Source organism: Mustela putorius, unplaced genomic scaffold (genome assembly GCF_011764305.1).
Source record: "Mustela putorius furo isolate JIRA1106 unplaced genomic scaffold, ASM1176430v1.1 tig00000238_pilon_pilon_pilon, whole genome shotgun sequence".
Taxonomy (NCBI): domain Eukaryota; kingdom Metazoa; phylum Chordata; class Mammalia; order Carnivora; family Mustelidae; genus Mustela; species Mustela putorius.
Window position 1 is genome coordinate 695,932 of NW_025421324.1, and position 70,113 is coordinate 766,044.

General features: G+C 46.9%; 5 protein-coding genes across 19 annotated transcripts in view; 4 read left to right on the forward strand and 1 right to left on the reverse strand.

The window, feature by feature from the left end:
• Positions 1-3,464: 3,464 nt before the first annotated feature.
• LOC101687149 (olfactory receptor 52W1) lies at positions 3,465-4,430 on the forward strand. The gene has a single exon (XM_045078248.1). The coding sequence runs from the start codon at positions 3,468-3,470 to the stop codon at positions 4,428-4,430; it is 963 nt and encodes a 320-aa protein (XP_044934183.1). The 5' UTR covers positions 3,465-3,467.
• Positions 4,431-9,253: 4,823 nt separating this feature from the next.
• Positions 9,254-14,179, forward strand: CUNH11orf42 (chromosome unknown C11orf42 homolog). 2 transcript variants are annotated; one of them, XM_004781186.3, is made up of 3 exons: positions 9,254-9,405; positions 12,747-13,545; positions 13,917-14,179. In XM_004781186.3, exons 1-3 carry the CDS (start codon positions 9,334-9,336, stop codon positions 14,102-14,104), a joined length of 1,059 nt encoding a protein of 352 aa, XP_004781243.1. In that variant the 5' UTR covers positions 9,254-9,333; the 3' UTR covers positions 14,105-14,179. The 2 variants fall into 2 exon arrangements, with proteins under 2 accessions (XP_004781243.1, XP_004781244.1); XM_004781187.3 differs by having other exon boundaries at positions 13,819-14,068.
• A 90-nt stretch (positions 14,180-14,269) lies between these two features.
• Positions 14,270-38,021, reverse strand: FHIP1B (FHF complex subunit HOOK interacting protein 1B). 13 transcript variants are annotated; one of them, XM_045078242.1, is made up of 12 exons: positions 37,897-38,020; positions 27,406-27,733; positions 26,638-27,297; positions 26,097-26,255; positions 25,821-25,907; positions 25,437-25,637; positions 21,857-21,936; positions 21,501-21,664; positions 20,285-21,064; positions 17,545-17,723; positions 17,225-17,387; positions 14,270-14,792 (listed from the first exon to the last, which is right to left on the reverse strand). In XM_045078242.1, the coding sequence occupies exons 2-12, from the start codon at positions 27,541-27,543 to the stop codon at positions 14,431-14,433; spliced, it is 2,973 nt and encodes a 990-aa protein (XP_044934177.1). In that variant the 5' UTR covers positions 27,544-27,733; positions 37,897-38,020; the 3' UTR covers positions 14,270-14,430. The 13 variants fall into 13 exon arrangements, with proteins under 13 accessions (XP_044934177.1, XP_044934182.1, XP_044934172.1 ...); XM_045078247.1 differs by having other exon boundaries at positions 20,867-21,064; positions 21,459-21,664; XM_045078237.1 differs by having other exon boundaries at positions 21,459-21,664.
• A 4,723-nt stretch (positions 38,022-42,744) lies between these two features.
• Positions 42,745-47,584, forward strand: CNGA4 (cyclic nucleotide gated channel subunit alpha 4). The gene is made up of 6 exons (XM_004781185.1): positions 42,745-42,806; positions 42,950-43,051; positions 43,249-43,355; positions 43,668-44,313; positions 45,066-45,415; positions 47,136-47,584. The coding sequence occupies exons 1-6, from the start codon at positions 42,745-42,747 to the stop codon at positions 47,582-47,584; spliced, it is 1,716 nt and encodes a 571-aa protein (XP_004781242.1).
• Positions 47,585-61,067: 13,483 nt separating this feature from the next.
• The window catches only part of CCKBR (cholecystokinin B receptor), an 11,530-nt gene continuing 2,484 nt past the window's right edge, over positions 61,068-70,113 (forward strand). Inside the window, exon 1 of one of the 2 annotated variants that reach the window (XM_004781184.3) lies at positions 61,068-61,715. In XM_004781184.3, coding sequence (XP_004781241.2) covers positions 61,565-61,715 — 151 coding nt within the window. In that variant the 5' untranslated portion in view covers positions 61,068-61,564. The remainder of the gene's footprint in view (positions 61,716-70,113) is intronic. The other variant, XM_004781182.3, reaches the window with a different exon arrangement.

A 70,113-nucleotide genomic window follows, 5' to 3' on the forward strand; every position in this document is an offset into this window, starting at 1 on the left:
TATATATAAACAGTGAATCTTGGAACACTGAAAAAAATTTAATTTAATTTAAAAAAAAAGAAAGAAAGAAAAGTAGCTCAGCATTTCCTCAAAGGAACATAAAGTTTAACATACGACCCAGCAGTTCTACTCCCAAGTACATACTCACAAGAACTGAAAACGAATGTCCACATAAAACCTTCTACACGAATGTTTAGCAATAGTGTTTATAATGGTCAAAAGAATGAAAACCATCCAAATGTCTATCAAATGATGAATGGATAAATCAAAGGTGGTATACCCATAAAGTGGGAGGGTATCCCATAGTAAAAAGTAATGAAGTACTGAGACATACCACATCATGGATGAACCTGAAAACACTATGCTAAATGAAAGAGACACAAAAGGTTATATATTGCATTATTCCATTTATATGAAGTGTATAAATGTAAATTTATACATAGAGGTAAATTTATAGAGAGAGAAAGTAGCTTAGTATCTTCCAGGGGCTGGGAGAAAGGGAGTGACTGCTGATAAATACAGGGCTTTATTTTGGACAGAGGGAGAGAGGGTTGAAGTAATGGAAATGTTCTAAAATTAGGACATGGTGATGGTTGTTCAGCTCTACGGATATGCTAAAAACGCCGATTTGTATACATTGCCCAGGTGAAATTTGTGGTGTGTGAATTACATCTCAATAAATATGTTATAAATAAAAAATACATAAATAAATTCAATTTAATTAAGATAATAAAAATAAATAAATAAAAACTATTGCTAGGGACGCCTGGGTGCCTAAGTCAGTTATGCATCTGACTCTTGATTTGGGCTCAGGTCATGATCTCGGGGTCACAAGATCGAGCCCCCATGTCCAGCTCCGCATCCAGCAGGGAGTCTGCTTGAGATTCTCTCCCTCTCCCCCCAATCCCTCCCCTAGCTCAAGCCGTCTCTCTCTAAAATAAATCAATCAATCTTTGAAAATCTGATTGCTAATGCTAACCATCACCTGAGCTTTCAGTGAGTTGTAATCACTGATCACAGAGCAACATAACAAATATAATAAAAATGAGAAGGTTTTAATTATGGCGAGATTTATCGAAATGGGACACAGACACGAGGTGAACAAGTGCTGTTGGGGAAATGGCAGCAATGGGCTTGCTAGAAGCAGGGTTGCCACAAATGTTCAATTTATAAAAAACGCATAATCTGTGAAACACAATCAAAAGAGGTATGCCCATACTGTGTCTTCCTATACAGACATGCCTATGATAAAGTGTAATATATTAATTGGGCATAGCAAGAGTCTAACCGTAACTCGTAATAAGAATAATTGTAACAATATGCTGTAATAGAAGTTATGTGAACACGGTCTCTCTCTCAAAATACCTTACCGCATTGTACTCACCCTGCTTCTTGGGACGATAGGAGAGCATAAAATGCCTACGTGAGGACGCAGAGGGGAATGATGCAGCATTGTGATGTAGCATTAGGCTACGATTGACCTTCTGACGATTTGTCAGAAAGAGGATCATCTGCTTCCCCACAGTAGTTGAGGGCAGCGGGCGATTGGAACTGTAGAAGGGAAACTGCAGATAAGAGGGGACAGCCGTGGTCTCCCCTTCTATCGCTTTTCAATTATTCACCAGCTGCCTTTAACACTCCACAAGGGAAAACGCCAAGTCTTTTTCAAGGTAACGTGTCATATTTATTGGTATTTATGCACTATCTGACCAGTTAACGTATAAAACAGTGCCACCATTTTTATTGGGGTGCTATCCTTTTTTTTAAGTGTGTCACTGATGAAGTTTTTGAATGTCCCCTACTGCCACCTTTCCCACAAGCCGCATTTTTTTTTACATTATCTTGCATGCTGTGGTGATTTTTAGGGTATGTGTCATTAGAGCAGAATCGTACCCAGTGGACCTGTGGTTGATGGTGAGTAACTTTCTTTCTCATCTCCATAGATACCTAAGGATCCTAAAACTGTTGGAGCCTCTGTTAGTCAGCAAATGCTATCTGGCCAGCAGTACTGTCACACAATTAAAAGTAATAAGTAGTTACTCATAGACAAATACATGCCCGGCACTGTGATGAGCAGTGGAGATACTGGCTAATGAGAAGCATCTGCTAGAGGTTGGGGGAGAGAGAGACAGAGAAAGAGAAGAGAGAGAAGTAATTACAATAGAGGGAACCGATGCTATTCAAGAGTATAGCAAGGTCTTCTCTCCAGACTTCAGGGGGTCTTTGCTGACTCCCTGTTCCTCTTTCCCAGGGATCTCTTCACTCCCATCCGACTCTCCTTGTCCCCCTCTCTGCCTCCTTACTCTGCTTCCTGAGTTACCAAGCTATCACACTGGGCAAGGAGGCGGCACAGGCAAGAGTTAATGTGGCACAGGTGGGGGGTGTATGGGCCCTGAGGGAACCAGGTAGAACAGCCTCATAAAGGGCCCCACAGGCATTCATCAAAGTGAAGAAAAGCTGCCAACACACAGCGCTCGGGATCTTTCTTCAGTCAAGTCTTCTGCTGGTGCTTTCCTCATTCATTTATTCATTTAATGTTTATTTCTCTTCTGCTGTAAGCGAGATTCTGGGTAGAATCGGTTCTACTCACCCTACCTCCTCCAACATCAGAGATGTTTCTTCCACGTATGACTGGTACTCTGGGTTGCATACCCTTTCCTCCCCTTATGGCACCCCAGTATTAAGACTTTGGTGGGACTCCTTTCTGGATCATGAAGAAGGAAGGGAGACAGAGAAGTTCCCTTTTTTTGCTGCCATCTCTCTTTTTCTGTTCCTTCCCAGGCCCAACTTCAACTCTCCACCCGGTGTTCGAAACCCAGCAAGTTTTCTCCTGTCACATCAGGCTTCCAGCTTCACTGCAGGTCCAATCTTCCTCTTCCTGTTTCTCTTTTTCTCTCTACTCATCTTCTCTGAGGGTTGATGCCCGGAATGTTAAAGCTGGACAACACTATAATCACGTGTCCACCTCCACTGTGGAGCTGAGGAAGCTGAGGCCCAGGAGCTCTGCCTAAGGATACACATTCGAGGACAGTGCAGCCTGGGGCCTGATGCCCAACAGGCTCTGGCTTTCCCCCACCTTACAGAGACTGAGACGGACTCTACTTTGGATCCTGAGAAAGAAGAACTTGCATCTCAGCCCCGGCTCTCAGGTGACCTCCAGCTATAGCAGCCCCTGCAACAGGGAGGCTCTCCTTTCTCAATACCAGTGTCTCCCCATTTCTCCCCCTACAACACTCATGGGCTTTCAGGCATGAAGGATTCTCCCATTCAAGCTGGGGTAGTGACCTTGATTATCCATCCAAAGACCTTAACCTAAGGTTATAACCCTGTGATCCCGCAATGCTGCACTATCCCTACACGTACCCCATGGATGGGTCTGTGCCACTGTGACTCCCTCCAAAATCTCCCCATCTCTTCCCTATCAGGAGTCATGCCCCCATGAGCCCTAAAGCCTTGCCCCCCACAGGATGGCAGAAGGTCCACATCCCAACTCCACCTTCCCACGCCCAACCTTCTTCATACTGACTGGCATTCCAGGACTAGGGGGTGCCCAGGCCTGGTTGACACTGGTCTTTGGGCCCATGTATTTGCTGGCCCTGCTGGGCAATGGAACACTGCTGGCATTGGTGCAGATGGATTCCACACTGCAGCAGCCCATGTTTCTACTCCTGGCCACACTGGCAGCTACAGACCTGGGCTTAGCTACATCTATAGCCCCAGGCTTGCTTGCTGTGCTGTGGCTTGGGCCCCGGCCTGTGCCATACGGTGCCTGCCTGGCCCAGATGTTCTTTGTCCACGCATTGACTGCTGTGGAATCTGGTGTGCTGTTGGCCATGGCCTATGATCGTGCTGTGGCAGTAGGGCGTCCACTGCATTATCCTCTCCTAGTCACCAAAACCCGTGTAGGCTATGCAGCACTGGCACTGGCACTGAAAGCTGTGGCTATTGTTGTGCCTTTCCCTCTGCTTGTGGCACGATTTGAGCACTTCCGAGCTAAGACCATTGGCCATGCGTACTGTGCACACATGGCAGTGGTAGAGCTGGTGGTGGGCAACACGCGGGCCAACAATTTGTATGGGCTGGCACTTTCACTGGCCGTGTCAGGTATAGATATCCTGGGCATCACTGCCTCTTACGGGCTCATTGCCCACGCTGTACTGCGGCTGCCTACCCGGGAGGCCCGGGCCAAGGCCTTTGGCACATGTAGTTCCCACATCTGTGTCATTCTGGCCTTCTATGTACCTGGTCTCTTCTCTTACCTCACACATCGCTTTGGTCGTCACACTGTCCCAAAGCCTGTGCACATTCTTCTCTCTAACATCTATTTGCTGCTGCCACCTGCCCTCAACCCACTCATCTATGGGGTCCGCACCAAGCAAATCAGAGACCAGCTCCTGGAAATCTTCACCATCAGAAAAAGCCAGTTGTAAGAGAAAACAGTGGAGTCTTCTGGTGGAGAGGGGATATACAGAAGAGAGTCTAGGGCCTGGAGGTGTGAATTATGTCAGCTTTGTCCCACAGTCTACATAGGACGGTGATAACCAGTGAACACATATTTGCCTTGAAGTCTCTACTATGCATAACCACTAGCATATGCAGGCTTTGGCCTATCCATATATCTTGCTTGGGAGGCAGGAGGCAGGGGGCTACATGTTACTATGCAGGAAAATAAGATCAGGAATTACCATGGTTCATAGTACACAAGATTTAACTTAATGAAAACTCTCCTCTCTGCTGTCATCATTTTTACCTAAGTCTCCCCATGTTTCCACACAAAATCTCCTCTACAGAGGCTAGACCTAGGTGTCTGGGAAGAGTGATGCTGCCTCAGGAGGCAAGTGTTTGGGTCCTTGCCTGGGATCACAGCCCTCTCCACTTCTGGATCCAGATTCTATTTTCAGCCTCTCCTTAGGGAAAGTTACAGGTTCATTCCCCACATTCTGAGAATCTGGATAATGTGCCCAGATTGGGGGGGGGGGTCCCAAATTTGGCCAGCATATTGATCTTTACCATTGCCAGTCCAGAGAGTCCTCTTGGTCTCGCGTAATTACTATCCCCCCACTCTCCTGTCAATATCTCAAAACTTCTCTTCCTGGGCCTACAGTCATAGGGGTCAGAGATCCAACTGAAAGAAATTTTGATATCCTAGGAAATAAGCACTTCACCTGATTGTCTGAAGTCCAGTTACTGTGGTCTCTTACCAGTTTGCTCTTCTCTGCATCCTCAGTCAAGAACACTGAATTCCTAAATAAAATCTACATTAGCACCCCCATTTGGCCTGGTCAGCATCACTAGATGTACATGATGTTGGTGCAACATGATTAAATAGGAGTATTTTGTACCACTGTGGCTAGCAGAGAACAGAGGTATTACACAGGAAGTGTCATGGTATTGCCCAACAGGTGACTGACTTTCAGTTAAGATCTGCACTGGAAGGGACACTGCGCAAAAGATCTTTTACACCAGCCAAGAATGAATATAATCGCAGGCAAAAGGCAGGGATTCACCATTTTAAGGTTGGAGAAAGCTACAGGCTGCACAGGCAGACCCAAGCTCTCCGGGAAAACTATCATAACCACAGGTACTGGAGTCAGCCATGAAGACCTAAAGTCAAGTGCAGGGCTAACCGTTCAGCAGATAGCTGCACCAAACATCATGGAATACCACACAGCAGAGGAGGCTGCAGATCTGAAAAAGCAGGTGATATCCTCTCCAGGGCCACGTGATGTCTTACCAGGTCCTCATTAACAAGGAGCTGAAGAGATAGTGCAGAAGTTCTGCATGATTTTCAGAGGTATTGCCACACTGAGGAGATGTACAGTTGTCCTTGAGTGTGGGCTCACTCATTCTCAAGAATAATCTTTTTCATGAGGTTGATTTAAAAAAAACTCCTCAGGCAACAATTTTGTGGATAATTGTGACAAAATCCCAATCCTAATTGGTCATGAGTCTTTAAGATATCCATATTCTCTTAGATATTCCTCTTTAATAAATCTATCCTAACAAAATAATTAGAGATATAAACAAAGATGTATGCAGTAAGATATTTATTACAACATTATTATAAAGAAATGTATATGTGATGTCCTGTGTCACACATACACACACACACATTTTTTGCCTTTCCCCTCTAGTACATGAAAAGGGAAATCCTATGCAGTCAATGTTCATAAGCAATGAATTCTGTCACCTTCCCACCACAGGAAACCTCTTGTCTAAGGCACCTTCATTCCCTGGTTGTGCACAGCTCCCCGAGGCAGCTGAATTCCAAAGTTGTGCATTGCCCACTGCAAGAACCTTCTTTCTTCAAGCCAAATTCCACCCTCTTGGACATTAGTTATTTTGTTTTAGATTGAGATCACACACCTACCATGTGATGTGTTTAGAAGACTACCAGCGCTCCCTTACTCCTCACAACAACCTGAGAGTAATCCTATAATCCCTTATCCACAGTTCCAAAATAAAAAAATCTCTGAAGAAACAATATTTTTTGTTATAACTTTGGTCCAAAACCTAACCTGAAACATCACAATGGTATTTACAGTATTTATTTATCTCACTTGGTGTGAATATTCATACATTTAGGTTCAGAAATATTGATGTGTTCGATTATAGGGCACTGCCCTAAACCTCTCTGGGGTACTCCTTTATATAGGATAAAGGCACTATTTCCCTTCCTAAAATTCTGACATCCAAAACACATCTATCCCTAAAGGTTTCAAATAAGAGATTAGGGCCTTGTACAGTTATCCCTGTAGCCTAAGAGAAGTAAAGAGACTTGTTAGGGCTCTTTATCCCTCTAAAAGTTCTATCAACACTATTCTGTAGTACCCTGGAGGTTCTTGCAGAGAACCCCATGTTCCCTAAATAACAGCCCCTGCCTGTTTTATTCCTCTCATGTTCTTTAGTCCAGTCACCACTCAGATATGTTGCAGATGATCTGTCCACGGAAACCCCAGAATGTGCCACACTGGAGATAACCCAGTGAGCAGGCTATGGCCCAAACAGTCCAGCCCTTGGGCTCATCAACTCCATCCAGAACTCAGTTGTCATCTGTTTTCCTTCAGCAACTTTCAATCCTCAGACTCTATGAGCCAAAGGGAAAGACAGTCTCTTAATGTCAGGGTAGGGCAATGTGGAATGCAGGGAGCTTAAAGAATCATGATCGTCACCAAAAGAGATGATGATATGGGCTTCCGCCTGAGAAGTTCATCTATACCCAATTTGCCTCTCTTAGCCTCCTCTATGAAAATCTGAAAAAGAGATCCTCTTCACATTTCACAAATAGCCCATCATCCCCGTCCCCACCCCATCCCATCCACCCTCTTCTCATTCTGGAATCCCCTTAGCATATGGATGTACATCATCCCCTGCCCATGTTTATCAGTAACTTTCATATCTGTACCTCTGCATTTCTGCCTCCTTGCACTGTCTGTTTTGCCCCATGTCTGTGTCCCTTGTCCTGGTGTCTGTCTCTCTGCTGTCTACCTCATTTAGGATTCCTTTCTGGAAGGAACAGAAGTGCCAACCATACTATATCAGATGACCTCTCCTGGTGTAGGGCTAGGAGGGCACTAGAGGAAGAAATTTGGGTTTGCCTGCCCTGACAAGAAGCTTGGGGTTTCTGGTTTGGCTATTGCAGCTCTCTTATGCTACCTGCTTCCTTTTCACTAAATGACTTTGCACATCCACCGAGCAGGCGCCCTCCCACCACACACTCAGGAGAACAGAAGGGATACAGTAATTTCTTCCTTTACCAAAAAGAACTACCATTCAAATTCTAGTTTAAAAAAGCTGGAATCAGGCCAACTTGGATTTGAATCCCAGACTGCCATTAACTCACTATATCCCTTGCACTAATCTACTTAACCTCTCTGAGCGTGTTAATTCACTTATAAAATGAGGAAATAATAGTATCTACTTCAAGAAGTTACTAAAAGGATTAACTAGGATAATGGATTCAAAGTGTTTGGCACAGCCCCTAGCACATAGGACTTCAACAAATATCTGATTTCAGTTCCTTTCCTGGAGCAATCCCACAGCCACTGTCAAATCTTTGCTTAAACACCCAGCACCCATACCATTAGCTCTGTCTAGAGAGACTTACCCTCCCCTGAGGCCAGTTACATCATGTAGGACCATTCCTTGTGCCTCATACTCATACCACCTCAGCCAGATCAGACGATGGCCAACTTCATGGGACAGCCCTACATGCTGGGCCAGGATAGGAAAGGATGCTCCCCATACAGAAGTGGGTCTTCCTAGGAACACAGGCGACTCTCCAGAGGACTCAAGAGAAGACTCTTTAGACAGATAAGAGGCAGAATGGAAGCTACTAGAAAGGCTCCACAGAGTGGCTCTTCCCCAAGGATAAACCACTGTTCTCCAGCAAACACCAGGTTGAAATCTCTGAACAGAGACACAAAGGGAAATCACACATAGTTTAGGGCTGCAGCAGGAGAGAGCCAGCTACACGCAGATCAGCCTAGGTCAGGGAATGATACATGAAAAAAAAATTCCTCAAATTTACCTGGGTAATTCTGGCTTCCTAAAAGTCCTCTCCAGTTACTAAGGCAACATTACCCGATTAGATTCTTATCCTCCACACTGCCACCACTCATATGGCACCCTCCTACACACACACCTGGTTTTCATTGCAATTGTAACCCACTCATTAATAATGTGTTTCAAGTTAGGCTGCACATCAGAACTGCCTGAGGAGCTTTTAGAAATCCTGATGCCTAGGCATACTCCAGACCAATTAAATCAGAATCCCTGGAGGTAGGATCCAGGTATCTATAGTTTTAAAAGCTCCCAGGTAATTCCAAAGTATGGCCAATGTTGAGAATTACTGTTTGTTTCTCAGTCTAAGTCCTGTTTTATACTTCTCCCATATCCTTCAGGACCCTTACCTAACCTCACAAAGAAGTCATCAGCAGCTGATAATACAGCACAGCAAATTGCTTCAGGAGGCTGCTGAAGGGGGAAGCCTGATTCTGTTTCCTTAAAGAACTCAGAGCAAGAAATATAAGCATACACACACACATGCACTCACACAAGCACACACGTATACAAATCCACCAAACACACCTGCGTTCTTCTCCCTTAAGGAAGAGAATGGGTAAGTCACTCAAGAGCCTGGACTCGGGCTGTGGGCATAGTGAGGCTAGTAGAGTGACTGTCCTCTCCCTACCCAAGTCCCCATTATCTACAGGACCTCTATGACCTCATGTTGTAGTAGGTCAAAGCCTAAGGCCTGGGGCCTCACCTCCCTGGGCAGCTTGGGGTTCCTGCAGCAGCCACTGCCCTGCCTAACCCCTCTCACACCCCACCATGTTGGTTGGTACCCCCCACCTGCTGACACTGGATGAAGCTGATGCCACCTGGACCCTCATCAAGGATAAAGTAAGAGGGCTAAAAAGAAAGTAAAAAAGTGTGACCTAGATGGGTCTGAGCAATTTATGAGTAGGAAGACAATTCCTTGAAAGGCAATAGGAATCGATGAGAACAGTAACAAGTGCTAAGTCAGGGCAGGACTTAGGAGATCAGGAAGGCCTCCTGGAGAAAGTGACATTCTAGCTAGGCAAGTAGATATTATTCTCATGTAGAGGGAAAAGGAATGCCTGACTCATAAATGGTGCTTAATAAATACCTAAATGAGTTAATGAGCAGGTGGGTGGGTGGGTATGTGAACAGTGTCCTAATTAAAGGTACAGCATATGCAAAAGCCAAGAGGAAAAAGAAAAATGCATATTTGCAAACTGCAAATAGTCCTTTAGAGCAGAATTCAAATGAGTAGTAGTGAAAATGAGGTCAAAGACGTCCAAGGGCCGATCACGAAGGGCCCTTTAAACTTTCTAAAGGAACTTCAATCTCTTCACAGATACCTCCTACACCTTTAGCTTCTACAGAATGGGAAATTTGGGTTTTGAGCAAAATATGTAGATTTTCAGGAGCAGGCAGAGATCAGCTGTATCTAGCTGCAGGTACTCAACAAATCTCATCAAATCCAGATGGCTACAATTGCTGAATTTGGAGAATTTGGGGATCAGGTTCCAGTTAGATGATCTGGAGGACAGTGAATTTCAAGCACCCATAGAAGGCAGCCCACCAATTTTAAAACAACCATCTTAAAGTAGTGCCTGCCAGACTCAAAGCAGCCTTAATAGCATGGGGTTCCCATCTGAAATGGAGCAGGAGCTCACCACAAAGGTCAGCCTCCAGGGAAGTAGAAATAGGAGAGTCGAGGCCTTCTGAACTATATAGCTTCAGCAATGTAAAAGGTTGGTCTGGACAAGATCAGGCAGTTTATTAGAATGAAAGTAAATATGATCATCAACTAGAGTAAAGCTACACTATCTCTCAGCATCAGAAAATTTCCCTATTCAAATGGAAAATTGTCAGGAAAGGCAAGGTAATGATTCAGGATAAATCACCGGTGGTACGTGGAAAATTCAAGGAGCAGGACACCTCTGAGTGACCTGGTTTCCTCTCTCCAGAACTGCTGAGAGTTTATTGAGTACTTTGTAATACACAGAGATAACCAAAACATGGCTCAAAAGCTCCTCATTCAGCTCAAACCAGCCAAGGTAAATCCAGGAAGAGTCTTCCACCCTCACTTTCCCAAGCTGCCCCTGGGAGATCTAAATTTGCAGTGGTCTATATTCCACAGAACTTTTACCCCAAAACAAAGCTGCAATGGAAACAACAGGTAGTGGTCTCAAATGGTGACTCTACCAAGAATAGTCACCCTAGCATGGAAATTTTATTTTCCCTAACTACTGGGGGCCTGAAGGATAAGAAAGAGGGCCTGATAACCCACCCACCCCAAGGCAAATTCATGTCTATATTCTGGGAAAAAGTCTCCAGGTACATTAGTGAGTCACCTCTTAGCAGACACGTGGACCATAAGAACCAGGTATTTGTCAAAATCCCATTAGAGAGTTATCTCCTGGGGACACTCCTATTTGCCTTATTTGTATAGGAACCTAGGGAACAAAGGAGCAACGAGGGTAGGATTCTGAAGTTATACTTGGTTACTATGCTTTTTTCATCAGGGGACAGAGCATTCTATACAAAATGTCAACCCACCAGTGCTCTGCTGTCACCCCTGGGAAATCCAAAGGGACCTTCTTAGAGCCCTGTTCTTCAGCATGATTCCCCCACCAGAAGGAAAGTATTCCATGTCTCAATGAAGCACAGGAGAGGAAGATGGGAAATTCTTCCATGCACATTAAGAAAGAGCGCCATTTACTTCCTTGGCTAGGTGACAAGAGACAGTAGTCTTCAAGCTACTTCAGCTTGTTTTAAGTGCAGACACAACTCCATCAGTTAACGACCCCCCTCTTATGCTCTGCAGTCACACTTCTAAAACAGCTCTATGTAGCAAAAAAACCAGACTGGGCTTAAGGGATCACTGATGAATTCAACCAGGCCAGCAAGCTGGGCAATGCCAGCAACAGGGAGACAGATGTGTGGGAATTGAGGGCTGAGGAAGAGAAGTAGAACAAACAGGAAAGGGACCCAAAAAGGGAATTTTACATACTCCCTAGCAGAACACAGAGCCAGAAGTCTCAGCCAGCAATATCTTTGATGAGTCGAGATCATTCCTACATACAGTTATTAGAGAGGATTTTACAAGGTTTCCCAGGTAGTCATGAAGTTAAACTTCCCAGAACTGGATTGCCAAACCAAAAAAGGCAAGACAAGAAGAACAAAACCAAGAGGAATTAGAATCCCTAAAAGCATATTGGGGCCTGCATTACAAAGATGAGGCCTCAAATCCCTAAAAGAAGTACTCCCTGTAGCCAGGGCAGAAGATGTTGAAGAATAGTCATTCCAAACCTATCTCTGGTGTGCCCATTGTAGTGAATGACATCAACTACCTAACCAATCATCTAAGACTAATCCCACACGACTCCTTTTCCCACACTCCTTAACTAAGTTCTACTAATTCTATAACCTAAAGATCTTCCCCCATTATTTTAGTTCCATTTATTTAGTTTAGAAAGCCTCACCATGTTTTGCCTGCAGTAATACAATACTCTTAACTGATATTTCTCTCTCCTTATTTTGTCTTGCTGTTCAAAATTAACTTTCTAAAGCACCTCTCTGATCCTGTCCCTCTCACCCAGAGCCCTTCAAATGGCTTTCCATTGCCCTCAGGATCAAATTTCTGTTACTTAGCACACTCAAGATCTTTCATAGTCTAGTTCCTGTGTGTCTGTCCCTCTTCAGACCTTATGTTTAAGTAGTGTGAAATACTGTGTTCCTGAATGTGCCCTTCTTAGTTTCTAAGTTCCAGTTTTTTAAATGGCTGTATCCTTTCCCTGGATTGACCATCCTCCTACCTAGCTAATTCCTTCAAAATTCAAGTATTACCACCTAGAAACTAGAAATCCTCTGATCCCTTTCTATCAAAGACAAAAGCTATTAAGTCACTTCTGGTCTCTTCCACACCTGGCTCTTTATTATTTTACTTAGCTGACTACCGTCTACATCTTCGTCTCCTCCATTAGACTCAGCTATGATAAGATGAGGTCGAAGTTTTATGCTTTTATGTATTCCCAGTACCCAGCAGGGTCTGGCAAATAGTAGACAGAACTAGACAGAACTAAGAAATAAGGAGGAAGCACGTCGTGGAGATGTAATTGCACAGTGAACAATGGGAGGGTCAATCTAGAGTAGGCTACCAGGTAACTCCTGACCCTAACTCAGTCACTGACCTGTAAACTGGCCATCTGCAGGTCATCGAGGAGCGCTTTGGGCCCAATGTAGTGGCAGTACCTTTCCTGTCGGATGCAGCCTGCTATGACCTACTGGGTGTGCTAGTGAAGCAGTCCCGCCCAGCCCACACCCGCCTGGCTTTACCAGGTCGGCAGGGTAGGCGGGCACTACAACCAGTGGGGCCACTACCAAACCTCCTGGAGCAGGCAGGGTCCGAGGGTGCCTTTGCCCACTGCACTCGGGAATACTCACCAAATGGCCGAGCAGAGATAGCCTATGAAGAAATGCGACTTTTGGAAGGGCACCCCTGCCGGATCCGCCTGCACATGGGTGGACTGCGCAAGAAGGTGGCCTTCCTGCTGCTGCCACCAGGGCAGGTGAGCCTACAGCAAAATCTTCCCTGGCTCCGAAGCACCCACAGCATCTATGTCATCTACCAGGTCTTCTCCTGTTCCTGGCTGCAGCTGGGGCTGTTACCTACAGCCCGTGAGCCCCAGCTGCTCCGGTTACAACGGTCACTGCCTGTTGCCTTCTCCTGCCTCAAGTTTTCACTGCAGCCCAAAGGAGTGCTGGGACCACAGAAGCCTCTGACCAAAGATCCACTGCCCCATGGTGCCAACTGGGTCAGACCCAACCTCGGCATCATGCCACCTCTGGCCCTCACATCAGTCGCTGCCAATACCCCTGAAGCTGCTGATGTGCCCCCACCTGTCCCAGGCCCACCTACACCACCTCCTCAGGAAGGGCCGGAGGGCAGACCCACCAGATTCTCCTACAAGGGCCGAAACCCCTTCCGCAGGGGGCCCCAGATGTTGTCAGGTACTGCAAGGTGTTATGAAGCTGAAAAGGATGGGATTGGGTAAAGGGGGGAGGGCATGGGGAATATAGGAGTGTGTGCCCAGCAATGTGTGGGGAACCCCGAACTCCACACTGGATCCCAGTGACAGGGGATGGAGTGAGGGAGCCAGGGGCAATGAGGTGGAAGCATAGTCCTGGTGAGGGGGTGGGCACAGCATAGAGGGCCAGGGAGGGACCAGGGAGGCAGAAAAACCAGGGCATGAGTCAAGCTGTGACTATCCCCAACCCTGGCAGAGAACTGGCTCTTCAGCCCCCGCAGCCCCCCACCAGGAGTCCAGGGTGGGGGCCCCGGGGACCCCGACCGGCACTCCATGTCCCTGCCCCTGCTGCAGGGTCTGTCCTCAGAGTTCGACAGCGACGAATGAAGCTGAAGCGAGAAACACAGGGGGCAAGGCCCCCAAGATCTGGCATAGGGATACTGGCCCCCAATAAACATCAGCTGCTGCTGCCCAAAACCATCCTGGGCCCATGCTGCTTCTTCCTTCGGGGGTCGGAGGAGAGTCCCTACTTTTTCCCCTAGGCTCCATGACCCCCTCACCCATTAAGGGCAGCATAAGAAGCACCCTGAAACCTTGGCACCAATGTCCTCACAAGAGACAAAGTACCCCTGACCTCCCCATTTATGTACAACCTTCCTGGGGCCACAGCCCAGAAAAAAGGGTGGGAAAGAAGAATGAGCACAGAATAGAGATTTCCCTTTTATACATATTGCAACAAGTTCTCCATAAAACATTCATTGGAAATAAATTAAAAAGTCCTCTTGCCACTGCCTCCAAACATAAAAAGGAGCCTATAACCCGGCCCCAGCCCAGGCCATGTGAGGCCCTGATTGTCCATGGAAGAAAGTTAAGGATTGAGGGGCCCGAAGCCTGAGACAGGAGGGCCAGATCCCTCCTCTGAAGTATCCAACAAGAAAGGCGAGGTGACAGCATGGGCTTGGGAGATGGCAGCCAATTCCTTGAGAAACTCAGGGAAAATGACTGCACAGTAGACCGCATTCTTGACTCGCAGAGCCTCACCTTGGCGCTCAGGGGCCCCACCCCGAGGGGGCAAGACCGGAGTTGAAGCCCCAGGGGAGCCCCCACCTAGGCCAAGTCCTGCGCCGTCTCTCCCAGGCTGAAGAACCAACTGTGCCGCCTGCCGGGCCCTGGTTGGACTGTGTGCATGCCGCAGGAGCAACTCCCCCAAGGACGGCCTCCGGCTCTTCACTGGGAATAAATGGGTATTGGGGATTGTGAAGGTACTGGGGTCAGGCACACTCTCTCAGTCTGAGAGAGATGCCCCCCTCCCTGGGTTCACAAACATCTCAACTATGACTCTAAAACCAAAATGCTGCCTGCCCAGCCTTCTTCCCTCTATCCAGCCTCCCCACCCAGTCAACCATCACCCTCAGTCTTCTCAGTTAGTCAACACTTCAGCTACTTCATTCTCATCCAAGACCTTCTCCATGCCCTCTCACCCTGAGGGACTCTCTTACTCCTCCTCCCTTTCCAACTGTTATTCTACTACCACTAAGCTGTCTCCGCAGTCCTTAACATACCCTTACATTATGCTCCTACACTGGAGCCAACCACTTCCACCTTCCCTCTGCCTGTCTATAACACATGCCCACATCCCCTGCTCCTTCCACACCCACAGGGCCATATATGCAACAATTATTCATGGGCTTTACCACATGTCCCATACCCTACTACCCTTCCAAAATCTGTTCTCCCGTGCCACCACTCCACCTACCACCAGTCCCTCTCTTATATCCACCAAAGCCATCCTTTTACCTCACATCAGCTTAGACAACTTCACATGGCCAAATTTACCTCAGCTTAGACTCAAATGAACCATTTAAAATAGTGCCCCCTCTCTTCTAATTTTCTTCCTCGATTACTGGTTCTGGATCTTTGCACAATATTTAGGGCCTAGACTCTAGGGATCTAGAGTCTATATCATGTTATGGTTCTCATTCTCTATTTCAAACACTGGCTACAGAAATATGCTACACAGATTTACTAAATATGGCATTCAGAACCCTTCACAACCAGGCTCACATGCCCCTTCCAACCCTTTCTCCAAACTTTTTACACCCTCTCCTGCTTTTGTATCCACAACTATCTATTCTTCCTAAAAACTTCAACCCTCTTTTCATGCTTCTGTAGCCCTCTATGCCTTAATTTTACTCTCCCCACTGTTTTCATTAGCCCCTTGGCCTAATCTCATTATCCCCACCCCCTGAGAAACCACCTCTGATTTGCCCCCCACTGACTTCCCATTTCACCACCTTTATCACACTGTATTGTAATAATACTTGTGTTCATTGTCTTCCATCTCATAGAGAAATCTATGAGCTCAAGTGCTTAATCCCTTATTTACCTCCACAGTGAACACAGGACCACAACTATGGAAATAAGACACAGTCACAGTGCTGTACCATGAGGAAATCATGCTAAGGAACATCAACTGTAAAATAACCATTACGGTACTGTATTCCCAACTCCTATCTCTCAAGATCTTCCATCTCACCCTGCTCTCTTGCTTTTAGCACATTATTTTGTCTCCTACTTTGATTAGCAAATAAAGGACTTCAATTCCTGACCTTCCCCTCTACACCTCACAACTCCATGGATACGATCACTTCCTCCTAACTCTAAGATACATATCATTTGCCTTCGGAGGGCAGGGAACCTTTTCCCATCCAAAGTTAATTCTGACCTGGTACACTACATTCACCACCTTTGGGACTTTGCTTTTTCAGTAATGACACTTCTCTATTCACTCTCCAGACTGACTGTCAGCTCTTAGAAAGTAGTGGTCTCTTCTTATAACTCCCTGAGTCTCCTGTACCAAAGACAATGGCCAACACACAGAGCAAGTACACAGACACTTACTAATGGAAGCTCTAATTTAAAGCTGCATGGTCATATTTAACTCTACCTTCTTCCCGTGCACCCCACAACCATTCACCAAAGTCTGCCAATACTTCCTTCCCATTTCTACCTTATCCAATTCCTCCTTTCGTTTTCCACTATTCTAATTCAAGCCTTGCTTGGCATAGCTATACTCCATTTGCTCCTGGCTCCAATTCACCTAGCACATGAACTAACATGCTTATCTCTCCGCTCTCATATCTAAGTACACCCAATGGGTTCTCAATGCCTGAAAGATCACAACTTCTACCCAGCCCAACTTCTCATCTGACCACCACCTACGGCTCTGGCCAAATCTTTCCAGCCTTATTAACAAACAATTTCACCACCTTCTAAATCCCCTGCTCCAACTTAATAGTTCGTGTGGTCCCCTAGACAAAAGAATAAAGCCATCCCACTCCTTGGCCTACGCAAGGACCACATCAAATATCTCTCAAGGACTATGTCAAATACCATGTCCTTTCCCAATACCTCAACCTAGAGACTACTCTGTCCCCTTGCCTATCCTCAACTCCTAGTTTTTGCTGGTGCTGCTGATTTGGCTCTGAGTGGACGTAACTGTATTTTATCCTCTGACTAGAGCCAGACAACAAACATCAAGACTCAATTTTCTGCAACTTCATGGCACAAGACTCCACCCTTAATAAGAGCTCAATTAACCTGGACTAATTAGCTATCTAGGGAAGACAGGGAAAGGGGTGGAGTGGTGGGGTAGTCCTCACCTAAGGGATCAGAGCGGCGGGGGGCAGGTCCTGCTGCAGGGCCTTCAGCCCAGTCCAACTTGCCACGGGCAATGAGGTACTTCTTGGCTTTGGATAGCAGTGCTGGGAAGTCCTCCTGGGAGGCCGCAAAGCTCTCAATTTTATTCTTCACAGAACCCAGCACCTATGAAGCACAACTTCATGACATTTCTGTGTGGCTCTAGACTGAGAGTCCTTCCTAGTCCCACTGGGCCTGTTCCCAGCCCCCCCAGGGCCACTCCAGCTGCGGGCCTGGCCCACCACGGAGCCTGGACGCACCCATGCATGCATGCATCGCACACCTGCAGCAGGGACTTGACACTGGGCTGGAAGACCATGTTGGTGTTGAGCAGGAAAGAGCGGAGCAGGGGCTGGGGGTGACAGGCCAGCTGGGCCACCAGCCCCGTCAGCAGGAAGTTGACATAGACGGAGTTCTGCAGCATGTTCTCGAGTTTGGCAAAGAGCACAGCCATGAAGGGGCCTGGGAGGGGTGGGTACAAGGATACAAGGCCTGAACACAATGCACATCGCACTCATTCCTCCCAAAACCAAGAGACACACCCCCCACCATGCCACTAGGTGAAAATTATTTGTATGTCAGTCTCCGGGTGTATGTGTAAGCATCCTGTGATCACCTACTCTGGAAGAGATGAAATGGCAGACACCAGATGGACCCACAGGAGTCCAGATGCCAGCTTTACACACACTCAAGATGAAGAGCCAGATCATAGGTTCTGGAGTCAGACTGACCTGGTTTTAAATTCCAGCTTTATCTTTTACTAGTTAAGTATTGGATCAACCAAAATTCTCCAAGCATAGTTATCTACTTGGCAAAATAAAATATACCCACCTCATAGGATTATTAAAAGGATCAAAAAGATACTATTAGAAAGCAGTCAGTCAAAGATCAAACAAATTATAAGTATTCAGTAATAACTATAAGCTACATAACATCTCTTGGTTTTTTAAAAAGCTTCATCCATGAGACACAAAAGAACAAGAAGCAAGAAGGTGATTGGGACCAAAAGAAGAATCAGGTTACACACAAAACAGAGGATAACACTACACCTGGGTCAGAAGAAACCAAGAATGAACTGTAGCAAAGACAAAGGTGCCTACACAGGCCAACTTCAAGATAGGAGAGAAATCTCTGGAAGCCAAAACAAAGAAGAAATCAGTTCTGTTCAGGAACCAGGAACCAAGAAGGCAGAAGAGAATTTACAGAAAAAAGAGATTAGTTCAGAGCCAGAGAAAATTGATTGAGGGCAGACTCTTTGCTGGATGAGAGGATAACAGAAAGGATGAAAACGATCTACCAGGAGAACTGGTCTCAACTGAGCCAGATCACCAAGCATGAGGCCTCTAGAACCACCACAGTCTATCTGACCAGGGGTCTGTGAGGGAAAGGGATTATACCTAAGAACTGCACTATGAACTAAGGAGAACAACGAAAGCAAAGAGGCAGTGAATTCTGAAAAACATTCTTTACTCCAGATGCACATGAGTAGCCTTAGCTCCATAAACCCTAGTTTAACAGGGTCCCTAAGATACCACATAACTTTGTCCTACTGTTTCTCTTATTTCCTGAGACTCTCTTGCAAGAGAAAATTCAAAAATCTCAGATGAGTTTACAGAGAAGAAAAGGGATACAGCTTCAATTAATGCTTCAAGAATGTGGTAAAACCTGCATACCACCTTCTAGTAGTATTGAGCAAGAAGGAGCAAAGCCTAAACAAATGGAAAGCCATTTTCTATAGTCTGCAAGTGGGAGCGATCAGGACTGTAGAGCAGAAGCCTTGGTGCTGTGCAAGCAGCATATCCCAGGCCAGTAAGGACATGGACTGATCAAGGCACGATAACCTGACTGCGAACACCCAAAAGATGGGCAGATACCTTGGTCAACTTTTATCTGCCATGCACCCAAGAGATGATGATCCTAGTAAAAAAGCTACAATGTGCTGAGTTCTCCCAATGCAGCAGCATCACAGTAAGTGGTTTAAATTCATCAGTGACATGAACAGACACTATTTCAAGGTGTGTCCAGTCCAAAGCACTACGCTGCTTCTCAGAGGTGGTTTTTTGCTCCTTAGAGGAAGGGAAGTAAGGATAAGAACCAGGATTGGCTTTGGTGAGTGCTGTGGGGTGTGTGGACCTGGCGATTCACGGACCTGTATTCCTGGGGATAAAAATATATGTTTATAAAAAATAAAAAATTAAAAAAAAAAAAAAAAAAGAACCAGGATTGGCAGAGCTGGCTCTCAAACAAAAACCAAAGAGGACTTAACTGGTCAGGTCAGGTCTAGCTCCAGGGTCTTTGGAAAGACCAAAGAACTCAACTGGAGCACTCAGTTCCACACTTTTGTCATTTGTCCTCCAAGACATATTTCACGCTATCTGTTTTAGTCCTTAGTACTAACCGTAAGACTTAAAGAAAGTCTTACTGGGTAGTCATAGCAACCAACAAGGCCCAAGAAGAGAGAACAAGAAAATCCTGAAATTGAGTCCTTCTCTGAGGAGACTGGGAGAAGAAAGAAGGCCATGGTAGAGTAAGGGAAGAACACAAGAAGGGCTGATCCTGGGCTACAGAAAAGTTGACAGGAGACCCAACACCCAGACAAATATACAGGTGGGAACAGCATGGCTTACAGGTGCCTCACATAGAGGATAGCAGGTATGCCCTCCATATATATTGTTCAGATATATTGCTGTGATTCACCAGGAAACACCAAACACAGAACACCCTGATCACAATCCCAGGAAAAGGCCAGACTAGGGAAAAGGAGGAACATGCACATAGGACAGACATACAAGGCTCAGACATAAATCAATACTCAAGTCAGCACAAGCATGGAAGATATATAGACAGACACAGAGACATTAAGTACAATATGATATGTGTCTGGAAGGGACCCAAGCAAAATGGAGGAGGAGCTGGGCAAGTACACAGAAATGACATGGCCAAGAAATCTCAGATATTAGCACAAACATGTCAAGTACATGCAAAGTGTACAAAAAGGAGAAGGCCTAGGCTAAGTAGCTTACCAGTGAAGGGCTGGCTTGGCAGCTGGTTGAGAGTCCGCAAAGGGCTGCTGAGGAAGGGGCCAGGGGGCTCAGGGGGACAGGTGAAGCTCTCATAGGCCTCCTCCTCCTCAAGAGGTAGTGGAGGCTCTAGCAGGGGTTCTGAGCCAGCCCCCCCATTGCTCAATGCCACTTCCAGTTCCCGGAGCTCCTGCCCAAAGCCCTCTAGTCCTACCATGCCCTCGGAGGTGCTCTCTGGCAGTTCCCCAGCTCCCTCCTCAGGTACCCGACGAACCTTCTTGGCCCCCTCAGGCCATGGTCCTGGCACCCCATTGAGCTGGGGAGCGGGCAGGAGGCCAGGGCCCTCCCCTGAACCCCCAGCAAGCCCCCCACTCCCCAACTCTTCTTCCTCCCCTTCCCCCACAGTGTCCCTGTCCTCCTCAGGCAGTAGGCTGCGTTTCTTAGTCCGGGAGCCAACAGGACTAGGCTCAGGAGGGGGCCGCTCGCCATCATATGGGGCAGACCAGGTACGGCAGGCTCGGACACACCGGTCCACACCACGGCGTGCCTCACGCAGATACTCCAGGTAATTGTCTTCCAGCTCACCAGGCTCCTCCACAGGGCTGGGCCTTCGGCCAGGGCTGGAGGCTGGGGATGCAGCAAGCCCTGGTGAGCGAGGGGCTGGAACTGGGGATTCCGAGCCACCCAGACTCTGCTGTCGCAGGAACAGGGCCAGACGAGATGGTGTGGAGGGCCGGGGCACTGTCACCACAGAAGAGGAGTCAACACTCGGGCTTCCAGGGCCTACAGAGGGAAAAAACATAGGAGGGATCAAAGAGACGGGGCTAAGAGGAAGGATAAGACATCTATGGAGACTGATAGAGAAGACAAGCAACAAAGACATGTGATCTATTCAGACAGCTGATTCTCCACCCTCCTAATTAAGCTTTTCAGCATCCACCACCTTCTCTCACCACCCATAACACCAAAGAAACAATGGAAAATAGAAACAATACAGGATTGGGATGAAGAAGAACAACTTTGCTCAGAAGCTACATTTCTTTGGTGGAGTTAAGAATCCACCCTGCAAGACCCCTCATCATCGACCACCGCAAAGATGGAATGCCACTCATGGCCACCCTTCTCCGCACACCCTAGCCCCACCTTCTTGCTAGGCTTTCCAGAACCCAGGCCATACCCGTGGTGTCCTCCCTTCTCCCTGCCTCTCTGCTAGGCCCACCTCGTGCCCATGAGGCATGCTCTGGACGGGGTGGGCTAGGGGCATGATGCCGACAACAGCGGGGGATTAGGGAGAGAAACTTGTCTGCCGCTCGTCCATATAGGTCCACATCACGTACAGCTGGCTTCTGGCTCAGCATCACATGGTTACATGGGACAAGATACCTGGGAAAGACAGCAGAAAAAGGACACAGGATAGATCAGAAAGGACAGGACCTGGGAGAACATCAGGCCAATGAAACTATACGACTAAGCCAGGAAACACATGAGCAACCCCAATACAACCCATTGCCCAGCAGTGCACAAGGCCTGGAGGGTTCAGGATCAGCCATCCCTCAGCCCTGTCCCCACAGGTACCTGAGAACCAGCTGCAGCAGGACATCCTCACAACTGAGGTTCAGTAGGGTCCTGAAGAGACTCAGAGAGACCATGCAGAGCTGGGGAGTGGGGGAGGAGGGAGGGAGTCACCATAAGAGCTCTCTACCCTCCAAGATGTTTACCAAATGGGAACCCCCCCAAGCCCCAGGCCCAACCAACCACTCCTAGAGTAACAATGTGCACAGGGCCTGGCATATAATAATCATTCAATTATTAAATAAATGCTCATATGATCTTTATAGGCAAGACTTCACTGTTCACAGATAGTAATGAAACGTATGTCAGATTCTGTATTTCTACAGACCACACACATGTCAGCAGATTCTCTGGCTGTGGAATGAGTACCTATGAAGAGAGACCCCAAGAAATACTGGGACTGAGTGAATGACTACCAGGAGCCAACAGCAATATGATAACTGAGTAAATGCCTGTCAGTAGAGACCACAGCCGAGGCCAAGCAGAAGCCAGAGGGAACCTGGAAGAATCCCAGCCGCGAAGTAGGTGGGGCTGTGAACAAGGAATCTGAGTCACCTCTCCAATACTGGTGTATCTCTCAGAAGGTAGAAGAGAAACTCAAGCACAGGTGACAGGAAAAGGAAAAAATAGGTGGGTCCAGAATAGAGGGGACCATTTGTTTTAGAAAATAAGAAGGTGGTTCTCTGGCTAGGTGAAGAGAGGGGAAGAGTATAGATGTGTGTAAGCACTCCCTCGAAATCCTCCTCCAAATCCCCACAGCACTTTCTCTCTACTTCCCTCATGGCAAGTATACCTGGAGCTCCCTGAAGACCAACTACTGGGTCTTGGGCCAGGACACCGCTGCACAGTCTAGGAGCTCATCGGTTACTAAATGACTGTGGGAGCATTAAAAGTCAACTGCAGCAGGAAAGAGATGAGAGAGCAGTTCCCATTTTGGACAGCAAAAACGTTCAGATTTACCCTGACCATTTTAACTAGCAAAGGAAACATTCACACTCGTGGTAGGTAGAAAAACGGAAGATGCCTAGGTCCTAATCTCCAGAATCCGTATTTTTACCTTACATGACAAAAGGTACTTTGTAGATATGATTATGGTTAAGGAATCTGAGATGGGAACAGTAGCCTGGTTTATCCAAGTGGGCCCAATCAAATCACATGAGTCCTTAAAAACGGAGAACCTTTTCCAGCTGGGTCAGAAAGAAGGGAAAGAAATCTGAAGCACGAGAGAAACCTGATTCACCACTGATGGCTTTTGAGGATAGAAGGGGGCCATGAAACAAGGAATTTGGTTGGCCTCAGAATCTGGGAATGGTCCTCTGCTGACAGCTGACAAGAAAACAGGAATCTCAGTCCTAAAACTCCAAGGAAACAAATTTTACTAACAAGTAAACAGCAAGTAAACAGATCTACGCCTAGAGCCTCCAGAAAGGAACACAAGCCCAACAAACATTTTGATTAGCCTGATGAGATCCGTGTCATAGTATGATGTACAGAATCACAAGATAATAAATCCATGTTGTTTTAAGCCACTACGTTTGTGGTAATTTGTTATGACAGTAATAGGAAACTAAAACAGATAGCCAGGTACACAGACTGATAAGCTAGCATGATTCACTTTAAGCCACAAAAGACAAGCTTAAAGAAGTTCAAAGTCAGGGCAACTGATTCACGCCTTAAAAGGCCAAGCAACAGAAAGGAAAGCAATTACACAGTTAACACAGGCAAACTGAAATCAGAAGCATTTGGTTCCTCCAAGAAGCAGGAACCAGGAAGAAATAGCCCAAGAACCTGAAGGCCCTTGAGACCAGAGGACCAAACGCAAGACTAATAGAAACAAATGCTAGAGACGAAAGAAAATGAGAGAGAATCAAAGAAGTGAGGATAATACTAAGATGAAAGGAAGACAGATAGAGCCTAGCACAGGGGGAAAAAAAAAATCAACCTCAAGAAGAAAATTAATGGTCCCAAAACACGAACAGGACATCCCATTAGATTAAAGATTAAGACCATGGTTTAACTTTAGCATAACGAGAAATAAACCTTTTTTGGTATCTTTATAAAATTAAAGTTTTGACTCCTATCCTTTATTGATTTTTACCTTTTACTTAATCCATGCATGTATCATAATTACTTGATTCATATGCTCTGTGTATTATAATTCAAGAGAGCTAAGGCAGAGCCTAGAATATGTTATTGTTGTTGCCATTTTCAAATTCTGAAGTGTTCACCCGGTTCAGAAACACTGGTCTCATCTGAGTCAGTGTGAAATATCTTATCCATACCCTTAATTATTCAGATACCCTTCAGACACCCTTAGTTATTCTATACCCTTCAGTTATTCATAGCTCTTCCGAAACCTCACCTACCACAAGGCTGACTACAGATATCTCAAGGTATCTCAATTATCTTGAACAGTTTTCCATAACCTTTAGTAATCCAAGAACTTCTTTTTCAAACATATGGACCTAGGGAACTTCAGTTATTTATAATAAGAAGGAAACAAAAATGGTTGCGTAGCCAAATAAATGCCATAAAATCCATGACTAAACAAACAGCTTTCTTCCCCTAGAAAGACTTTGGGTCTTTACTACATAGAAACTACTTACTCCTATTTCATATATTGGTTAAAATCCAAACTTCTTACTATGGTCTACAAGGCCATGCATGATCTGAATCTTACCTACCTCTCAACTTTCATCTAATTTCCTTCTCCCTCTTGCTCACATCACCTCCATTCATACTGGTCTTTCACTTCCTCAAATACATTCAGCTCACCCCCATCTCATATCCTTTGCATGTTGCTCCCTCCGCCCAGACTCTCCTTCCACTTGTTCTTCAATAGGCAAACTCCCTCATGACATTTAGGTCTCAGCTCAATGTCACCTCCTCAGCGAGGTTTCTGAACACCCTAATAAGCACCCAGCTCGTGCTTATTTCCTAAGCACGCTGCTTAGTTTTTTTCATAACAATGACCACAATTTTCAGCTATTCTATTAATGGGTTTGTGGGTCTATAAAGGAAGCTCCATGAAGTCAGCAACCATGTCTATCCTGTTTACCATTTATCCTTAGTACGAGAAAACAGCAAGGCATGTAGCGAACATTCAGTATAAATGTTCAGAAAAAAGGAATGTTTAAGTCGGTAGGTGGACCAGAATGGGTGCTCTGACTTATAGCAGTTCAAATGAAGCAAATCCAAAGGGGAGAAAAGCTAAGTATACCAGTAGCAGCAGGATCACCTATCAAAGCAGATACAAAACATGAAGAAGTGATCTCAAGTTACCCACAGCAGGCCACAGAACAACACACAGCTAAAGAGAAGCTCACGCCAAAGCTACAAGTATAGCACAATGGCAAAACCTCTAGTCATGATGAGCAGCCAGTTATCCAGAAAAAGTAACCGTGTTCTAGATTCATGTATCACAAAACCAAGGCAGCAGATTAAAATCTACACCCAATATGGTAAAAAGTTTAATACTGGAAAGTAAATGCCACCTAACTTTGAAGTCATTGCTGGAGACAAAGGCCAAAAAAGGGCAGGCACACCCTCCCAGAACAAAGGTCAGAGAGAGAAGATGGCTCACCCAGGTAAGCCAGGACAGAGGTAGGGGCCATACCCGGGAGTTGCTGCCAATACGGGCAACGAGGGTGTCAAGGATGGTGTGGGTGTCATGCCGGTGTAACAGCAGGAACCGCAGGAAGGTACGGAGCAAAGCAGGCTCTGAGATACTCCGCAGGAAAAGTTCCAGATACGCGGTACTGGCAATCATCTCCTCCACAGAGGTCTGGACAAAGGGAAGGGAAAATTTGGAAATTTAGTGCTTTCCCTGAGTTCTACGGAGGAAGCAGGAACAAACGTGGATAAAGAGAGGAGTACCCTGCCCACTGCCTCCCCTATTAGTTCTGGCATTTAGGTCACCACCCCTCAGCCTAATACCCTGATTTGCCTTGCCACCCATAACTCTCACCTTGTGCAAGGCAGGGCCCATGACAGGCACCAGAAACCCATTATGGATATAATCAACTAACTGCTTCTGCACCAAAGGGTGAGCCACCTGTAGGGGTGTAAGAGAGAGAGGGAGGAGGAATGTGAGGTGGCCACTGTATGGAAGGGAATAGAATGGTACAAATAGGCATACCACCCCCAAGATGGCAGAATAGCAGAATTCTAGGGAATATGCCCACTTCCCCCTTATCTCCCCAGAATGACCAAAGACCAGACCTCCTGGGAACCCCAGTCCCACCTGAATGACTGCATTGCAGAATTCTAGGGAACTCATGAACAGCGCAAGGGCTGGCACGCCCAGCCAGTCTTCCCGTCGCAGGCAGTGCCAATCATCCCCCGGAACCTCAATCTTTCGGGGCAGTGAGGAGTACAGGGCACTCAGCCCTGTGGCCAGCACCTGGGGGCCATCCCCAAGGACAGGTTACCAAAAGTTCAGACAATATTGCTCAAACAAGCTCAGCAGGGGAGTAAGTAACCCAGAGTTTTGACAGGAACAGGGGAAAGAGCTATTCCCAAATCAGATATTTAGTTACCAAAAGTGCCAGGACATCACCTGGGAACACCTGGGAACACTGGCCCATGAAGAGCCTTAGTACTGGTGCTATCCACCTAAGCCTATGTTTCATTCCCACCCCAACTCCAGGTACTTCTTTCAAACCTAGGGGCTACTACCTAAAGGAGAAGGACCCCATACATAGCCCCTCCACATCTTCTGGATAGCAAGATGCTATCCAACGTCTACAAACCATACCCCACCCCCCATTCCAGGAGGTGCTGACCGGGCAAAAATAAGAGTGATCTGCAATGTAGCGGCCCACAGTGGGACTCCCAGCCGACAGAGCCATCAGCAGGAGTAGGGCATCACGAGCCTGTTGGCCCAGTGTGCCCTCTCGATGGACGAAAGGAACGAGGCGAGAAAAGAGGAGAAGACGGGGGGCAGCTCCAGGCTCAGGAGGTGGCTGTAGGAAAAACTCGAGCAATGAAGGCTCCCGGGCCAGACACACACACAGCTGGCTGAGAAGTAGCACCAGGCCTTCATCCAGTGCTGGGCTACTGGGCACAGGACGGCCACAGGCATCCAGCAAGGTCAGCAGAGCCTCACGAACTGGACCATGTCGCAACAGTGGCTGGCGAGCTTCACTCACTAGCATCTCAAACAGCTTCAGTTGTTCAGCTCGCCGTTCCTCAACCCCATCCCCAAGCTCATCCCACTGAAGCTGCCACGCCAACACACGGGTTAGCAGGTCCTCACGCAGAGCAAACTCTAGCAAGGGCCCAGGGGCCGTAGGGGCTGAGGGGACGGCACGATCTTCTACCAGCAGTGTCAACATCTGGTAAGTGTGGTTGCGCACAGCACTGAGATCATCCGCACCCCCAGGAGCTGCCCGAGGGCCTTGCCGCTCCAGGATACGCACCACCTGAAGAAACAGGAAAGAAGACTGCAGGAATCTTAGATGAAATAATGACTAATGATGGTGAGAGTACACAGTAGGGTGGAAGAACTCAGGCAGCCAGTAAATCAGGCCACTTGGCATAGAATCTCCTACCTGGGACCAGTGATTCTTAAAGACCATGAGGCAGGTCTCAGGATCAGCCACGACAGGAGTCTGCATACTGGCCCCCTGAGGTACACGGTGCCCAGGGCCCCGGGAGGCCAGTCTGCTCAGCCAGTTCATCCTCTCCATGAGGCAGGCTGGGCAGGGCCAGTGGCCAGAAGGCCACTCTCCAAGAATCTGCCAGTTGGAGGTTTTCTCCACTTGTGTCTCTAGTCTGCTTCATCCGGTCTGCAGGAGCCAGTAGCTGGCCATGGAGCCAAAGATACACCAGGCTGGAGTAGTGAGTTCAGAGATCAATGCCTAGTCCCGACTGGTAAATCTAATTCAAAGATAGAGAAGGAAGAGATCAACTGGAGTTTGCCTCTCCCCATTCCCCAAAAGAACCCAGAGCCACCAATCCACTGAAAATTCCATGCACACACACTCACCATAGCTTCTTAAATGTAATGTGTTTAAAAGAGAACTCATTTCTACCATTAAATCTGTTCCTCCTCCAGCCTTCTCCCTCTCAAGAAATGATAACAACATTCACCTACATGCTCAGACCAAAAACTTGGGCATCATCCTTATTTATTTTCATTAATTCCAATATCCAATTCATCAGCACACCTTATCACCTCTACCCTCAAACGTGTCTACTATTGTAATAATTTCCAATCTGGTCTCCATGCTTCCAGTCTTGCCTCCCGCCCTCCTCCCCTGACAGGTATTTCATTTTATTTTATTTTATTTTATTTTAGTTAGTTAGTAGGCTCCATGCCCAGTGTGGAGCCCAATGTGGGGCTTGAACTCACAATCCTGAGATCAAGACCTGAGGGGAGATCAAGAGTCAATCCTTAACTGACTGAGCTGAGTCACAGAGTATTTGTAAAATCCTAATTATGTTACATCTCTCCTCTGCTGAATACCTTTCAAAGATTTCCCATCACACTAGCAATAATCCAAATCATTTGATTTACTCGTACAGGTCTTCCTGAATAATCTCTATTCCCTCTGCCTGGAGTATTCTTCCCCTGATCTTCACTTTCTTCCCATCACTCCATTCTTTTTGAATGCCATCTCCTCAGAGAAACCTTACTTAATTATATCTTAAAAGCACATTTCCCACCTTCACTCTCTAGCTTCCTATTCTTACCTTCTTCTTAACAGGTTTTAGCACCTAAAGCTATTTATTTGCTTATTTATTTGTCTAGCTTTCCCACCAGAATGCAACCTCACTGAGGGCTAGGTTTATCTATTTTATTTACTGCTATATCCCTAGTACCAGAGCATTACCTAGGAATTCAGTAAATATCTGCTGAATGTATGAATGCTTACGTGAATGAATGAATGAACAAATGAATGAATGAACAAACAAACAAATGAACGATCAGTCTTGAGGTGCCTGGGTGGCTCAGTCAGTGAAGCATCTGCCTTTGGCTCTGGTCATGATTGGGGTCCTAAGACTGAGCCCCACATTGGGTTCCCTAATCATCGGGGAGTCTACTTCTCCCTCTCCTTTTACTCCCTTCCTCTCCCTCTGCACCTTTCTCTCAGTGTGCTCTCTTGCGCTCAAATAAATAAATAAAATCTTTAAAGAAAGAAAGAAAAGAAACCCAGTCTTGGGGTGCCTGACTGGCTCAGTCAGTAGAGCATGGAACTCTTCTGTCCACACTGGGAGATCCACATTGGGAGGTTCACACTGGGTGTAGAGATCACTTTAAAAAAATAAAATCTTAGAAAAAAAAGAAAAGAAGGAAAGAAAAGAAACCAGGTCTTGATCGGACTCCAGACACCTGGGACTACTGAGGAAGAATTTTTTTTTCTACCAATCACTGGCCCTCCCTAGAAGCCCACCCAATAGAAAATAATCCAACAGACCCTTAACTATCTGAATATACACATAAGAGGTGGAAATTCAGAGCAAACCAAAAGAGCAGAACAATTTTCATTCCAGCAAAGAACACAGAGACACATTCCCATATACATATACCCCCATCCTGCCAGATTTTTACAACACTTACTCCTGGGGACATGACATGACACCCTTAGTAAAGAAAGGGGAAAAGTACTAAAACAGCTGTTGTTCTAGACCATAGCTCACAGCTCCTTCTCTATCATACCCCTTAACCCTCAGCAGTATTATCTCTGACAAGTAAAAAAAATTTCAGAGGAAAGGTGTGGTTCAGTTGTCCTTCCTCTTTAAGTTCAACAAAGGCTAAAGGAACCCAGAGACCTGGCACCAGCCCCACGCTTTGCCCTCGAGTTACATTAACATCTTTCCCTTCCACCCAGATACTCTCTCTCACCATTACCAACTCACAACTAAAGGTAGGTAGCAACTAGGCTTAAGGAAACCCACAGAACAGAAGAGACAGTCTTATGATAAAGGGCATGGCCAATACTGAATATCAGGCTGGGCTCACTCACTGATTAACTCAAGTACATCCATATTGATAAAGTACTCTGCTAAGTAATCAATGGAAATATGAAGACAGAAAAAAACATTTGGGTGGGGAGCATAAATAAAAACTCCAATGAATATTATAAACAGAGGTACTTACAAAAGAGTTACAGAGACACGAAAGAAAGCAACTAATTCTGCCTGAGAGATTATAACAGGATTCCAGAAAAGAGGTGATGTCTGACTTAAGTCTTTAGCAATGAGATACTAGCTACAAAGAGAGTAGAGGGAAAGGCCTTCGCATTAAAAACAGTATGTACAAAAATATGGCACTGTGAAAAAACATGACAAATTTGAAAATCAGTTCCAAGTTTGGGGTGGCCTAATCACAGACTACTTAGAGAAGAAAGAAACATTATTGAGTTGGAGGGTAAATATGGGTGAAGAGTATCATTATCATTGAGTATCATGCTAACAAGTTTAGGTTTTGTCTATTGACACCCTGAAAACAAAGGAGGTTTTTAGACAAGAAAATGACAAGATCAAATTTGCTTTTAAAAAAGATGTCAGATAAATTATCATATGATGTCTCTGATATGAGGAATTTGGAGGGGTTGGGAAGGAAAAAATGAAACAAGATGGGATCAGGAGGGAGACAAACCATAAGAGACTCTTAAACTCACAAAACAAACTGAGGGTTGTTGCTGGGGGTTGGGGGGGTTGGGATAGGATGGTTGAGTTATGGACATTGGGGAGGGTATGTGCTGTGGTGAGTGCTGTGAAATGTGTAAGCCTGATGAGTCACAGATCTGTATCCCTGGGGCAAATAATACATTATATGTTAATTTGAAAAAAAAAAAAAAAGAGAGAGATGTCAGATAGCAGTGTAAGGTGGAGCAGAGAAAGGCAGACGATAGACAAAGTAAGGTGGTAAGAGCAAAATTAGAAAAGATAAATCTGAAATTCACCTACATCTTAGCATGTCCCAGGTGATAATGAAATTATTTACACCTGTAATATCTCTGCCAATAATAGCAAGCTATTTCAAAAGGGACCATATCATTCATTCTTCTTTGCAATTATAGTGCCAACACAGTGCCTGGCTTTCAAAAATGCTTGTGGAACTGAATGCTAAATTTAAAATAATTATAGCTAACATATATTAAGCACTTACTACATGCCAGGCTCTACTCTAAGCACTATATGCAGTAGCTCATTCAAACCTCATAAAAACCCTAGATGTACTAGTATCTCCATTTTACACATGAGAAAATAAAAACCTACAAAGGCTAAATATACTGTCAAAGTTAACCAGCTGGTAAGTAGCAAGACTGGGATGCAAATGCAGATAATCTGCATCCACTTAACTTGAAGTAACAAGACCTGACAAATGGATGGAGGATAATAGAAGACTCTACCATGGACAGGAGATTCAGTAAAAGATAATGCCACTAATAGGTGAGAAACGCATAACAAAGGTGTTTTAGAAAAGAGGATGAATAAACTTTGTTGAGCTTTGAGATATGTTAATCTTTGAGACATCTATAGGATATCAGAAAGCAAACAGAAACATAATACTTGAGCTCAAGAGTGAAATCAAGACTATAGAGATATATATCCAGGAATCAACAATTTATAGGTGGTAGATGAAGCTATGGAGATGGATGAAATCTCCAAAGAGAACAGCAGATCTTGAAAGGAGCTGAGAGTGACATCCTGAGGAAAACCAGAAATTAGGAAAGCAAGGAAGTATCTTTGAGGACTGTGAAGGGAGCCAGAAATGGAAGGAAAAAACAAGCAATAATGATAATCTAGAAATCAAGGAAAGGAAGTTTCAAGAAAGTGGAGATCGCCAAAATATACAGTTTACAGACAGACTAAGTAGAATGAATGTTAAAAATGATCAGTTGGTTTTAGCAATCAAGTTTGAGATAAACTTAGGGAAGTAAATAGTTAAAGAATAACTAAGAGCCAAAGAAGTGTAAGATGCAATACAGGAAAGTCAGTGACAAAGGGAAGGATGAAAATAGGGCAACAGCTTAAAGAAGCTAGGAGGGGTGGGAGGTGAGGAGTCAAGAGAAAGAGTTTTTATCCTTTGGTGTTGTTTTATTTTAGGACGGAGAGCCACAAGTATGTCTGTCAAGTGAGGAAAAGTTATGAAGAAAGTAACAGGTTGTGGACAAAAAAGATGGGGATAACTGACAGGCAAATCAGATACAGGACCACTCTGAGAAACTGAGGTATTCCACTTGCTCTGAGAAAGGAGGAAAACAGTAACAAAGGATGGGTGCCAGTTCAGGTAAATCTGAAATCTGAGGGGCACCTGGGTGGCTCAGTGGGTTAAAGCCTCTGCCTTTGGCTCAGGTCATGATCCCAGTTCTTGGGATTGAGCCCTGCATCCGGTTCTCTGCTCAGTGGGGAGCCTGCTTCCTCCTCCTCCTCCTCCTCTCCTCCTCCTCCTCCTCTCTCTCTCTCTCTCTCTCTCTGCCTACTTGTAATCTGTCAAATAAATAAATAATAATGAAAAAATCTTTAAGAAAAAAAATCTGAAATCTGAAATGGGGAAGCTGGTATCCATCACCACCCACCAACCACCTAATCCTCCCACATTCACTCGCCCAAGAGAATGGGGGTGGTGAAGAAGAGAATAAGTGAGAGGGGGTAGAGCCACAGAACGGATGCTCAGTCTTTCACACAAGGTTTCCTATAAACCATCAAATAGTCCTATACCCTAGTAGCTACCAGCAGCAGGGACACACTGAAAAAGGTACTTATCTGTCTGCCCAAGTCCTTAAGCATGGGCTGTGGAAAGCAAAGCCAACAGTAGAGAATACTGGTTACTAGCTCTCTCACTGCTAGAAGCCCTGGCAGACTCCATCCCTCTTGTTTGTTTCCTTAAACTCTGCCCATGCCTTTGTAAATATAATCCCTTTATTAGATTCTTCCCAAACTAAATGTGTGCAATCTGCCTTCTGTAAGGACCCTAACTGGTACAAGAGCATTACTGGTTACAGAATCCTTTCTCAATCATATCTCATTTGAGGACTGAAAATAAATAGAGGCCATAACGTCAAGAGTAACACAAAGTAGTAGGTAAAACAGGAGCTCTGGTTTGAATCTCAATCCACCATTTTCCAGCTGTGTGACCTTAAATAAATCACTTCATACGTGGGAGCCTCAGTGTCCTTATCTATAAATTCCTGATGAAGTAAGTATTGTTACTGTTATAAAAATTAAATAAAATAATCTGCATAGCATGCCAGGCATACAAAGCAGTCTCTCCGTAAATGACATTTTCTTTTCTCCCTTCCTTCTTCTGATCTTACCTGACCAAGATATCCTTACCTCTGAGAAGAGATCTAACCTGCTCTGACACATCCATCCCTACCACTTCACACTCATAATCTAGAGAGCTGAGGAAGGGCAAAGCAACCGGACTCAGCAAAGTAAAATCTTACTTAACACGTCCAAAACTGAACTCCCTTCAGCTCTTAGAACTCAATTTCAAAGATTAATAACCAACTCCTACCTTGACTGCAACTGGGGTGCCCACTTCTGCTTCCCTACTTGACCAACAAAGGGCACTTCTCACAGACCCAAGGAGGATAGCCTCCAGGACCTTTCTTCAACCCCTCATCTTCAACTCTTCTCAAAGACCTCAAAGAGAAGAACCACACTGAAATCAGGGTCTCAGAACACAAAACCTAACACTTAACCTGGGCCCCCTTCACATGCGGCAAAAACAAAAGAAGACCATAGCTTGGTGTTCCTGTCATCTATTTAAGACTCTCTCATTCCCTCTTAACTGAGCAAAGTTCAAAACAAGACAAAGAGAATGGAATCGCCACCTTATTACTGCGCCCTTTCCTCTCACTGCAAAGTCTAGAAAAAAGAGTAGACCTCTCTTCCTAGATGTAACTTCAGGCTCAGCCACAGGGGAAAAGAGGAAAGGAAGAACTGATCTTTCAGACCCACAAACAGCCAAGGTCAGTCACTCACCTTATAGCACAAAATATAGCCTTATAATAAGGCACATTCAGCAAGGGTGTCCACCAACCTCAGAATAGCAGGCACAGGGCAGGAAGTGGCTCAGCCTCCCTTATGAACCTTTGCCCTGGGAGAGGCAAGACAGGGAGGGAGCTGAGAGCAGGGATACACCTACAATATCCACAGCAGACAGGGAGAGACCAAAATGACCTTTCAAGAACAGGTCAGAAAAGGCCTAAGGTTTCTCTTCCTACAATGGCTCTTCCTAGGCAAGATGACTGATTACTCACATAGAAGGCATGAATGAGCCATTACCCTAAATACTGAAAGTAGAAAGATCTGATTAAAACCTCACAGCAGTACAAAAGGCAGGCGCGGTGGGGGGATCACAGGAGCCTACTAAACTAGAGCTCAGCTTACACATATCCTCCCTGCTTGTCCATCCCTCAGCCTACATGTATAAGACAAATGGGCTATCAATGCATGATTCCAACTCACTCCCTCCCCTCTCCCCCAAGAACTTCTGCTTTTGCAGGGAAGCTCGCCTGACTTTAGCACAGCCTTTACATAACTTCTATCACAGTGATTCCCCTTTAGAGCAGTGAATCTCCATGTCACACACAGTTCTTTCTCCACCCTTCTTGGGTGATGATGACAAAGAAGATGTCAAAAAGAAGAGGAGAGAATGAACTATCCTAAAGCACAAGGGAAGTTCACTGGGCAGAGAAGAAGAAGTATTCTTAGCAAGGGAGACAGCTATTACAAAGATCTCAAGGCTCAAAAAAGTAACATGTTTGTTAGGGAACTGTGAACAATTTATTCAAGCTAGAACACAAAGTAAGGAGTGGCAGGCGATGAGGCTGGAGAGGTGAGTTGAGGCCAAATGATGCCATATTAAGGAATTTGGATGTTGTCCTACAGAACACAAAGAGCCAAAAGTTTTTAAGCAGAGAGGAGCTCCATGATTACATTTGTATTTTTAGAAAGATCATTCTAGGGACAGACTAGAAAAGAGCAAGTCTGAAGGCAGGAGACTATTGGGGGGTGGGGGGATCCAGATAAGAGATTAGAAGTAAACTAAAACTTTAACAGTTAAGAAGTAGCCATGGAGATGGAGAGGAAAATACTTTAGAGAGAAATATATGAAGATTTTAGTGAGTGATTAAATGCAGGGGATGAAGAAGCAGAAAGAATGAAAAGGACACTGAAGTCCTTGCCGGAACTGAGACAGGGCATGTGATACAACAGCATGCTCTCAGAGCAAAGACACTGAGTGCTGTTTTGGATATATAAATCTGTAATACCTGTGCATATATGGTAGACCACAGAACATGTATGACACAGGGAGAGACTATATCGCCATGATATGTGTTTGTATTTCACACTCTCTCTCTAAACTAAAATTATCTTTTCATGTATCTACCTCTCCCAACCTGACTGAGAATTCCTTGAGACCTCAGAGGACCAAGTCCTGTTTACTTTGCTATCTCATGAAATGTAAGCCTCAGAAGGACAGACTACATACTGAAAAAGCATGAGCTGAATGAATAAATGAATTAATACATGAATGAATGAACCACCTCTCCCAGCACTGAGCAGAATGCCTGGTGCATAGCAGATGCAGAATAAACAGTTACATACAGCACTCCAAACATGTTTCTACCTCTACATCACCACCCTCGTTTAGGTTACTTCTTCTCAGATCTACCACTGGGCTGTATGTCTAAGTCAAAATCCATTTTACTCACTGAACTACTATTTCAACAGAGTTCAATATAGCTTACCAAACCCAGTGCTTTCTCCAGAACACCTGAGAATCTGGACAGTCCCTAAGAACACTCTGACGACTTGACTCATCCTACCACTAACACAATGTGATCCAGGTATTATGTATACCTGTTCCCATGTCATTGCCACAATATCATCCTCAAAGTTCCTTTAATCTCTTTTGGAACCACACTAATTGCAAATCATAAAAAATGCTTTTTGCCAGTATAATGTCCTCTGAATCATCACAACTTTTCCCATACCTAACGTGCCTTTTAGTCAACATGGCTTTCACTCTGCTACAAACCTTCTTCCTCCAAGTCACCCACTCTCAGGAAACCAGATTGGATTCAGCTTTGCCACTTTACCACTATGTGACCTCTGGTTCATAAGTTTGAATCATCTTCTATAACATAAGAATTCCTGCCTGTGCCTACTTCACAAAGTATGTAAACCCATGGAAAAGTGAGATTGAATGAATACTGTTCAAATTTCAGAAATTATCTAGAATTAGGCCTTCTCAACCATAATAACAACCACCACCCATCATCACTCTAAATTTCTCCATTTCAGGAACCAGTAAAAATAATTTCTACAGAATTTTTAAAATAGGCTTGTTACTTATTTTGGCAAATCAGACCATTTCTTTAAAACCCACCATCTACTGTCATTATTTCATCAGTCAGCACTTTAACACTAAAAGAGTAATCTAAGAATGAACTTATCTTTATGAAAAATTCATGTTTCATATGTTCTCTTTCTCGCCCTCCTCCTTGGACAGATGAAATCTTTATCATGGACTGGCACTATCCTTGGCCCAGTGTTTAGGAATCACTGCTCTAAACCCTGTTATGATGCGTGTCAGTTATACAGGGTTCGGCCCATCAAGGTAGGTGGTCAAGGGTTCCATCAGCATGAAAATGTATGGCCTCCAGAGAGAAGCAATGAAAACGTGCCATTGGTCAGAACAGTTGGTCCCAAGGCTGAGACTCTAGAACAGAATGGTAACCTGCACTTGGACTGCCCCTAATTCGCAAGAAAACAGTCTGGATAGGAAAGGCTTAAATATCCCTGAGGCTTGGAAAGGTATCTGGGCCCTGTGATCGACAGTCACTAGAGAGGAAAATTTAGTGGTGGGAAAGTGAAGTGTCCACCACTAGACCAGCTGTCTAGAACTTTTAAAATGTTCATGTAGTATGGGTTGGCAGGGAGAAAGGGATCTGTAAAATACTAATAAAGTGAACACAAAAATGTGTCATGGACGGAGGAATGAGTGCAAAGGGATAGGAGTGCAAAGGGGGCAGTAGAATGTTCAGTATCTTGAAAGTGGTGATGGCTTCACAGATGTAAACATATGGCAACACTCATGCACATTTTAAATATGAGCAGTTTATTGTATATAAACTTACCTCAAAAAGGTAGGATTTTTTTTTTAACTGAAAGAAACTGAGACCAAAGCCATTCTGTTTGAGCCTAAATATAGTGTTGCACGTAACAAACCACGTGACTTTCATGAAAGTAGAATTAGCAACTGAAAATGGTTAGTCCAATTTAGATGACAACCATCAGAGCCCCACAGCTAAACAAAGTGAGGAGCCGCACGGGAGTCAGGTTGCCCGGAAGCAGGTGGAGAGATAACAAAAAACCCTCCGTGAGAAAGGCCATCTCCAAGTTTGGAGCCCCAAAGAGGAACTTGAGAAACCGCAGTTTCAGTGATTACTCTGGTTAAAAACTAAGCCTCAAAAATGATTTTCGTTTATCATAGTTATTACTGCCCATGACGCCTTCGTTTTTCTGGTCTCCTAAAGCCAAGTGCACAACACTTTCACCCAAGCTGTCCTACTCGGTCCGAGACTAGGCAGGACACTGGGCAGGACAGTCCATCGAAGTGGGCTCCAGAACCAACCTCAACCTTATCCCAGCTTCACAATCCTCATTCCTTCCCTCATGCCCTAGCTTCAACTCCATCACCCATTTCCCACCAGCCTGCAAGATCCCACCTTTGCCCCTTACTCTCCCCTCCTCGCAAAGGCCGTACCCCCTCACTCTGGTCTCAGGGTTGCCCTCACCCCTGCCCACAGGTGCCTCAGCCCCTCGCTAAACCATGTTCACAAGTCCCTTTCCTTTGGCCCCTCGAAAAGCATCCCTAGCCCTTCTTGACCAGCTCCTCACTTGCCCGTTCACCCTTAGGCTCTTACGCCGCTCCCCTACCTTAGCCACTCACACTCGGCCCCTCACCACATGCCGGCCCCTCACGCTGTCCCCTCTCAACCAGCAGAGTCACCAAATCCGGTGCCGTTATTTCCCAGCCCCTCACACGCCTCTCCGGGCCCTGCGACTCATACTTGCCGTTCACTCACAGAACCCCGACCCTGACCAGGCCCGATCTCCGCAGCCGTGCTAGGTGAGCTCAGGCCGCCGCCATCGCTCCTCAGGCGCACCAGTCGCGCCCCGCCCCGCGCCACACGCAACCCGCGCCCCCGCGCACCCCACGTAGCCGCCCAGCGACGCACCGCTGGGCAGTGGCGTGCCAGCTCATTGGCTGGACCCGGCCAGAGCCGGAGCGTCGTTCATGTTTCCTGGCAACGACCGAGCGCCGGGGCGGGGTCGCGGGCAGCATTTTGAGCGAGGAGTACCGCCTCTTCTCCGGGTCCCGCCTCTTCGCCCTGTAAACCCCGCCCCTCTCAAGGACTCCAGCGTGTCATAGGGAAAGACTTCTGGGGAGGCGGAGGACCGTAGGGCGGGGGCGGAGCCTGAAGAGGAAAGGTCGAACCAGAGGGCAGAAAGCGGGACCTAAGGAGGAACGCGACTTTAAGAGGCAGGGAAAGGCCAGGAGCGGGGCTTCGGAGAGAGACCCGAGGGCTGGGAGACTAGCGTGGGGGGGCGGGGCCGATGGTCCCACGCGGTGGTTAGGGTAGGAGAGTGACCTGGACGAGGCGGAGCTAGCACGAAGGGTAGGTCTGAGGGGAGGAGTCAGTAGGTACGAGGGGCCTGTGGAGAAGCTGAGCCTCAGAGAAGAATGAGTGCAAATAGACTAGGTCATTTTGCCCCATCTGCGCGCATGGCTTGGACTGTACCCGGCCGATGACCGCCCCTTCCTAGCTACCCCACCACCTGCTGCCCCGTATTCCTCCTTGGACACGTCTTGTTCAGTCACTCAAGGAACATAGAACAAGCACCTCCACACGGGGCAGGATTCCAGCCAAATCAATTAGAACCCGTATCTGCCCTGCAAGACCTCAGCTCTTAAGCCAGACAATCGCAATATAATGTAATCATTGCCATCGAGGAGGAGCACTTAGCATGGCTGGTGAGATGAACGGAAAGAAGGGCAAAGGGGCTTAGGGAAGTCTTCAGGAGTAAATGATGTCTGAGCAGAGAAACAAGCAAGAGTATAGTAAACTAAGAGAAATGCAAGTTTCAGATCAGGTCTGTGGCTTAGTTCAAAGTATTGTACCAATGTTAATTCCCGATGTTAATCATCGTACTCTGGTTATGTAAGATGATAACAAGGGAACATGGCTAAGAAGTTTCCGGGAGATTTCTGTACACTTTCCGCAACTTTCTGTAAGCCTGAAATTCATTTAAAATAAAAAGTATTTAAAAAAGAAAAAGAAATTGGGGCACCTGGGTGGCTCAGTCCTTAAGCATCTGTCTTCAGCTCAAGTCGTGATCCCAAAGTTCTGGGATGAAGCCCAGCCTCAGGCTCCCTGCTCAGCCGGAAGCCTGACTCTTCCTCTCCCACTCCCCCTGTTTGTGTTCCCTCTCTTGCTGTCTCTCTCTCTCTCTCTCCCAAATAAATAAATCTTTAAAAAAGAAAAAGAAATGGAAATTTCAGCCTGAAGGATCAGCCCATACCAAGGTAAGGAAGAATGAACAACAGGTGGGGAGGAGCCTTGGGAACTACAATCAGTACAGCACGTCTGGGACCCAGGCAACATGCAGAAGAAACACTGAGCAATGAGGCTGAAGACATGAACAGAGGTCAGGAACTGGAGATTCGTATGCCATGTGAAGGAGTTTAGATTTTATCCTTGGGATAACAGAGAACTATGAAGAATTTTATACATGGTCAAATTAGTAAGGCCCAAACTGAAGTAGTAAAGCTACAGAGAAATGGGCATGTGGACATGAAGGTAGGGCACCAGGACTTGATGACAAGATGCATACGGAAGGAAAACAAAAGTATTAAAAACTGATGCTTAGTTTATATAAGTTCATTCACAGGCAAAATTCAACTATGGTATTGGAAGTCAGGCTGGTGATTACACCTGGAAAAGCAATGACTGGAAGGGGGAAGAGTACGGTTCATGTGAGTGCTGGTTACATGGATGTGTTCACTTTATGAAATTCATCAAGCTGTATACTTAGGAAATGTGTATATATATATATATATATATATATATATATATGTTTGTTCTGGGTACTATGCTGCATAACACATCAGCCCAAACTTAGTAGTGTAAAAAAATGACCATTTCTTTATGCTCACAGATTCTGGAAATTCAACCAAGACACAGCAGGAATGGTGTATCTCTAGTCCACGATGCCTGGGGCCTCCTATAAGACACCTGAATGCCTGGGGGTGACTTGAGGGTGGTGGCTAGCATCACTTGAGGCTTCTTCACTCTTCTTCATATGTCTGATGCCTGGGCTGGTGTAACTCAAAGGCTAAGCTCAGCTGGGACTGTCAAACACAGTACAGGGACATGACTATTCTTTGTGGCTTGGATTTCTCACAATGTGGCCGCTCGGTTCCAAGCAAGAGTATCCTGATGGGGGGCTACCAGACAATGAGCATGCCCAAAAGAACCAGAAGGAAGCTGCATGGCCTTTTCTGATTCAGCCACAAAAGTCTCTCTGCTGTATTCTGTTGGTTGAAACAGTCACAAGGAAGGAGTGTCAAAGAATTTGTGACCATTTTTAAAAACTGCCACAATGTCATACAATAGTAATAATAATAATAATAAATACTGATGCTAGATATCTGGGATGAAAGACCAGAAAGAGGGATTACAAGAGAAGAGAAGAAGGGAGATAATGAGCTCAATTATAGACCCAATGGGCTAAAGGTGACTGGGATATCCAGGTAAGGACATCCAGAGAGCAGTTAGTGGGATAGAGAAGTCTACAGCTCAGAGTTCCTGGGAGTCAGTAGATGGGAAAGGAGATCCTGTGGGCGGCCAAGATCAGCTGGAAGGAGAGGAAGGCCTAGGTCAGAGTCTTAAAAAACACCAACACAGAAAGGATGGACAGACGAGTTTATGAAAAGACTAAGAAAAAATAAACAGAAGACCAAGAAATTATGGTGTCATGGAAGCCATGGGAAAAGAGGATTTCAAAAAAAAAAATAAAATGTTGAGGACTACAGACATTTCCATGAAACTTTTCCAAAACCCTTATCTGATCATAGCACTTAACTACACAAAACACTTTGCAGGTTCTCCACTGCTTTAAAATAAAACCCAGCTGGGCACCTGGGTGACTCAGTTGGTTAAGCAACTGCTTTCAGCTCAGGTCATGATCCTAGCATCCTGGGATTGAGTCCCGCATCGGGCTCCCTGCTCAGTGGGGAGCCTTCTTCTCCCTCCGCTGCTCCCCCTGCTTATATTCCCCCTGTCAAATAAATAAATAAAATCTTTAAAAAAAAATAAAGCCCAGCTTTATAAAATGACTGAGAAAGCTGTCCCTGGGCTGTCCTCTGTCCTCCATTCAGCTTCATCTTGCACCCCTAGCCCCTCACATTCTCTACAGAATCCAGTCAATGTCTCCCAGTCACTATGTTTTTTAGTCTCTATGCCTTTGCACACTCTATCTACTTTGCCTCTACTGCTCTTCATTCTCCCATCTCTAGAACTAACTCCTATCCATCCTACAGAGCCCAGGCTCAGTTGGGACCCTTCTTATAATGTATCAGCCCTATATCACCTAACAGAGTACCATCAAACTGATATGTAACTGCCTATCTACCCAACCATTTCCCCTACCAAAATGAGTTTCATGAGGGCAGGAAATGTGTTTCATTCATCTTTTATCCCCAATATTGAGCATAATATTGACTTGGCTCATTGCAGGTCTTCTGATTATGATCTGTTGACAGAGAAAAGATGATAGGAGTGAAAAGGACTTCAGATTGAGGGAGAATTTTCAGGGGTTTGTTTGTTTGTTTGTTTGTTTGTTTGTTTTGATATGGGAGAGACTTAAGCATGCTCATAGAAAGGGAAAACTGAAGGAGGTTGGGGATCTAGATAACACATGGAGTAGCTGATGGGATTGAGTACTAGAGGTAACAGGAAAGAATGGGGCAAAACTCCCAGATAATGTCCCCCATCACACTCATCACTCAAGAATGGGTAAGGTTGGGGTGCCTGGGTGACCCAGTCTGTTAAGCAGTCTGACTCTTGATTTCAGCTAAGGTCATGATCTCAGGGTTATGAGATCAAGCCCCCATCCAGCTTCATGCTCAGAGAAGAGTATGCTTGGGATTCTCTCTCCTGCCCATGATGGAGCACACGCACACACAACCACACACACACACACACACACACACACACACTCCCTCTCCCTCTCTCCCTCTCTTTCGAATAAATTTTTTAAAAAATGAGGTAAAGTGGGCATAAATGTAGATAAGGGTGCAGATAATGAAAACGGAGCTCACTTTTAATGTGACAAGCATTGTTTGTCCCTAGAGACTAATTCAGCACCTGACACAAATGAGCCATTCAGTAAATAGTTGTGAAATGAATAAATGATGAGGCCCAAGCAGAGACCTTGCACAAAGTAAAAGAGAATGTCTATCTGAGCCTACACTGACACCCCCATCTCCTGACTTAAAGGACCCCTAAGTTGTTCAGCTTGGCAGGGTGGGGGAAGAAACAAGGCCCAGCCTTACCTCTGAGGTATGCACCCCCACCTTCTCCGGGGATCTCATTAGAGATGTTTAGTTGGGCAGGTGTAAGCCCAAGCCCTGGGAGACAGGGCGGGGTGCTGGAGCCACACTGCCTCTGCCCCTTCAGTAGGGGCTGGCCCTGGTTGTGTTGCTAAGAGCTTCAGAAGTCAGAGGCAGAGGAGTTGCAGCTGGAGGCCAAGGGCAGCCTCTTCCAGACAGGGAGGCAGGCAGACACTAGCCCCCACCTCCTGAAGCCGCTATAGGCAGAGGCCCTGAATATCCCACATCCAGGCATCACGGAAGCATGAGCCAGGACAGCAAAGTGAAGACAACGGAGTCCAGCCCCTCTGCCCCATCCAAGGCCAGGTGAGAGATCCTGGTCCCCTGTGTCCAATCTGTCCATCTAACTGGATGGAGCCTGATTCTTCTTGATGCCCCCAGTGACAAATTCAACAACGAATGTCTGGTGAAAAAAAAATGGAACACTGCTTCTTCTCTTGCTTCCACAGGACATCACTGCCTGTCCTAGACCCATCTGGGGATTACTACTACTGGTGGCTGAACACGATGGTCTTCCCAGTCATGTATAACCTCATCATCATCGTGTGCAGGTTTGGCAAGGGCTTTAAGCAGAGATAAGGGCTCAGGAGTCAGGCAACAGAAAGGGGCAGGGCCTCGGGCAGGGCTGGAAGGAGGGGCAGCACAGAAGAGAGGGTGCAGGGAAGAGTGCTGAGTGCTGAGTGTCTTGGGAAGATTTCCTTACACAGAGGGTGATCTTGAGCCAATCTGTGCTGTCCCCACCACACAGAGCCTGCTTTCCTGACTTGCAACACGGTTATCTGGTGGCCTGGTTGGTGCTGGACTACACAAGTGACCTGCTATACCTACTGGACATCGTGGTGCGCTTCCACACAGGTCCGTGAGCCCAAGGCTGAGCCTTTGTTCAGGTTACCTTCCTAAAGAGGACCTCTGAGTCACAAGGAAGTGAGCCCCTCCCTGAGAGCACATCCACATGCCTCCAGGCTTCACAACATCCCTGTGCCCATCCCAGAAACCCTGGAGCAAGGTTGTGCCCACCCCACCCTGTCCCCATGTCTTTCTCCCTGTCCTACCCTGGCCTGCCCACTCTCACCCTGATTCCTGGAGCAGGCAGGTGCCCTGACTCCGCCCCATACCTGAGCCCATCTCCTGGCTGACCCCAGCCTGCCTCCGCCTCCCAATCCCCAGGATTCCTGGACCAGGGCATCCTGGTGGTGGACAAGGGCAGGATTTCAAGCCGCTACATTCGCACCTGGAGCTTCTTCTTGGACCTGGTTTCCCTGATGCCCACAGATGTGGCCTACGTGCGGCTGGGCCCACACACCCCCATGCTGAGGCTGAACCGCTTTCTGCGTGTGCCCCGCCTCTTTGAGGCCTTTGACCGCACAGAGACCCGCACAGCTTACCCGAACGCCTTTCGCATCACCAAGCTGATGCTCTACATTTTTGTTGTTATCCACTGGAACAGCTGTCTATACTTTGCCCTGTCCCGGTACCTGGGCTTCGGGCGTGACGCCTGGGTATACCCGGACCCTGCGCAGCCTGGCTTTGAGCGTCTGCGGCGCCAGTACCTCTATAGCTTCTATTTCTCCACGCTGATCCTGACCACTGTGGGCGACACGCCGCTGCCTGCTCGGGAGGAGGAGTACCTCTTCATGGTGGGCGACTTCCTGCTGGCTGTTATGGGGTTTGCCACCATCATGGGGAGCATGAGCTCGGTCATCTACAACATGAACACTGCAGATGCTACTTTCTACCCAGACCACGCACTGGTGAAAAAGTACATGAAGCAGCAGCATGTGAACCGCCGGCTGGAGCGGCGGGTTATTGACTGGTGAGTGATGATGTCCCAGACCTGGACACATAGAGGTGCTCTGGATAAAGCTCGAGGGAAGTGTTTGGGTCCTTATTGCCTGGTGGGCCAGGCAGGGCACCTGAGTCATGGGGAGAGGGGTCCACTGGATGGGGCTTAGAATAGAATGGCTTCTACTAGTTGCATCTGGCCTTAGGGGGCTGGGTCAGATGAGAGATTGATAGGGAGAGGAACTCATACACATGGAAGGATAACCTGGAATAAAAATGCCATTATCTGGTAGGGCTCAGAAGGCCCTGGAAGGGGTGAAGGGAGAAGAGCAGTATGTCCCAGGAGATGGCCAACAAGATGGCTGACTATGTTATAGTCGTCCCTACCGTGGGGTGAACAAAAGGAGATGTCAGCAAGTCTGGGTGCTAAAGCAGAGGGCCGCTAGATACAGGGCTCAGTGACTGAAGTAGGTATCTGTGGGATGGTACCAGGCATCGCTAAATGGTAGGTGGAGTAAAGCGTCACAGTAGGTAAAGGGCGTCTTATTCATTGTTGACTGGTGGAGGCTTTCAGGCCCTGGGTGAGGCAGAAGCGGTCAAAACATATCTGTGAAGTGATCCTGGAGTGAAGATATTCATCAGCCAATTGTCCAGTATTCCCATGACCCCTGTGAGATCTCAGTGTGAGTGGGTCCTTGGCCAAAGCTTAGCTGAATCCTGATGGAAAAAATAGAGGCAGGTGTGTGGGGCGCTGGGGAGGAATGTTGCTGCCCTTGCCCCCAGGTACCAGCACCTGCAGATCAACAAGAAGATGACCAACGAGATAGCCATCTTACAGCACTTGCCTGAGCGGTTGCGGGCGGAAGTGGCCGTGTCCGTACACCTGTCTACTCTGAGCCGGGTGCAGATCTTCCAGAACTGTGAGGCCAGCCTGCTGGAGGAGCTGGTGCTGAAGTTGCAGCCCCAGACCTATTCACCAGGCGAATACGTCTGCCGCAAGGGGGACATTGGCCGGGAGATGTACATCATCCGTGAGGGGCAGTTGGCCGTGGTGGCAGATGATGGCGTCACACAATATGCCGTGCTTGGTGCGGGGCTCTACTTTGGGGAGATCAGCATCATCAACATCAAAGGTGGGCCCCTCAGGTTCCGTTCCGGGACAGGGCTCGGGGAGGCGGTGGGGACAGCAGAACCCTCTACTGAGACTAAATGGTACTTCAGGGCCTACGGATTAAGGAAACCTGGCCTTAACCTGAGTCACTAAAGGGTTCACAAGAGCAGCAGGACACGGAGGGCCCATCCCTTGAGAAGAAGCCGAGCCAAGGTTAGTGTACAAAGTGGATCCTTGGGAAGAGGAAGTAGATCTGCTCTGTCAGTGTCAACCCGAGGCACCAACAGACCAGTGGAAAATGACAGAGATGATAAGAATAGGAATAGCTAGTATCTATTGCACACTCACTACCTGCCACCTTCAAAGTGCTTCACATGTACCAGCTCACTCAATTCTCACCACAGCTCAGGTAGGTACTATTATCTGTACTTTCACAATAAGGAAATTGGGATACAGAGATGTTTGGGAAACTGTCCAAGGTTGTCGAGGTAAGAAGTACACACACTTGGAGTCAGTACAAGGAACTTTCTCACAACCAAATGTAAAGGATGGAAGAAGGAAGGCATTGCCATTCACTCCACCAACTCCAGGCCAGGCCAGGTGCTGTACGCTGGTTCATTGACTTTTTTTTACTGCCTGTGCCTTAGGCGTTGCTGGTATGCCCAATCACAAGTAAAGGCGCTAAGGCCCCAGGGGATGGGAGAACATGGCAGGGGGTGAGCACACGGTCACTGACTGAAGCCACACAGGCTGTCAGCCTGGGGATCTCACTCTCTAGTTATTCCAAAGGCCTCACATCTGTCCTCCAAGGGCCCCTCAAGCTCCATGTCCTGGATGCAGTCAGCTACTGTCCACATGATTTTGGACAAGTCATTTCCATTTTTTAGGCTTCAGTTAAATATGAAATATTCAGTTAAATATTAAATATTAAAAACCCATAGAGTTATTTGTGAGGATCAGATGAGTTGTATAGGTAAGGCATCATGGCAGTGGCTAGTGCATAGCCCGTGTTCACAGAGGGTAGTTCCTATGCCCCTTCTGAGTCCTTCCAGCTCTGAGCTTTGCAGCATCCAGCCTCATCAACCTTGCTCACCATCCCTCACCAATATCTTCCCAAAATGTGACTGACACCATTCAGCTCCCTTGCTTAAAATACCTTAGTACTTTCCCACTGTCCTCAGCACAAGGTCTGAACTCCCTGTCCCGGCTTACCACCCCAGCATGCCGTGCTCTCCCTCCTCTCTCCACTCTCCCCCCACCCTGTACTTCCACCACTCTGGACTGCTTACAGTTTGCCGCAGCACCTAACTGGCTCCTACTCACATCCCTCTGCTAGTACTCCTCCCTCTGCCTAGATGCCCCCCTTCTGACCTCCTGCCCCCGCCCTTCCCCTCTGACCTCCTGCTCAGTTAGGCATCACTTCCTCCAAGCTTTGGAGGCTCTTTTTTGTTAGGGCCTCTTTACCTATCTTCCCACAGCACTGGATGCACAGGTCTACACCGCACTTGCTATACTGTTTTTTAACTATCACATTACATGCCTATCGCCTGTACACTATGAATTCTGGCAAGCAGATCACTGTGACCCACCCAGTCACATTACTACTGAAAGAAAGAATTAATGAAGCTGAAAGAGAGGCTCAAAAGCACAGATGTGGAGGTGGGGGTCCTTTCAGGAGTGAAAAAAACCCTCACACCTCTCCTGACTAACTGTCCTCCCATGTGTCTGCCCGTGGGCCACAGGAAACATGTCTGGGAACCGCCGCACAGCCAACATCAAGAGTCTAGGGTACTCAGACCTGTTTTGCCTGAGCAAGGAGGACCTGCGGGAAGTCCTGAGCGAGTATCCCCAGGCCCAGGTCGTCATGGAGGAAAAGGGCCGTGAAATCCTGCTCAAAATGAACAAGTTGGATGTAAATGCTGAGGCAGCTGAGATTGCCCTCCAGGAAGCCACAGAGTCCCGGCTACGAGGACTTGACCAGCAACTCGATGATCTACAGACCAAGTTTGCTCGCCTCCTGGCCGAGCTGGAGTCCAGCGCACTCAAGATCGCTTACCGCATCGAACGGCTGGAGTGGCAGACGCGAGAGTGGCCAATGCCCGAGGAGCTGGCTGAAGCTGATGATGAGGGCGAGCCTGGGGAGAGAGCTTCTCAGGGTGGAGAGGGCAGGACTGCCCAGGAGGGACCCTGAGAACCAGAGTGACCCATTCCTAGCCCTAGGATTCCTCTAAGAAAATCCAGAGTTGTAGGAAAGCCTGCCTGCAGAAACTCTGCCATCCTGTCTGCTAGGTACAGAAAAGGGAATGAACTGGGGGTGTAGATGCTCACCTAAAGGTATAGGAATATAGCACCCATTCATCCCCCATTCCCTAGCACACGTGCACACACATACACACACACACACACAGTTGCATATATACACACTGCACTCAAGGTTGCATTCCATATAAAATACTCTGCAGTTTCCATTTTCAGGACACATGCTTTCTCACAAACATAGGTATGTCTTAAACCCACATAATATGTACACATTCATTCATGCACCTCATAAAGACTCATATACTGAGGCTCACACACCATAGACACACAGATGCCCCCCACAGGTGTGCACACACTTGTGAATGCACAGAAACACACCCAGAGCCCTTCCAAGATATCCTTGAAGTGCCTCCCATATGGCAAGTTCACAAATGTAGCCTGAAAGTTGCACCTCAATAAAATGTTTGACTCCTCACTAAGCATTTATGGGAGTGACAGGAAAAGGAGAAGCCAGTGGTGGGCCAGGATGAATTCTGTCGGAATGCTGACTCACGGGGTGAGGGGCATGGACTGTGTAGTAGAGGTTTGATTCAAAGGGACTGGGGAGTAAGATGAGGATCAGTGCTGAGCCAAGGCAAGGCTGGGTTATCAGTTAACATCACACTGCTTTAAGTACGCACATGCTTTCATAGATATATACACTGACCATTATATTTCATTCCAGAGTGTGTCTCCTTACCTGTGTGAACTCTGAGTGACTTGACCTAGCTTAGTGGACCAGAGAAGATCCTTCTCCTCCTTCCTTCTTCCTCTGGCCCAGCCCTAGAGTCTGGGGCTAGCACTACGCCATGTTCCAGACTGATTACAAGGAGAGAAGAGTTCACAGGGCCACTCACCTGGTCCTGCTCTACCCGGTTGGTTGTTACAGCTGACTTTGGTGCTGCCAGAAATCCAGCCCTCCCTCTTTATGGTATTTCAAAATACAGAGTGGCAGCTGATAGAGACAAGGTAGAAGGGAACATCCTGGGTGGGAACAATGGGAGATTCATTTTTGGGGAGTTTTTCAGTAACTTTGGCATACTTGGAGGAAGTTCTGCAGGCTTGGGCAGAGAAAGTGTTTTGGGGGTCTCTGGGGAGGAATCTGTTATCATCTCTGAATCATATTCACCCTGCTCACAACTTTGGCTCCTCCAGGGCCTTGCCAGTCTTTGGTCTAGGCTGTTCCAGGTGGCATTTTTAAATATACCTTGGATTTAATTGATCAATATGACTGAGTGATGATACATAGAAGTCAATGCTATTGAAAGAAGAATTTATTACTTATTGTCCCCAAGAGGAAGGGATACACCCCCATGCAGGGCCATACAGGGAAGCACCAGGGCAGTGAGGAAGGAGTAGGAGTAAGGGGAAAACATGGGCAAAAAAAGCTCTTTTTACGCTAGTGCCGAAAAGGTTTGAGGTGGGGACATCCCCTACTGGGCAGGTAGCAAAGATAAAGGAGCTTGTGATTGGACAGCTTGTAATTTGATTTTCAAGAACCCATGAAAGCAAGACCACAGAGGACTACTCTGGTGATCAGGCTGGCCCGTGAATTCAAGATGCCAAATCATCAATTACTGAATATCAAGAACGATGATTACAGGTAGTGCAAGAGAAGGAAGGGTCGGGCCCTCAGTGCTGTCAGGCAGGATGTGTGGGAGCATCTGCTGGTGTGTAGTCATGGAGACAGTCCCCCAGAACTGTTGGTATCCTCAAAACTGAGGACATATCCTTTGGATACTGTGGATGCAGGGGACATAGATGCACCCAGACATGAAAGACTGGGAAAGGAACTGAGGCTGTGGTTGGGGTACAGGCATTAGGAGGTACTATGAGGATCACTATACATTAATTCATTTAAAAAGATGTGGTTACTTGCAATCTCTTCCTCACAAAATATGAGGGCTGGCATTCAGTCTCTCTTGTTCATCTCCGTCTCCTCAGGGCCAAAACTGTGCCCGACACAGTGTATGTCCTACAATAGATATTTGGCAACCAAAGATATGGGAGTTGAAACAGATAAAGGCCCAATGTTGGAGTAAGATGTGTGTTGATTTCGTAAGACTTCCCTACTATCTCTGCCCTCCAATTGTGTTGACTTAGAATGGGAGGGTGTGTTATACAGGCCATTTTTGTGGTACCTGATGGATTTAGGGAGGTGAGAATAAGCTTTCCATTGACACATTACAATTTGCACACCTGTCCCAAGAGAAGGCTCTCTCAGAACAGGTGGCTCCTGCTACTCCCAGAGAATCCTGGTCTACAACACAAGGCCATCTCCCCTGCCCTGGATGCAGAAACAAAACTCTTCTGGGACCAGAGGTGCATCTAGCTCTGCCTCTGCAGTTCCAGGATGAGGAGGATTCCTCATGGAAATCCTCATGGATTCCTGCATGCCAGAAGACATCTTGAATATCAGCAACTTCATGCCGGGGGCCTCTAGTGCTGGAGTGCTTTCCACCACTGCATGACAGACATTGTTTTGACAATATGGGATCAAACTGGATAGAGTTAGGTCAGGGCAGGCAGAATGGGCAGAGTATAAATAGTAATAGTAGTTACTGTGTATTAAATACTAGGCTAAGTACTTACATATATATGGCAATAAACTTTATTGAATTTATTTTATTGAAATATTCATTTAGGTTTTTTTTCAAAATTTTATTTATTTGACAGAGATCACAAGTAGGCAGAGAGGCAGGCAGGGTGGGGGCTCCCTGCTGAGCAGAGAGCCTGATGTGGGGCTCGATCCCAGGACCCTGGGATCATGACCTGAGCCAGCCAAAAGCAAAGGTTTTAACCCACTGAGCCACCGAGGGTTGTTTAGGTTTTGTCCATTTCATCCCCGCCCCCATCATAAAAAAGTACCTAAATCTTTGTATCTCCTAGACTCACAGCTTTTTTCTTTTTCTTTTTTTTTTTTTTAAGTAGGCCCCATGCCCAGCATAGAGCCCAATGCAGAACTTGACTCACAACCCTGAGATCAAGACCTGAGCTCAGATCAGGAGTTTGATGCTTAGCCAACTGAGCCATAGAACTTTTTGAATTACAGAGTTGAAAACAGAAATTTTCAGAAACTCTCTACCCTAACTTTTGTTTATGACAACCAGGGGTTCTAGGTGAATTGTCTGTGAGGGCTTAGAGTTGAGGAAGCAGAAGTTTCTGAACCCGGGGAGAGGAGATTCTCTAAGACTAAGAAAAGGAATGGGATTCTTGAGTATTGTATTAGTTTTCTCTTGCTGCTATAACATGTTTCATATAAACATGAGTTTAACAGCTTAAAACAGAACCCATTTATAATTTCACAATTCTATGAGTCAGAAATTCTGGCCCAGTGGGCCCAACAGGGCCCTCTGTTCAGGGCCTCCAAGGCCAAAATCAAGGTTTTGAGTGAGCTGTCCTCTTTTCTGGAGCCTCTGAGGAAAAACCTGCTTCCAGGACCATTGAGGTTATTAGAAGAATATAACTCCTTTTGGTCATAAAACTGAGGTCCTTCTATCTTCAAGCCAACAAAGTTGCTGTGAAATCTTTCTCATTCTTCAAATCTCTCAGTTCCCCTTCTATAACAAGGCTGAGAAAGATCTCTGCCTTTTAGAGCTCCTGTGGTTAGATTAGGTCCACCTATATAATCCAGGATAATCTCTCTTCTTTAAGGTCAGCTGTTTGTTTGTTTTTTTTTTTAAGATTTTTATTTATTTGTTTGACAGAGCAAGAGAGCACAAGCAGGCAGAGCAGCAGAGGGAGAGCGAGAAGCAGGCTCCCCACTGAGCAGGGAGCCCGATGAAGGGTTTCATTCCAGGACCCTGGGATCGTGACCTGAGCCAAAAGCAGACGCTTAACCAACTGAGCCACCCAGGCACCCCAAGGTCAGCTGATTTTTAATCTTATTTACATCCACAAAGTGGGTGGATTTGTTTGTTTGCCACAATCACAGGAATAACACCAGAGGCAAGGTAGTAGGAGCCAAAATTCTATCTATCACAGTGCTTGTGAGGAGGAAAACAGCCTGGACCCCACTTTCATAGGAGGCCCAGGATAGGGACCACTATGAGCCAAGTCTTTGGAAAGGGGGGAATGAGTACCCTGGCTCAAACTGGCACTGGCGTCTCAGAGCAGCGCCACCTAGGGGTAGCACGGGCTTGAGCTGGGTGCATAACCAAGCCTGGTCTCCATATATCCTGCTCAACATAAAACCCACGGAGACTTTTTGCAAGATGCTAACTTGTGGGAAGAAAGAGTGAAAAAAAGCCAGAAAACACAAAAGGAGATTAAATTTTCCGTAATGTGGACAGTTAAAAGCTTCTATGACAATTGTCTGATTTAGGGAACCAAGGGAATGTCCCTTTTTTTTTTTTTTACACACTGTTAGGGAATCATTGATAACTGTTATCTCATACATTACCTCATTATCCTTTATAACAAAGTTGGGAAGCTTCAATTGTTATTATGCTGATTTTTCCAAATCAGAAACTGAAGTCCATAGAGCAACTAAAAATATTAGATATGACTCCTTGAGGAGCTATTTTAATGCCAGGTCCTGGGTTACATTGTCTCAATCAATCCTCACAAGTACATGAGAAAGATGCTACTACTGCCCCATTTTAAAGTGAGGAAACCAAGGCTCTGGGAAACTAGATAATTTGCCCAGTACCACGGGGTCCCAAGCCACATGGAATAAAACCTAGTTCTGCCTTACTGTTTCTTTCAGGGAGATAAGTAAAGGGACCCCTCAGCTGTGGCTGAGGCCAGGCAAGCTCCCACCTCTCTTAAGAACGAGTGTTGCGAGCAGTATCGGGGGTGGCCAGGGAGGAAGAAGCCCTAGTGCAAAGCTCAGGAATCACCAGCAAGCCTGCCCAAAGTGCTGAAATCCTAATCTCAGGGCTGCGGCCAAAGACAAAGGACCACCCAGTGCTCTGGAGCAGAGCGGCCAGAACCAGCTCTCCCATCTGCACCCACGCAGCTGTGGGAGGAGGGCAGAAGCTTTGGAGGGGCTGCTAGATTCCTACAGGGGTGAGTTGTAATTCTCCTACAAGAGCTGTCCTAGGGCCCTGCTGCTGAGAGCCCACCTGCTTCTAGAGCTTAGTTAGCTCTTCTTCCTCTCACAGGACCTAGGGCCTCACCCATGTCTCTCCTGAGATCACTAACCTCAGGACACCTCAGCCTGGCTAAGATTTGAGATACACACTCCTCCTCAATGTTCCCAGTTAGCTACACCCATCCACCGCCACCACCCTCCACACACACACACTACAGAGGCTTCTTCGGCCTCCCTACTTCATCTTTTTCTTTCTGGGAGTTTGGCTGCTTGCCCAAGAGACAGATGGAAATTAAGTATCAAGCTTGGGAGGAAATCAGATTCATAGGGAGAAGGGCCATCCAACCCAAGGAAAGATCCAGGGCAAACACTAGGTGCCAGGAGCAGGAGGCAAGGTGGGTGGATTCTAGCTTGAGGCTGAAGCTAGTGTTTGCCTTAAGGCTCAGATCAGAGAAGGATGGTTAGGCCAGGTTGGAGCTGGTGTCAGAGTCGAGACCCAAGTCAGGGGAAGTATGAGGCTGGCCTAAAAGCACAGCAGATGGAAAAGAGATTGGAGTCAATCCAAGTCAGATTTTAGCTCTGAAATATCACTTACTAGCTGGGGGACTCTCAAGCCTCCTACACAATCTTTCAGGGTTGTTGAAAGAAATGCTTGGAGAATTAAAATGTAAATGAGATAATGACTGTAAACTGCCTGCCAATGCCTGACAAGTAGCAACTGCTTAACAATGAATGGTAGCTATACCCGTTTTTCCTACCCCTCTAGCCGAGGTTGCGCCTTTGAGGCAGTGGGGCACAGGTGGTCTGGCCCTGCCCAGCAACCCTGGGCCTCGGGCCTGTCCTGGCAATGCCGGGTATGGCCAGCAGAGGGCGCAGGGCTCCATTCCCTCCCCTCCTTCTACTGCCCGCCCAGGTATTGTAAAGCTGGGAGAACTAGAATCTTAGGGACAACGAGAAATGGAATCTTAGGGACAGAACCGTGGTCTGGCTTGCAAAAACTCTTGATTTTTTTTAGCAAAGACTAAAATCCATTGGTGATGACGCTGAAAGCTGTTACAGAGGAAGATGTGCCAAATCAGGGCCTGAGGCAGCCCTGGTGGGAGCAGCACTATTGGATAGCCGAGAGCATTCAGGACAGCCTCCCCTGCAGCTTGAAAAAAATCCTTGTGCTCTTGGGCGAACACGCATGGGCCCTCTCTGTGTCTGGCACTGCCTTTCCAGTTTCAGTATCTTGGCCGGTTGTCCTCAACCTTGCTATTCTCCAACAGGTGCCAAGGGGCCCTGCAAGCTTGTAGCTGGAAGCCCTCTCTCTGGTGACTTTCTGAGTGAGACATCCTGTGACTTTTTTAGCTTTCAAGTGAGACCCTGACCTGGGAGATCCAGGCCCCTCTTGGCCTACCCCTGAGAGCCCATGTCTGAAGCCAAAAGCAGCCATCAGTGAGAGCCAGCCCCTATGTGTGTGCTTGGCTCTCCCCAGCACAAGCCCCAGGCTCTGGAAGGGGGTCTTTCCCTCGCTGCTTTCCTCTGACCAGCATCCCTGCCTGCTCTGGCTCCAGCCTGTCTGTCTTCAGAGCCTGTGCCCTCTTTACTTATTCCAAGAGAAGAGCCTCCAGCGTGGGCAGGGAGTGTGTGGGCAGGAGCTTAGCAAAGAAACAGAGCTGCACATCACAGAAAGGCAGACAAGAGAAGGCCTTGAAAGATGTGGAGAGAAGGCAGCAGTGAGCCCCAGAGGGAGGGGCTGAGCCAGTGGGCGAGTGGGGACCCCAATGACTACACTGTTATTAGCTCTTCTTCTAACACTGGATCTGAGCTGTGCATGTGAGTCAGAGCCAGAGGTGCTGGAGGCAGAGCCCATCCACGACCTTCACACCAGTGTGTGTGTGTGTGTGTGTGTGTGTGTGTGTGTGTGTGTGAGTACTGGGTTTTCCGGGTAAACCACTGATATTTGGCAAAGCTGCAAGACCCCTAGAAGAAGCAGTCCCTCATAAAGCAGGTTATCTGACGGACATTAGGCACTGTATTCTCCCCTCTCTAGTTGTTTCCCCAGAACATTTACTGAAGTGTTGTTTAAACGTTCCCCTCTTATCTCAGTGGTGATAGAGAATATTGAAAGAAGGATCATGTGCCCACACTTGAGCCACTGTGGCAGTAGCTAGGTGATTGAGACTTCCCCCAAGGGAAAGGTAAATTATTCTAGATATAAGAGTCAAGCAAGGTGGGCCAGCACTCCCTTTCACATACACACACACACACACACACACACACACACACACACCGTGAGAGAGAGAAACCAAAAAACATGACAACCTTGGCAGGTCAAGGCTAGAATCAAAAAAGCAACTTCCCTCAGAACTGAGCTTGGCCCTCTGCCAGGACATCCTGCCCTTGCTTCCTTGACCTCTTAGGTTTCTGACTTGTTCTGGGACGAGGGTCAAGGTCTCTTTCCTCTGGTCACCCATACTGACTTTGCAGTTCCCTCCTTGCTTTGATCCAAGGTCCCCTGTTTCCTGGTCCTGAGCAATCCCATTGTCCCTAAAGGCCGAGTTAATCCCTGGCATCGATGGAATTTCCCGATTTTGAGAAACAATCTTCCACCTTCTCTTAACACCTCATTTTTACCCTCCTCTGCTCATTGTATTCCCTCATCTCCACTCTACCCCTTCTTTGGGTTTTTTTCCTCTTATAAACCATCTTCTTGAAACGATCTATAACCACCACCTCCTGGCCCTCATCTCCCCATCGCCCAGATGAATTTAGTTACGGGGACAGTATGAGCAAGGTGCGAGCGCGAGGAACAACATGGGATGCACCATAGTATAAGATGATATGGAAGTACATAGGAGAGGCACCTAACCCAGGAAAGCTTCTCGGAGGAGTTTCCCCCTCTGTAACCCCTTTCCCAACGTCAGCTTCTTTGAACCTTCTCACAACTCCCATGTTAACTAAAACCAGTAGGCCTGCAAGGAGCGTACACCCTCTGCAGAAAGGAGTGGCTCCTTTTCATTCAAAGCTCAGTGCACAGATTTGGGGTCCCCTGCGCTCACCAGTGCTGCTGCTTCACTCTCAGTACACCCCTCCTCCTTGACACTCCTCCATAGGATCTTTGCACTACTCTCTTCCCTTTCTCACTGCTAACAGCTCCACTTAGGAAGCCTACTTATTACTCACTTTAGACTCTGTCACCTACCTCATGGTTGTCTTCTCTGTATCTGGCTGAGATTTCATGGCCCAATTTTGCCCTCTTGTCCCTTTGTTTTTCACTTCCACCCAACTGGCAAAACCTCAGCTTTGGATGAGCCGAGTATTCAACAGTCTCTGTGCCTGCATCCAACTCTCTGAGCTCTGCTGGAGAAACTGGTATCACTAGAAATTCATGGTCACCAACTCCTAAGTGGGTCCTTAACACTTTCCTAGTTGTCTTACTACATTTCTCTAGCGTCCACTTCCCCTTTCCCATTTTATACAGTTTTCTTAAACCATCCTACTACACACACACACACACACACACACACACACACACCACTCACTGATAACCAGATCTCCAACTTCACAGAGAACATAGAAAAGATAAGACAGCAGCTCCCATGAAATCTATGCACCTCCTATGATGATTGAGATACAAAACAAGTAGCTAGGATAAGAGGAGCAGTTTCTTCTTCATACAGGAGAACCTGGGGTAATAAAACAATGATAAAACTGCCGTCTTATCATTCTGCCATCCCTAGTGAAATGACTGAAGATGGCTTACCTTCACACTCACATTCAACCTGCAGGAAAGGGCAAGGAGGCAGAAACAGTCCAGTCCTCTCCTAAACACTTGTACCCACAGCCACCTTCCAGAACACGGTCATTAAGCCACACTTAGCTGCCAAGGCGTCTAGGAAATAATAGTTGCTAGCTGGTCAGCCGTGACTTATTTTCATCTATAATTATTCTCTTCTAACTTCCTCTTACAATTGAGTATCTACTCCTATCAAAACCTAGAACCTTCCACACGTGCTCTGGATTCCATACCTCCCTGCCTTCTCAGGAATCTTGCATTAGAAATTAATTAAACTCTCTCTCTCTCTTTCTGTCCCTCTCTCCTTTCTTTCCTCCTCTGCCGCTCCACCCCTTTCTCCTTTCTGTTTTGTTTTTCCTTTCTTTTTTTTTATGACAGCTTTCTCCCCTTGTTTTCTTCCCAGCTCTCTGTCTACTCCTCTTGGTCTCTTTCCCAGGCTGGCCTTTCTCTATCCAGCCTTTTGATATTAAATATCCAGCCTTTAAATATCCAGATTTCTGATCTGGTTCCTTTTTTTTTTTTTATTTAACACACTCTCATTAATTGTATGGTTTGCATTACTTCCTATGCAACCTGTATATTCAGCTTCCTACTGGAATTCCTACTTGGATGTCTAATAGGCATCTGAAACTTACCACGTCCAAAATGGAACAGATTCGCTGGTGGGAGTTGCTGTCTGATGGTTACTATTTTCTCTATGAAGTGGGAGGCCGGGTTATTTATTGTGAGTGAAGGATGGTATGCGTGAGTGGTGTCGGCTGGGGGAGGGGGTGGTGGAGATGACATGAGAGATTTTACAAGTCCAAAAACATTGGAAAAACTACGGTGTAAAAGAAGAGAAAGGTGATCAGAGAAATTTAGTAAAACTTTGGCTCATTCTTGAAAGCATCATCGTATAAGCACCTGAATTCTGATGTCCAAAATCATTGGCATTGAATTGTAACTTTTTCACCCAGTAGTTTTGTGGCTTTGGGCAAGTCACTTAAACCCTCTCTCTCTGAGCCACAGTTTTTTCAGCTAAAATAGTGACCAGTCATACTGGACTGAAATGTATAGTTCTTGGTGAGGATTAAAAGTAATGTAAAAAAAAAAAAAAGTAATGTGCTTTGAACAGAGTAGGTGTTCAAACAGTTCCTATCCAAGTACCAGAAACCGTATTCATCTTAATCTCATCCTTCTCCCTCACCCTCCACGTGCAACCTCTAAATTCTGTCTACCTCCTAAATAGCTCCACGACCCATCTTCCCCACTGCCTCCAGGACTTAACTCAAGCCTGAGTTAAGGTCACCTGAGTTATGTCATGGACTCCCAATGCCTCAAGATGCTCCAGCTGCTCTCCACACCAGCTGCCATAGCGGCTACTCCAAATCTTTCTAAATTTTAACCAATTTCCAGCACTTCTACTTCCTTGCGTGGCTTGCAGGGATCGGTATTTGATACTTCCTGTGACTGAGAGGTGTGTTTGTTTTCATTGCTACTACAACAAATTACCATGAATTTGGAAGCTTAAAACAATATCCGCTTAGTAGGTCTTGGGCATGTGGGCCAGAAGTCTGGTACAGTATGGCTGGGTCCTCTGCTCAGGGTGTCACCAGGCAGAGGTCAAGGTGTCAGCCAGATGAAATTCTGTTCTGGGTTCTCGGGGAGGGAACCCAGAACAGAATTTCATTTCCAAGCTCATTCTTGTCATTAGTAGAATCTAGTTCCATGTGGGCAAAAGACTAAAGTTGCTGTTTTCTGGCTGGCTGTCAGCCAGAAGCTGCTCTCAGCTAGAGCCCACTCTCAGGTACTCACTCATTCTGCTCCCTGCTCCTTCCTCAAACCAGCCTCAGGCCCTTGCATTCCTTACCACATGGCCCCCGCCCTCTTCAAGCCAGCAATAGTGTGTCAAACCTTTCTTCAAATATCTCTGATTTCCTTTTCTGCAGCCAAGCAGAGTAAATTCTTGTGACTCCGTTAGGACTCATTGAATAATCTCTCTTGAGGTCAACTGATTAGTAACATTAATTACATAGGCAAAATCCCTTTTGTCATATAACAGGATCGTGAAGGTAGCATCTTATATTTACAGGTTCTACCCACACTCTAGGGAAGGAGACTGTGCAAGACTGAGAATCCTTTGGTGCCATTTCATAATTCTGCCCACTACACAGGAGGGGAAAGCAGGAAAAATGTCCCTGAGAAATGCTGATACCTTGAGCTGAGATGTGAAGGCTGGCAGGAGTTAATTAGATAAGGAAGGAAAGTTTCCAGAGACCATGTGCAAAAGCCATGTAATTGGCAGAATATATCCAACAACAACAACAAAAATGGACTAAAGAAAGGCCAGTGTCTCTACAGGGAAGAGAACAAGAAGCACAGGGACTTGAAAGAAGCTAACCGGTTAGAGAGATCAGTAGGAGCCAGACCACACTGGCTTCAGAAACTCTGTGAAAAGGTTTTCTCTATCCCCAAAGCAAAGGTCTGAAGAGTGGCACAATCAGGTTGGTGTTCTGCACATATCACTCTGACTTTAAGGTGGAGGACGGATGTAAGGGCCATCAGTAAAAGGTGGTGGACCACAAGAAGCGAGGAGAGCAGTGCAAGAAACAGTGGGAAATGTCAGTGCAGATGTAAGCATACCGATTCGAGGAACACTCAGTGGCTAAAATCAACAGGCTTCATGATGGATTGACTATGGGAGGGAGGCAGTTCTGTTCCCCAGGAAGCAGAGTCTGAGACAGAGATTACTGGGGAGGATGTTTACTAAGGAGTTCTCCTGGCGTCTCCTGTGCAAGAGCAAGGATGAAAGAAGGGCGGGGTGAAGGCCGAAGCCGGCCAGTGATTCCGTCCCCATTAAGGCCTTGGTCAACCCCGTGAGGAGCTGTGCACATCTTTCAGAGCTGTCCTCTGTCGGAGTGAGGAGGCTAAGCATCTGGGCTGAGCTGGCCACTGGGAGCAGGATACCTCAGGAAGGGAACAGGATCTTGCCTGAGCAGTCATTCCTTGGCTCAGCCGACTCCCCAAAGGGCTGGGGCAGTTGAGGACTGACTTCCCAAAGCTGCTTGGCAGCTGCAGAGTAAATCCTTCATACTTGGATAGGAGTCTGGGCTTTTGTCACCGCCTCTATTCCAGGTGAAGGTGCCTAAAGGAGTAAGGCAGCCAGGCTGATTTCTAAATTTCTGACTTGTGTATCGTCGCAGATGCACATAATCGTTGGCTTACCTGTCACTTTCCCCCAGGAGAGTGGGAGCTACTCAGACCACGGGATGTATCAGACAACTAATACACAGCCCTACAGCTGACACATACTTTGCTGAATAAGTGAATGCCCGTCTACTCCTATTTCCACTCCCCTCTCTCTCCAACATTTCCTTTGCTTCCCTGTCCCCCAACCCTACCGTCATCCAATGTGGGAAAAGTCCAGCAGGTTATCTGAGATGCCACCTGTGCTGGAGCTGAACAAACAGCAAATCAGGCTCTTCTAGCCCAGGGCACTCTGATGGGGAAGGCAAGCAGTGCCAGGTGGAGGGTGTGCGGGGAGACAGGTGACATCCCCACCCACCTCAGGCTTAAATCCTCCTTTAGTGCCCCAGCCCCTATAAACTCAGTTCTTGCAGAAACAGGCTTGCTGAAACAGGTCCTTTCCCAAGGACAAACTGGATAGGGGTCTCTGAATTCCCCATAAACTCAGACCTCATTCACAGTCTATCTGCTCTTTGACTAATGCCCCCACCTCCAGCAGATACTGCTGGGGGCCAGAGAGTGGAATTTTAAGGTCATGTGTTGGAGTTTCCTTGGAATAGAGAAGAATGGATAGCCAGCAGGGCTTGAAATGTAAGTGGAGACAAATCCTGCCCCAGGAACTGAAACCACCACTTCTGTCCACTGCATGCCCTCTTAAGCTTTGCTCCAGCCGCACCCCAGTGATCTGGCCCCCTTCTGGTCCCCTCTGGTGGGAACTTGACGCCCCACACAGGCTGCTCCACCTGCACAAAGAGCAAACAGTGAGCGTCAGTGGTGTGTGGGTGGGTGGGCGCTGCCTGGAGACAGGAGAGCCAGCCCCCTCCTTTCCTCTTGTGCCAGTGCTGGGCACACTCTGGAACCAAACCCCACCATCAGCCCAACCCTCCTCCGTTTATTCTAAGCAGTTCTCTCTGCTACCCAGGCTGCCCTCACACCCAAGTCAGACTCTTCCTCCCCGCAGCCCTTTTGCGCGCCAAGACTCCCCAAGGACAAATGCTGCCCGCCACCACCAGCCTCCCCACCCCGCCGTCCTTGCCCGTTCTGGAGGGTTCCTTGGGAGCTTTGGCTGGAAGCCTGGGTATTGGGCCCTGAGGTGGGAGGTGGAGGGTGTGGGGGCAGATGGAGGGGCTATTCCAGCCCCCTGGCGAGGAGATACAGGGAACTCTGTAGCGATAGTGTCGCGGTCACTGGAGCCACTGCGGCATGGTACAGAAACCCGCGGCTGATGCCACTCTGTTGAAAAGGCCACCTCCAGGTCCCCGACCCACCAGGGAAAAACGCTAGATCCCACGGCAGCCGCGCCCCACCCAAACCCTCTCACCCTCCTCCCCCCAACCCCGCCACCTCCCACCCTACCACCCCTCCATCCACACGTAACCCCCACCGCTGCCCTCGCCAACACACGCACATCGGCGCGTACACACACACAAATACATACACACACAGGCGCGCACACACACTCCCAAGAATTCCTCCGAACCGGGACGGTGGTGAAGGGGAGTGGGCGGGAAGGAGATCTCTAGGAGAAGACCGGAGACAGAGAGTAGGGAGGGGGCGAGCCTGAAGAACAGTCCTGGTGGGTGGGGGGAGTGTGGATGTCCTGAGCGTAGGAGGGGGGCGGAGAGTCACCTGGCGGGACCGAGGCAGACTAGCCTGGGAGGGAGGCGAGCCTAGGTGGGGCGAACGGAGGAGGAGCGGCGGGGCAGGGGCCAAGGTTGGGGGCGGGGACCAGGCGGGGCGGAAGCCTCCGCCCGAACCGCGGCGGGAGCAGGTGGAGCCGCAGCAGGAGCCCTCCCGGCCGAGCGGAGGGAGGCGGTGGCTGGGCCGGGGCCATGGAGCTGCTAAAGCTGAATCGGAGCGCGCAGGGGTCCGGAACCGGGCCGGGGGCTTCCCTGTGCCGCCCGGGGGGGGCCCTCCTCAACAGCAGCGGTGCGGGCAACCTCAGCTGCGAGCCCCCTCGCATCCGCGGAGCCGGGACACGAGGTGGGTGCCCCCCTCAACCCCCTCCACCAGCTTCTCCTTGCTGCACCCCACACTGATAGTGGCCCCCATTGCCTCCTCAAACGCCTACACCATCCCTTCATAGTACTCCCTCTCAGTCCCCAAACAGCTCCCCCGACACTTCTGCCCTCTCCCCCCGCCCCCGCCCCCACCCCAAGGCTCAAAAAAACTCCCATCACAGCTTCACACCTCCTGATAAGAGCCCCTTCACGCCCGGGTCTCCGGGCCGCACCCAGAGCTACTGGTCACCCCCAAACACATAACACAGAGACTCCTTCTAGACACAGACGGTCAGGAAGCAAGGACCTCCTCTTCTTGCCTATCCTCCAGGTCTCTCTTCCTTTTAAATCCAGTTCCCAGAGCCACAATAGGGAAGGAAAGAAAGAAAAGAAGGCAAGACTGGGAAAAAAGAAGAGGGCTGGTTGAGAGAAGGAGCACTATGGAAGGCTTACATGGGAAGTTAGAGTTATAATCTCCAGTGTCCCCCACCCCAACCCCCAGCCTTCCCAGAAGAGATCTTCAAACCTGAGTTAGGCTGGACACTGGGGGCTGCTCCCTAGAGCTGCATGTCTCCATTTTACTCCTCCTCAAATCCTCCTGCCTCCCAAGGCTGGAATTCTAATCAAGCCACTGTCCCCTCTCTCTTTTCGTTTTCAAGTCCCTTCCAAGTCCCTTCTCCAACCTGCCTCTCCTGAGGTTTCTTCCTCTTAGAGCCTGACTTCGCCCTTTGTCTCCTATCCCTTGTGCCACCACCTCCCCCCACACCCCCACTGCTTCCACTTACTCAGTCCCCAAAATGACTTTCCCTCCTCCCACAGGCCAACAGCCGCATTTTCTTGATAACCCAGCTCACTATAGATGTTTTCTCTTCCTGCACCTTTTCTTTCCTTAAATGTCTTCTGGATACCTACTGTTGTAGCTGGGCTAAATGCTGGGGACACAGGAATGAAAGAGACCCAGTCCAGACCAGACCCTCATCTGTCCATAGTCAAGTGCAAAGGGGAGACAAACCAGTGGGAAAATAATAGCATGAGAAGTCCCAGGAGAGCGTCTGAATTGTGGGCACCCAAGGAGATGGAATCCAAGAACTTCCTAGACGAGGGAGTCCAGGACCTGGGTCTTGAAGTAGGGAGTTCAGTAGGCAGAAAAGGAAGGAGGGGGATTCCAAGAGATGGAACAGTGCTGAGCATAAGGAAACTATTCCATGTTCAAGAAAGGAAAATGAGTATTTGAGTAAATACTTGAGTATTTACCCCCACAAAATAATGTATGTTTTCTCAGACTAGTTGTTATACACTCTCACTTAGATTCTTTCATTCAACAAATATTTATTGAACCAGAGTTAGTGCCAGGTACCAAAATGAACAGTTTCTATTTCATGGAGCTCACAGTTTAGTGGGAGAGACAGATAAGCAGGGAATTGCAGCACAAAGTGGGATTGTGCCTTAGGAAGGCTGTGGGAACAAAGAAAAGGAGTCCTAGCCTAGCCTAGCTTAGCCGTGGGAATCAAAGTTGGCCTCCTGAGGAATAACTGAATAAAAATAAAAAAGACGAGGGAGAGCCAGATACATGAAGGGGCCAGAATGGCCAAAAGCATTCTAAGCAGAGGAACAGTATGATGAAGCTCCCAAAGTTTAAATCGGTGGTACTTCCCTTCAGTGTGTCAGTTTCTGAGAGCCTGAAACACACACCATAAGAGAGGAAAAAGCAACACTCAGGATTAAGACCAGCCTAGAGGGTTTGCGAAGAGCTTCACAGACCTGGCTAAGCAGTGTGGATTTTTTTCTAAGATTTTATTTATTTATTTGAGAAAGCAAGCACAAGCTGGGTGGAGGGGCAGAGAGGGAGAAGCAGACTCCCCACTGAGCAGGAAGCCCCATGACTCAGGGGCTCTATCCCAGGACCCTGAAATCATGACCTAAGCCAAACACAGACGCTTATCCCTGAAAGGGATAGAGCCACCGAGGCACCCCAGGAGAGTAGATTTTTATCCTGAGGGCAATGGCAACTGCTGAAAGGCTCAGTAGTACAGCCTGAATAAGTTCTGTAGTAGAGAGGATGGATTGGAGTAGAAGACATGAAAGGTGGGTGTTGGGGAGACAGTTTAGAAGACTATTATACTACTATGGTGAAAGACGATGTGGGCTTAGACTAAGGTATTTGCAGTGGGGATGGAGAGAAGTGGGTGGATTTGAGAGACACTTCTGGAAGTGGAAACAACAGAACATGGTGATTCATTAGAAACGGAGAGGGAGGAAGAGGTCAAGGGATGACATCTCGGTCTCTGACTTGGACAATTGGATGGATGTTGGTGCTATATCATGAGAAAGAGAAGAAAGGGACAGAAACCAGGTTTGAAGGAGAAGATTATAAATTCAATTTGGAATCCACTGAGTTTAAATGCTGGTAATATACCAAGGTGGGATTGGCCAGTGAGCTGTCAAATCTTATGGTCAGGAACTTAGGGGAGAGGTACCAGCTGGAAATATAGACCTGAAAGGTCTTTGCATAGAGGAGGTAATGGAAGGCATGGGAACAGATAAAGTCATACAAAGACTGTGCAGGATGAAAAGAAAAGAGGTCCTAGGACAGGATCCTGAAGAAGACCGATACTTAAAAACCAGTGAAGGAAGGAGAGCCCATGACGAAACCAACAGAGAAACAAGAAGACAAGGAAAAGACTTCAAACAAGATGGGATAAGTGATGTCAAATGCTGCTGCTATAAGTCAAATAAGGACAGAACAGCATCCTTCAGATCCAGTAACAAGGACCTCCTATCAAGGAGGCTTTATGGGTGTTAAAGTCTGGCTACAGTAGGTTGAAGTTTGGGACAGTGGGGTGGGGATTCTGAGAAGTGAACCAGGGTGTGTAGACAAAACTTTCCAAAAGTTTGATAGGGAGAGAGAGGCAAAGAAAAAAATAGGATAGTGCTAGAAATAGCATGGGGTTGAGGAATGGTGTATGGGGTGGGGGAGTTGTCTTTGGGTGTGTGTGTGTGTGTGTGTGTGTGTGCGCGTGCACACACAGTAGAGGCAAGAGTCTTTTTTAAATGCCAAGAGAGAAGAAGACTGAAGGTACAGCTGAGAGCAGGGATAGTCAACAGAGCAGGGGACCCTGAGAAAGTATAACATGAAATGATTGAGAGCACAGGTGCAAGAATTGGCCTTGCTCATCTGGATGTTGTTACCCACAGAGTTAGTTGGCTGTTGCCCAAGCAGTCAGAAGTTACCCACAAAGACCATTAGCCTCTCAGTCAGATATTATGCCCACAGATGCTTGTTAGCCAGGCTTACTCCAGTGTTACCAGTAGAAATGTAGATTTTATTCACATTAGTCTTTTTTTTTTTTTTTTTTTTGGAGATATATTAGAGAGAGAGAGTACATAGGCACACAGGGGGGGGGAGGGGGGGGTGGGCGGGGAGAAGCAGACTCCCGGCTGAGCAAGAAGCCCGGTGCAGGACTTGATCCCTGGACCATGGGACCATGACCTGAGCGGAAGGCAGACGTTCAGCTGATTAAGCCACCCAGGCGCCCCACCCACATTCGTCTTACCTGTTACCCACACAGACCTGAGTGCTAATGCTCACTGGGTGCTGCCCACTGAAAAAGAGATGTCCCCCACAGTTCCTTGAACATTGCCCACGTTATTTAGATGTCACTCATCCACCAAACACACTTGCTTTCATTTTATCATCCACACATAGATATTGCCCGTGGTCCCCTAAACAACCTTTTCCAGGTACTACTTATAAAAATCACAGGCGTTACTCTCACGCATTCAGATATTATCCACAAAGACCCAAATGCTACCTATGTTCGCTCAGGCGCTCAGCTACTGTACTCGGTCAGATTCGTATCTCAGCTAACATCTTAACGTGTTAACATCTCACATCCATTCGCACTTAATTATTGCCCACACATACTTGGATATTACTTCTGCTTACTCAGCTGCTACCGTCATCACTTGGATACTCCCCCATTCACATTCAGACCTCTGGATGTAATCCATGTTTCCTGAAGTTGTTATCTACAAAACGAGATCTTATCCACAAACGTATCTACAGATACTACTCTCGTTCACTCAAATGTGACAACTGGCCTACACAACCACTGCTACAACCACAGCAGCACCTACACGAACATTGGAACCTATGTTACGACACTTGCTCGGATATTATCTAAACCTACATGTATCCCCCACTCAATCAGGCATTACCTACAGACACCTAGCTGTTACCCTTCTCACACCTTGTCCACAAAAATAGGTATTACTCTCACCCACCCAGGTATTATCTCAAAAACTAAACTGTTACCCAATTTACACTCTGATATTAACTACACATCCTTCCACATTATTTCTGCTCCCTCAGTTAGTACCCCATATGCCCAGCTATTATCTACAATCAGATGCTACCGTGCTCCCACAGACACATAGGTATTACCTTGATGTCTGTGTTCCTAACATACCAGTGGAAGGCAGAATTCGAGGCATCAGCAGCTTCAGTGTCATTTCTTATAAAGTCCTGATTTTTGTTTTACAGCACATTATCTGGATTTTTGTGCTTATACTTCTCTGCCATCATCTGGACAGAACAAATGCAGATTCCCTAGACCCCAGAAGCAGAAATGAGCTGTCACGGTCTTCTGAGTTCTCTGGCTCAGCAGGACAATGCCCACAGGTCATATCTATAATATTAGATAATAGGCATGATATCTGGAAGGTGCCTCTCCCATTCTTCCACCTCTACCTTAAGTTGCCAGTTGTTGAAGCCACTGTGATCACTCCTATTCCACCACACAAATGCACAGGGATGCATAAATACAGACAGAAATACACACACAAGTCTTCCTTCCAATTGCTTTTTTGTGACTTTTGAGAAAACTATTAGACTTTTATTGATTTATGTATGTATGTATTTAAGTAGGTTCCATGCCCAGCATGGAGCCCAACACGGGGCTTGAACTCACCACACTAAGATCAAGACCTTAGCTAAAATCAAGAGTTGGATGCTTAACAGAATGAACCACCCAGGCATCCTACTAATAGACTATTTTTACAGTAGTTTCAAGTTTACAGGAAAACTGAATGGAAAGAACAAGGAGTTCTCTCTCTCTCACACACACACACACAATTTCCCCTATTTTTAATATTTATATTAAGGCAATACATTTGTTATATTTGATAACCTAATATTGATATATTGGCAACTAAATTCCGCAGTGTACATTAGGGGTTCACTCTTTTTGTTATATATTCTATGGGGTTTTTAAAAATATTTTATTTATATATTTGACAGAGAGAGATCACAAGTAGGCAGAGGGGGGGGGGAGGCGGAAGCAGGCTCCCCGCTGAGCAGAGAGCTCAATCCCAGGGCTCAATTCCAGGACCTTGGGATCATGACTTGAGCCAAAGGCAGAGACTTTAACTCACTTTGCTCCCCTATTCTATGGGTTTTAACAAATGTGTAATAACATCTAGCTACCATAGTACCATACAGAATAGTTTCACTGCTCTAAAAATCCTGTGCTCTACCTTTTTGCCCCTCCTTCCCCCTCCTCAGACTCCTAGTTCTAAGATTTCTTTTTCACTTCTCCTAACGGTTCAACAGCAAAGACTTGGAGAGATAGCGGTGGCTGGAAGGTGATAGCTGGGAATGCTCAGCAAAACCGCAAAGTGCTGGGCAATTTTACTGGGACTCTAGTTTTCTGGAGACCCATGCAAATTGGGACCTTCATAAGGGTGGGCATAGTCTCATTTTTCTGCTCCACCAAGTTCAAGGATACACATGGGACACATCAGTTGGATGAATGAATGAGAAAGGTGCTTTCTATACTTTAGAGTGCTGTACCAACTTGAGGTTTGGTTATTGATTCAAGAATTAGGAGCTGAAGGAGTGCCTGGGTGGCTCATTCATTTAAACGCCTGGCTCTTGATGTCAGCTGAGGTCGTGATCTCAGGGTCCTGGGATGAAGTGTGGGCTTTGGGCTCTATGCTCAGCAGGGAGTCTGCTTAAGGATTCTCTCTCTCCCTCTCCTTCTGTCTCGCCCCCTCTTCTTTCTTTCTCTCTCTCTCTCTCTCTCTCTCAAATAAATAAATTCTAAAAAAAGAAGAAGAAAGAAAGAGAAGAAAGAAAAATAAAGCAAGAACTATTTGAAAAGAGACATCCAGGGAAGGATCTGAGAAAGATGATAGAACTAGAGAGAGTAAGGAAAGGGCTGGGTTGGGGGAAGAAGAGTGGACTGAGAAGAGACACAAAAAGTACAGGATAGACTACCAGCTCTTTTTTGGGTCCAAAGACCTCTCTGACAGAGCTCTCCCTCATAAATGTTCTTTATTTACACACACACACACCCTTCAGATTTGCTACACATAAGCCCTCCTTGCAGAGAGGGTGACATGCATCTCCAGAGAAACAGAGACAGAGATGAGAGGGCATGCTGGAGCTTTAGAGGCACAGAGGTGAAGCATGAATGGAGAAAGAAAGCAGGTGCATTTGTGTGGAAAGTGACAGTTTCATCCAAAATCCATTAGCCAGCATGTGTGAACACCTCCCATATGCAGAAAATATTACTCTAAGTGTCAGGGGTAGGCTGAAGAACAAGATGGGCCCTGCCCCCGTCCTCAAGAAGCTCAGAATCCAGTGAGGGAGATAGAGAGTTAAACATAATACAGTGAGCAATGCCACACTGGAGTACACAGAGGCAGGAAGAGGCACTGAGATTGAGATTTGATTGGGAGGAGGCAGCATTATGAATGACAGAGGGGTGAGGAATTAGTAGGAGGCAGAGCATTTTAGAGATCTGGAGACTCGGCTGCCATTCCAATTCAGCACCTTACTACCTGTGTGATCTGAGCAAGTAATGTCACTGCTGGGTTCTGTTCAGGGATCTCTTGTAAACAGCGTGCACTGGATGCCTGAAACTATTTCTGAGTAAGTTGGTTATTGTTATGAAAACAGTTTAATTCAGAGCCTATGGCAAGAGTCAATGTATGGGGTTGCAGAAAGGGGGGGCTACCCCTCTGGGCCCTTCCTTCCCCACAACCTGAAAGGCTCTGTCTCTCTGCCCTCTCTCCCTTCCAGCTCTAGTCTCCCTCATGCTGAGGCCATGGGTTTGAATGACTGAGTCCAGTTTCATTCAATTAAATTTCATTTGGGCCTCCTTGGCTGTGATGAATCCATCCCCCAATAGACAATGACACAAATGAATGGGGTCAGCCCTCTGTCTAGCCCAACAACACCAGTGTCACCTCTGCGAGCTCCCACAGCACTTTGTATATTCTTCAACATCACTCCTTATCACACAGTGTGGCACTTAAATCTGTCTATATATCCAAGTTTCCCTCTAGATCATGGGCTTGCACATGGCAGGGAATTTGTCCCTAGGGCCTGCATAAAGGGAGTCCTCTGTTCCTGTTTGTTGAGTGAGAATGAATGTTTGGAGATCATTAAAATACAAGGCAGAAAAGAAAAAGCATTCTAATAGATACCTAAGGAACACGAATGGGTTAGAGGAAGGAGAGATTAACTCCAAATGAGGCATCTAGAAAGGCCTTACAGAAGAGGGGGCCATTCATCCCAGTCTTGAAGGGCAAGAGCGAATAGGAATTTACCAGATACAGAAAATGAGTTTGTGATGGGGGCTGGTGAAAGAACATTCCAGGCTGAGAAATCCATGTTAGCGAGGGAGGAAGTCATGAGTGTGCATGAAGCCTTCAAGAAACTGAGTCATCGGGTGGCTTAAGTGGGTGCTTTGCAAGAGGAGATGAGCGGAGGAAGAGGACAGTTCTCAGAGGATCTGGAAGACGTGCCAGAGGAATGCAGACAGTACAGAGCAGGTGAAGGGGTTTGATTTTTTTTGTGTGTGTGTTTTGTTTGTTTGTTTTATTTTTAGACAATAAGGACATGACCTGACCTGTGTTTCAAAAGGTGGTGGGTGGTCAACAGTGCCAAATGCTACAGGGAGATCAAGTAAAATAAACTGAGAAGAGACCTTTGGATTTGGCAGTTAAATCTTCATGATCTTGGGAAGAAGTGTCCAAATGGTCATGGAGGAGACAGATGGGGCACTGGTCTGTAATGGACTGAGGGGTGAATGAGGAGATCCAGATAATCCTTTCAAGAAATTGAGCTGTAAGGAGAAGGGAGATTTTGGAGCAAAGCTTGAGAAGCGACAAACTTTCTCAAGGAGGAGTCAAGCCAATTTCACTAAGCCTCAAGGGGTTAGAAGCCTGGAGGATTCAAGTTCGCTACCTACCGCGTGGGAGGAGGTGTTCCTAGGAGGTAGAGGGATCTAGCTGGGTAGCCCAGGTGGGGAATAAGTGGGCTTGGAGGGTCTGGCTGAGAGAGATCCAGACTTCCTACTGCCACTTCTCCCTTT

Bases quoted from the DNA above. Each gene is read 5' to 3' on its own strand.
- CUNH11orf42 (XM_004781186.3), top strand. From the start codon at position 9,334: ATGTTGGTTGGTACCCCCCACCTGCTGACACTGGATGAAGCTGATGCC. The intron at 9,406-12,746 runs GTAAGAGGGCTA...GGCCATCTGCAG, and splicing joins GGACCCTCATCAAGGATAAA to GTCATCGAGGAGCGCTTTGG. The intron at 13,546-13,916 runs GTACTGCAAGGT...CCCCTGCTGCAG, and splicing joins GGGGCCCCAGATGTTGTCAG to GGTCTGTCCTCAGAGTTCGA.
- FHIP1B (XM_045078237.1), bottom strand. From the start codon at position 27,543: ATGGAGAGGATGAACTGGCTGAGCAGACTGGCCTCCCGGGGCCCTGGG. The intron at 25,908-26,096 runs GTGGGACTGGGG...ACACCCCTACAG, and splicing joins TCTGCAATGCAGTCATTCAG to GTGGCTCACCCTTTGGTGCA. The intron at 21,665-21,856 runs GTACCTGTGGGG...TGTCTTTCCCAG, and splicing joins CTGCTGCAGCTGGTTCTCAG to GTATCTTGTCCCATGTAACC.
- LOC101687149 (XM_045078248.1), top strand. From the start codon at position 3,468: ATGGCAGAAGGTCCACATCCCAACTCCACCTTCCCACGCCCAACCTTC.
- CNGA4 (XM_004781185.1), top strand. From the start codon at position 42,745: ATGAGCCAGGACAGCAAAGTGAAGACAACGGAGTCCAGCCCCTCTGCC. The intron at 42,807-42,949 runs GTGAGAGATCCT...TTGCTTCCACAG, and splicing joins TCTGCCCCATCCAAGGCCAG to GACATCACTGCCTGTCCTAG. The intron at 44,314-45,065 runs GTGAGTGATGAT...CCTTGCCCCCAG, and splicing joins GAGCGGCGGGTTATTGACTG to GTACCAGCACCTGCAGATCA.